Source organism: Lampetra fluviatilis, chromosome 44, assembly GCF_964198595.1.
Source record: "Lampetra fluviatilis chromosome 44, kcLamFluv1.1, whole genome shotgun sequence".
Taxonomy (NCBI): Eukaryota; Metazoa; Chordata; class Hyperoartia; order Petromyzontiformes; family Petromyzontidae; genus Lampetra; species Lampetra fluviatilis.
In genome coordinates, this window is record NC_136318.1 from 10,528,496 (window position 1) to 10,596,542 (window position 68,047).

The 68,047-nt window shown below is 50.2% G+C and overlaps 1 protein-coding gene across 2 annotated transcripts; it reads right to left on the bottom strand.

Annotated features, from left to right (window-relative positions):
* Positions 1 to 34,179: 34,179 nt before the first annotated feature.
* Positions 34,180 to 57,260, bottom strand: LOC144947375 (endothelial transcription factor GATA-2-like). 2 transcript variants are annotated; one of them, XM_078876657.1, is made up of 6 exons: positions 56,452 to 57,260; positions 46,500 to 46,934; positions 45,301 to 45,678; positions 41,822 to 41,967; positions 40,391 to 40,516; positions 34,180 to 40,077 (listed from the first exon to the last, which is right to left on the bottom strand). In XM_078876657.1, the coding sequence occupies exons 1-6, from the start codon at positions 56,801 to 56,803 to the stop codon at positions 39,664 to 39,666; spliced, it is 1,851 nt and encodes a 616-aa protein (XP_078732783.1). In that variant the 5' UTR covers positions 56,804 to 57,260; the 3' UTR covers positions 34,180 to 39,663. The 2 variants fall into 2 exon arrangements, with proteins under 2 accessions (XP_078732783.1, XP_078732782.1); XM_078876656.1 differs by having other exon boundaries at positions 41,822 to 42,018.
* Positions 57,261 to 68,047: the final 10,787 nt, after the last annotated feature.

Below are 68,047 nucleotides of genomic sequence, written 5' to 3' on the forward strand. Positions count from 1 at the left end.
ATGCTAATTCCACCCCGATGAAGCTTACAACGCTGAATGGAGTTCAAAAGAACCCACAAACAACACCTTGCGAAAGACCTTCCACGAAGTTCACGGTCCACCCTGAACCGCATCCACTGCGCAAACCATCTCAGTAGATGCGGATAGCTGATGCACACATGGAACATTTAAAACTGTCCAGTAGTGTGCGACTGTGGTCATCCAGAACAGACCGTACAACGCATAACGACGCGATGGCCGATCCACAAAAACGAAGGAGACATCACGGTGATGCCACTCCGCTGCTGCTCCTGACGCGGTAATCTTGACTTGACCACTTGCATGTGAAATCGTAGTCGTTGCTTTGCATCTACATCAGCAGCCGTACGGAAGAAGAATCTCAATGGCCTAGATGGGCTGTCAGCATGCAGCTCACCACGTTCCTCCGTCATTTGTATTGCTTCTGCTCCGCAGCCCTCCGAGTGGAATTGCTGCTGTCTTCCACTCGTGGTGGAGGCGAGTGCGCCAAGCCTGTGCGTGCGATGGTGGTGATGATGATGAACTGGACGCGGTGATTTCATCGTGGTCCAGAGTGTGCGGGGAAACGAAAAGAAGCCACGGAATGGGGGGTTCGGTGGTGGACAGAGAGCACGGCACTTTGACAACGCAATGAGAGTTGATGTTTCTGGTACTTTTGCGTACAGGCACGTGTGGAGGTTTCTGGGAATTCTCACGGAAGGATAGCGTCAGCAACTTGGAGGTTGGGAATAGGACGTGGCAGGAAATCACTGTAGATGTAATGCGTAAGGGGCGGTACCGGCAGTGGAGTGGCATCCAGAGGTCTGCAACCAAGGGGAAGAGATACATCTAGATGGGGTTGGTTGATGATGATGGTGGTGGTGGTGAGACTGTGAGAGTGGTCCTTGCAAGTCGAGTGCGGACTTTTGCAACTGCAACAACATAATCTAGCAGAAGGAAGGAAAGGAAGTGATGGCGAGGTTTTAGTGGCAATAATCGTATTGACCGTGATGACAATGATGATGATGATGACCCTTTGACCTGGAGCTCTTAGCATATCTGTCTGGTCCCGACTGACACGCGAGCGTGGGATTTGACGCTACAAGTCTGTCTGGTTTGTCAGGAAAAATAACTCGGGCCCTTCATGTGGACTTCAGAGAGACCCTTAAATTAAAAACAATTCCCCCCACCCTCTCCCAAAAAAATTGGTTTAAGAAAAGAAGGATGTCCATCCGTGAGGAGTTTGGGGAAATTCCACGACATGAACACACGTTGAGTTTTTTTATTTCACTGACTCGAACATTTTGTGTGTGTGTCTCTGTGTGTGTCTCGTTGTAATCAATAACAGCTTCGGCTACGCACAGGCATTCAGATTTCCACGTGTGCAGGTTCACACATTTGGGTCTCATCATCAACCGGCACGGGCAAAATCCACTACTGGGTGAAGCCCCTCCTCCCCTGCCCTATCCCTCATGGGTCCTACGGTGCAACAACAGCCGCCATTCGTCACTAAGGAGCGGTGACGTCACCACGGCGCTTGTGCCAGGCTAAGTGCACTTTGAGGCCATCAACCACCACCACTTTCACCAACCACGACCACCACTACCACCAACCCAACTGACTCAACCCATCAACCCGTGCGATTGAGCGAGCGAGCGAGCGAGTTGAGTGAGCGAGAGAGTGTGATCAGGGGATTAGAAGCCGGGGTGAGTAATTCTCCCAGTGTTTGGACTCTAAGGCGCACACCATTCGCCACTAAGTGACAGTGACGTCACCACGGAGATCGTGCCAGGCTAGGTGCACCTTGAGGGCACGCGAAGTGTCGAAGGCTCGCCGCCGGCAGGGGGTCACGGGACAGACCCAGGGTGCCATGGGTTGACTGACTGAGATGACTGGCAGAGATGCTACCACCTGTGCAATCCCGACTGTGCCAACTCGCTGCGTTTTAGCCGCCCGGCGCTCCGCTCGCTGTTGTGATGCAACAACAACAACCCACCGACCACCTGCGCTCGAACTGATTGCATCGCTCCATCTGTCATCGGTGCACGTCATGCCCGCTCCATCGTTAGTCTCGTCCATCGGAATATGATAAAAAAAAAAATCTCCAACCAAAACCTTTCTCAATCTTACAGTGGATTAAGGCATCCCCACGTCATCGCGGGGGCGGGCGGGTTGTTGTCCATACATCACCACGCTGGTCAGTGCGGATTGGTGAAGGTGTGGAAGAGTGGGTACCGGTTCGGAAGTCACTCGCTGGTGATGTCAGCGAGGGTGTTGAACTCGTGTGATCGGGGTCGGAGCGCAGCGCGCTCACCACTAGCGCAACCGCTCCGCCCCATCGGAATCTGCAGCGATGGATCATGATTTATTTTTCATGGTAGAGCCGCGATTTGTACGCTCGCTCTGCGCGCGGCGAGAAATGATTTATTCGGATTGACGGTGGTCACATTCAATAAGTCGTCAAAGGCGATTGTGAAGTGAAAATATTTTTTCTATCTCACCCACGGGATGGAAATTAGGCGTGAACTGAAAATAGCCTGGATGGGTTTATTTGCGATTTAATTCCACTCGGTTCTTTTTTCTTCGTCTTTTACAAATAGGAACACGTATTACTGTTAAGTCGTGTGAAGTAGAGTAGAATTGGTGATTCGCCTGTCAACAGCAGTGTCAGCCAGTAGCAGTGCCCCGTACCTCGGGCTGGGCCGGGCCGGGCCAGGCCGGGCTTTCGCCCCGGGCCGCCCTCCCCCCCTTCTCGAGGGAGGCCCGGCCTGGCCCGTCGGAAACGCAGCCACAAGTGGCGGCTTGGTGGCTCAGATTTATTTTAGTTTGTGGGGCGGCGCCGGCGCCGCAGCAGAAAGCGGAAGTTGGGGGTGGGGGAGCCGATGACAGCAAAAATAAGAAATCTGTGACGACACTGCTCAGCACTATGAGCAACATAATTGTCATGATCAGCAGCAGCAGCGTAAGGAGTATCATCATCAGCTGCAGTAGCAGCAGCGTAAGAAGTAACATTAGTCGTAGTAGTAGCCAGAGCATCGTCCTCATCAGTGACTTAAGTACCAGCAGCGTAACCTCATTGTGACCGCTTGGGCTGGACGCGTCGACGGGGCTAGCGATGAAGATGATAATGACGACTCGGCGGCACTAGTCACATGGGGGGGGGGGTGCCGAGAGGAAAGTGGTGGAGGGAGTTTCTGGGTGTCCGGGGCAAGGTGCCACAAAAAGACAAAGATCACCCGTATAGCCTTAACAGACTGTTGGAGAAAGTGCTGTTCGCGAGCAGCGCCTATCAAGGCTGGCACACGAGGAGGTGGGTGGGTGGCCAGCAACACGCCTTCTTTTCTCCAGTAGCGATGTCTTAACACATCGCACCAGGTACTAATTTGAGGCTGAGTCGACCTAGAGGAGGCCCCAGGAGCAGTTCATATAATCGTCACCGCTGTTGGTGGCCGTGATCTGGAATCGAACTCGAGTCGCCGGGTTCGTAGCACAGCGCGCTAACCGCTGCACTACCGCTCCCTACAAGGTGCGATCCTCACCCCGCCAGCCCCTCCCTTGCTCCCCCCCAACTACTGGGGAGCGAGCACCGCCTCACCAAAAAACTTGAGCCAACCAGTCGCCCACCCTGTCGGTGCTCCTCCTGCACTGCGATGAATCTCCTGCGAGTGGTATAACAGTTCCCCCACCTTACCTCCCTTACCCCCCTCTCCCTCTCTCGCGCGGCCTCCGTCTGTGGTCAATTATCCTCGAAGAGAAAGCGGAGAGAGGTGAACTCGCGCGGGGAGCGAGAGAGAGAGAGAAGTTACACGCACAAAAATGCAAGGCTCTTTGCCAATCCAGATGAAGAAGGCCACTGTTGGATGAAGGCCTCCCCAGGCCGTTTCAGGCATGGGAGTTCTTTGGCCATATTTCACCTCGCTAGTCGGGGGTGGGGGGGAAGTAAGATCAGACTTATATCACTCTCCCCTGATTTAGATTGTATCCGTAGCGAAGGATATAACTCAAGTAGCTGGGTTCTAATCGCAGTGTCCTAACCACTGCGCCACCGCTAGACCGAGCGAGAGGGAATACAAAGACGGATGGGAGAGTTTGGGTTTGCACGAGTAGGGGTCTTACGAGCACATCCATTATTCAACATTGTCGATTTAATGTTAACGTGGTTTGTAGAATTGGACTTGGAGCGGTGGCGCAGTGAATAACGCACTGCGCTATAAATCAGGCCACCTGAGTTCGATTCCCCGGCCTTGGATTAACATCAGTGGCGAGTGATATCCGAACCCCTGAACCCTTCGACCGACCCGCAAGGACGAGCGTGGTGAAGTATGCTCAAACAACCCCCGTAACTGAGGCGGTGTGGGGACGCCTTCATCCAGCAGTAGATTCATAGAGGGCCTGCACCGGCACATGAATGTGCATCACAGGCCTGACTGGACCTACAACTTCCGATAGCATCGGCTTGCTTGGGCAGCCTCTTCAAACGGTAGCCAGCTCCTTGTGTGTGCAGAGGAGGATTCACAAACTCCAGTCCACGCGGACTCCACCACCACGCTCCGTCTTTTTGCCTTTTCCAATTTACAAATTAATCGGTTCCACGCTGCACACGCCCGATGATTGTTAAACACGTCCCACGTGACGCGCGTTAAGCAATTAACGCTGTCTGTGCGGCACGTGAAACACGTGCACACACGCACGCGTATTAAACCAAAATACAAAGATGCACCGTATCGTATTTACAGACTGGTTAGGCAAGTGCTGTTATCGAGCACCTGTGAAGGCCGCTACAACACACGACGGGGTGGGGGCCAATACCGCCTTTGTCTGTGTCATGTATATATATTATTTTTCATACCATTTGGCATAGATGAGCGACGCAGGCTGCATTCTGTGTTCATGTAGTATATGCACAATACGACACTAATCCTATTTGGCCAATACACGCACTTACCACACGTATAAACAAAGACGAAGATCCTCCGTATAGCCTTTAAAAGGCTGTTGGGGCAAGCGCTATTACTCCTGAAGCCCGAAACGCGGGGATGGTGTGGGCAGAACCACCCCCGTCCGCCTTGGCCTCCCCACACCGCACCAGGTACTCGTTTAAGGCTGAGTCCACTTCGGGGAGTACCCAGGTTCAGATATTCGCCACTGATGTTGACCGAGAACGGGAATAAAACTCGGGTTGCCTGGTTCGTTGCGCAGTGCGCTAATCACTGCGCCACCGCTATCCAAAAAGACAAATATCTCCTGTACTGTGGGGCAAGTGCCGTTTGCGAGCGCCTATAAAGGTCGGCACGGCACCAGGGGTGGGTAGGCAACCAGCCGCCTTTGTCTCCGTGCCAGGCACTCATTTAGGCTGAGTCGACCTAGGGGAGGCCGAGGACCGGTGCAGATAATTATCAATGGTGTTGGAAGTTACCTGGAATCGAACTCGGGTGGCGGGGTTCGTAGCACAGCGCGCTGACCGCTACACTACCGCTCCCCACTGCAGACGCGCGCTCACACGCACACCACGCGCACACCCAACACAATCAGGTACTGTCGTCGGACAGACAGATGCGCAGGATAGAGAGATGGAGATACGGATGTAGATAACGCAGAGGGAGAGAGAGACTTCGCAGAGGCAGATGGACTGACACGAGGGACAGGTGACTTTGAATGCTTAATTACACACAAAGCGCGCGAGCGCACACAGACACACGGACACAAAACGCGTGGCCCTGCCACCACTCTCGTCTTTAACCTCGGAGCTTCAAAACCAACAAGACCTCTCCGAGATCGGGCCGCGATAACGGAGGGACGAGATAGAGTAGAAGTCGATCGGTGCGGCTATCGGGGCCGATGATCTGTGGGAAATCGCCGCGCGTAAATCTCTTGATGCGCAATATGTTTTGCTCGTCACACCAGCGGACTTGGCTCGAATAACCCCGCGCTCATCCATTTTAGGAGCGCGAGTCCCTCTATCTGCAACAGCTGTGATGATTTCCTGTCTCTGGCTGTCGTCTTTATTTATTTATTTATGGGGGGGGGGGGTGCGGTGGAGAGAAATGGGGCATTAATCCCAGCCGTGCCCGTCTGATCCCTGATAGCGCGAGAGGGAAAAGTGAGTTGCATTTCTCACGGTGGCCACTCCGAACTGAGCTGAACTGATGAGCACTATCAAGGATAAAACCATAGGCTATACCAGGGGTCGGCAACCAAAAAGAGCCGTTTTTGTTCGACTTCGGTAGAAAAAACCCGCAATATTTCAAGAGCCGAAGCAATGTACTGCATGGTGAACACGAGACTGTGGTCCCTTTATAAATGACGTCACGAAGCAGTCCTTAATGAGCCGCATGCGGCTCCGAAGCCGCAGGTTTGCCGACCCTTGCTCTGTACTGATGTTTCCTAACAAGGGTCAAACTGCACCATTGGAACCTCATTTGCCAGTAAAAAATATGATAATTGGTTTTTTACCCTTCTATCTGGCAGTTCATTGGTCCATGGGTTGGTCCACACCCGAGACAGCTTTAAGGAAAGCTGTCTCGGGTGTGGACCAATCAACTTCAAGGACAGTGCATATATTTTCAGAGTTATGTTTTTTGTTTGCATTATGGCTGCAGGTATTGTGGTCGATGCAAACATGACTCCTTGTAAAAAAAGGTGTCAGTTTTGTTGCCAGATATAAGGGTTAAAAAACAATTATCAAGGGTCAAACTTGTTTGGTTCACGCCACTGCTAGCGGAAGGGTCTGCCCTGGACAGCATCTCACGACACGCTATTTTGAGTCCGCCCTATTGGAAGGGGTGGGACTTACCCACACGATATCCCAACTAGCTGCGTTGTAACTACTTTAACCACTTGTACTGCTGGGTGGACACAGGAGACGGGGGGTGGGGGGGATGTTTGTATTACCGGATTTTCCGGATTTTAAGACGCAATTGTTTCACTTGATGCAAAGGTGCCCATCGGTTAGTCCAGTCGAGCGAGCGAGCGAGCTAGTTTGTGACCAGAATCATGTAACTTTAATTGACACCGGAGCATGAGTCTGGGGGGCTGAGTGGGGGGTGCGTCTTACTTTCCGGAGCGTCTTGTATTCCGGAGAAAACGGCTAAGGGCCCCGCCCACCTCCACCGCACTTAACTTCACGCAATGACTCCACGCATTCACATTGAATCCACGCGTTTACATTTAGATATGGCTGTATCTTAGGCATATCTCAATGGTGTGGCTGTATCTTAGCCATATATAAATGTTGTGGCCGTCACTTAGTGATATCTAAATGCTGTGACTGTCTCTTAGCCAGATCTAAATGTTGTGGCTGTCTCTTAGTCACATCTAAATACTGTCAGTGGCTGTCCCTCTGGTCGTGGAGCGCACGAAGTTGAGTCGCGGGTCGGGGCCAGCCCGCGGTGAGCCAAGCTCCCCGCACATCCTGCTCGCAAGAAAGCGGTTACAGGAAAAGATTTGATCTGTGGCAAGAATTATTTCCCAAGTCTGTTTGAGTCACCCACCGGCCTTGGTGGCGAGAGACAGAGAGAGAGTTGTTTTTTTGTGGTTGCTGTGGTGGTGGTGGTGAGGCAAGTTGACAGAGAGAGAGAGAGGAAAACGTTCCGCTGAGATTCACTCATCCGCTCGAATCTTCGCGGCTTCTCAAAACCACAGCACTGGCGGTATCGCTCTCTCCACCCTCGCGCAATCACCATCACGGCGCTCACTCGAGCAGCTCGCTTTCTCGCTCCACTGCTGGCTTAAGGGCCTCCACTTAGAGTGGAGCTCGAGACATCTCCTCTACAGGGTGTTCTTGGCTTGCTCTCACAAGTTGACCGCACGTCTTGGAAGGGGTGGGATAGCCATACTTTTACCCCAGCGTACGCGACCTGTCGATCAACTGACTGTGGTGAACTCATTGACACTGCTGGCTGCGTGTAGGCGGGAGAGGTGAAGAAACGCACCTCTATTTTAACTGCCGCACCGGGAGATCGAATCAAACCGGGGACCTTTGGTTTGCAAGTCCGATGTGCTGCTAACCATTTATACCAACTGCAGCATCCCATGGTGTTTAATTAGTTTCATTATGTATGTTCAACTTCTTTCGCACTGTACGTAGCCAACCGTGAACATTTGAGGTTATAGCAGGTGTGGTAGGTGCAGTATGCATTGATTACTACGTTTTTGTTCTGGCACGTTGGCATCAGGACGTTGGTATCAACACGATGGGTGCTCCCACCTCTTCCAAGACGTCTGATCAGCGAGGAAGAGTAGGCCAAACACTCTATAGAGACGAGGCTCTCGAGTGGAAGCCCTTACCCCCAACATTTTGGTGTGAGCGAGCAATTGCAGGGCGGCACCTTTACCACGTGACACTACGTGATATTTGACGAATGGCACCCGTGAGCGGACTACAAGTGTATGAAGACTTTGCGAAAGAACCATTGGCAATAACTAAATATTTCAACAATTAAGATGGAGTTCCCAGACCCGCCAGCTGAGAGTGATTTGTCGGAGGCGGCGTGAGAGTTGGGAATTAGCATGAAAGCTGACACCACGACCCACGCACAGCCCTGCAGACACTTTAACAACAAATCAGCGGCATTGAGCATTATGCGGTATGTAATATACTTCCATATGTAATATCGTCGTTATTCTTCGAATGATAAGACACACTTTATTTCCACCGGCTCTATATGACGGCAATAGTTTGAAGGTGCGTGTGTATGTATATAGGAGAGCGGTAGTGTAGCGGTTGGCGCGCTGCGCTACGAACCTGGCGACCCGAGTTTGATTCCCGCTCACGGCCAACACCAGTGAGGATTATCTGTACCAGTCTTGGGCCTCCCCTAGGTCGATTCAGACTAAAATTAGTATCTGGTGCGAAAAGTAAAAACATCGCCACTGGGGAGACAAAGGCAGCCGGGCGTGATGCTGGCCACCCACCCCTTCGTTTACCGTGCCGGCCTTCATAGGCGCTATTCGCTAACAGCACTTTCCCCAATACTCAGTTAAGGCTATACAGGGGGGATTGTGTCTTTATGTACACTTTATTAACATGAGTCGCACTTTTTGGGGAATGCGGAGCGTCTTATAATCCAGATAATACGGTAATACATAATTTTTAAAACAAGAGCTACCCTGAGTAAGCAATGTCCAGGGCTGAGCGAGAAAGTAATTGCAGGGTTTCACCTTTATACCTTTTCCCGGACCCAATTTTCTTTTTTACAATTATACCAGGATAAAAATCATCAAACAGAGAGCGAAAGGGCCGACAAACACGCGGGGCGGCGCCTGGACACGTGACCGCGCCGTGATGATCACAGTTGTGGTCACGTGTCCACACGCACGAAAAAAAACCACCCACTACACACAATATATTTATTATCATAAAAGTACTGCTATAATCATCCTCTTCATCATCAGCAGCAGCATCTTCAATCACACAGTGGAAAGGGTGGTTGTGTGTGTGTCGGTGGTGGGGACGGTGATGATGCCGTGGTGGTGGTGATGGTGGTGGTGGCGCTCATAACCGAGCCCTTGATTGCATGGCGCTAAGAGACGCGGCGTGCGATGCGATGAGTCCCCGGGCTCTATTGTGGCCATTGTCTGGCTCGATGAGACCTCCCTCCCTTGCTGCCTCGCTCCCTCGCTCGCCGTTTCATCTGCATGCCAGGCAGGACGCGCGCACGTGGGCTGATAAGCGCAATATTAAAATGCGGGCGACTCGCGTTTAACCGAGGGAGTAATGAAGACGCGCAACATCAAAAGACCCTAGCCGTCACCCCCCTCCGCCTCCCACCCTCAATTCACCACCACCCACCCCTTCCCGCAACCACTCAATAACAAGTGGATGTCGACCGTGTAGAACCATTCAGTGGTGGCTATGCACGTATGTTGCACTTCTTTCGCACCGCACGTAGCCAACCGTGATAATGGCCTGTACTTTAGGCGGCGAGGCTTGGTGGATCACCGCACGCATTGTTGTGAAAATACCCAGGGGGAAAAGGCCGGGACAGCAAAGACTGGATACAACAGTGCACCCTCGAACGCCGTGGGCTTTCTCCGGGTCCCCGTTTAGAAAGAGTTTATCAGCTCAATGGGCTCACTCAGGGTTGCGATTTCGGCATGGAAAATGCGGAAGGAGGGTTCAATTTTTCCCGCATTTCTGCTAATGTCAACCGCAAACGGTGGAAAGACTACTCCTGTGACCGCGCGCTTTTAATAACACGTTAATGCGTTCTATTGGAAAGGATATATGCAAGGCCCAACATCACGCAGGGCTTTGAGCTACTGATTGCAATGAATATATGATTTCCGCATTTCCGCACAAGAACCACATACTTTATTCAAATGCAGAGCCGTGATTACGAGCAAATGTACTTTATTCAAAGGCAGAGCGTGATTACGAGCAAATGTACTTTCTCTTCTTCGCATTCTTCCAGCGCTTCATGTTGTCTTCGGCATCAAAGTTGCTGAGTTTTGGTCCGTCGCGGGCGCAAACCATAAGCGCGTTCAACTGCTTGCACGTGTGGAGCGACCGCTCCTCGGTCTTGATGTTGTTTTGCAGAGAGAAGGCCCTCTCGCAGTCGACAGACCCGTGCGCCAAAGTCGCAGCGATCTTGATGAGCGTGAGGATCTTGGGGTGGGACTTTTGCATGTGCGAGTTGCTGCACACGACCTTGAGGATCTCCGTCGCGCCGACGCCGCGGAAGCTGCCGATGGCAAAGTACTTGTAGTGGTTGTACTCCGTCACGAGCTCGGAGGAGGAGGCGTCCGGCAGGTAGGTCTTGCCGAGCGCGACGATCTCGTGCACGCCAAAGGTCTGGATGTGCGCCGCCTTGGCGATCTCGTCTGGGTAAAGCATGGCGAGCGCCCGTACCGTGGAGTGCGTCTCTTCTGGGAAGCGCTCTTCGAGATGAGCAACAAGGCGCTGTACGTATTCGCCCCCGGCGCGAAAGGTCGCCACCACCTCGTCCTCGTCCTCGGACTGCACGTTGCCCCCGAGGCGCTCGTTGAGCTCGAGGAGCGCCGGTGTCGAGACGGTGTCGAGCGTCAAAGTGGTCAAGAAGGTGTAGCGCAGCTGCTGGACGGTCGCGGCGACGATGCCTCCAACGCTCACGATGTGCATGTCGTCGGCCTGCAGCGCCGTGCTGAGCATGTTGAGGATGCCGCTCACGTCCGACATGAGCGCGATCCAGACGTGGTAGGCCACGCAGCGCAAGTAGCTGTAGTACTTGGCGGCGGCGACGGAGCTCGTGTCGTCCGCGAGGACCTCGGCCACGGACTGGGCGAGGCGGTGCATGTTGTGCAACGACTGCCCGCGCGAGAGCCAGCGCGTGAACCCGCCGAGGAGCAGCTTGAGGTGCGGGGCCCCGAGCTTGTCCATGGCCGCGCTGAGCAGCTCCTGGCGCGGGAGCGACCTCTTGAAGTAGTTGTAGATGCCCGCGACGACGAGCATGCGCTCCTCCTCGTACTCGCTCTCAGCGTCTTCTGCCGCAAGAGCAGCACGGTGCGCTGGGCAATGTGCCGAAACCAAACGTGGAACTACTAACTTGAGGCGGGCGGCGACGCCCGTGTTGCAGCCCGTCATGACGGACGCACCGTCGCTCGCGAAGCCGATGAGGTCCTCGATGTCGAGGCCGCGGCCATCGAGCAGCTCAATGATGGCGTCGAAGACGGCCTTGGCGCTGCCGCTTGAGAGGGAGACGACGCCGAGCATGCGGATGCAAATGGCGTTGCAGTATACGTAGCGGCCCATGACGACGGCGTTCTTGCTAGATGCCACGTCCGTGCTCTCGTCGCAGCTGATCGAGAAGAACTTGGCCTCGCGCATCTCGTGCACGGTCTTCTCCAAGATGGACGTGCTGCAGATCTCCACCATGTCGACTGCGCTGTCGCGCGAGCAGTATGAGCCGTAGGTACCGCTGGCAGTGGAGAAGGCCTGCTTGCCCGCATACGAGTTGATGCTGGTCTGCACGAGGCCGCAGATGTGCTCCATCATCGAGTAGGGCAGACTGTGCTTGGCAATAAAGTAGCCGCACCGCAGCGCGTGCGAATGCCAGAGCGTGTAGTCGGCGGCGCCCGACTCGCCGGCCGCCGCGCCCATGCTCTTCTGCACCTGCTCGCCGCTGCGCTGGAAGGCCAACTCCAAGGCCGACTTGGCTCGGAGCGTCTCGGCGGCCTTGAGGTGGCCGACGCTGTCGCCGTGGTCGACGATGCGGTCGAGGGAAAACTTGCCCGAGACGCCCGGGGTATATCCCTTGTTGTCCTTGTGGAAGATGCACGACCTCGGCCCGGCGGCAGAGCACGTGGTGCAGAAGAAGGCGCTTTTCTCCTCGTCGTACATGAGCCACAGGCGGCCGAGGAACCAGCGCTCGAGGACGATAGGCTTGCTCTTGGTGGTGGGGGTGCTGCTCATTTTTGAATCTGTGTGTGATGTTATGAGCTATTATCGTTAGCAGTAAAGTGTATTTATTTGCAGGAGGTATAGAGTAGCTACGGCAGAGGCAAGTGGGTAGACGCGAGATATGTGCGCCAACCGCGCGAGTACGGCACCGGTATAGGCGGGAATCGAAGTCACGATTTGCGGAAGTCTTCCCAGGAATCACCGCAAATTGCGGAAATTTGTGCGGAAGAGGGTCACAGAAACTACCGCGAAATGCGGTCGAAAACAGCATGTTTGCGGAAATTGGTGCGCAAATCGCAACCCTGGGCTCACTCTGAATTTACATTCCGATTTCAGATTTCTCCCACTTACAAACACTCATGAATTTGCCAGTATTAATACAATGATGATACTTTCCTTTTTTAACGCGTAATTCATGCTAATAGCATTCCATAACGCCGTACAGTAATTATATATAATGGATCCAATCTCATATACAGCCAAAAACTACCAAGCAAATGAGAACCCTACCGCTACCAAGCAAAGTAAAAACAATGAATGAACAAATTAAGAAATGGCACCAAAGCAAAAAGCACAAACGGCAACAAAAGTTATCACAACAAAGAAATCTGAGGAGCACACAGCCTCGGCAATTTCTGGCGCCGGTTCCCTCTGTGGTTGATGCTGCTGCTGCTGTCATCCCACTCCTCGTCGTCGTCTGCGGTTCCTCCTTGGCGGCTTTGAGTCGTCCCCTCCGTTCGAGAGCTCTGAGCCAACACGGTGCGGCACGTTACGAGTCTCCACAGTATACAAAATAAGATAACTAGCTTTACTACCCGGCTTCGCCCGAGACTTGGATTCTTGTCTTGGATTAATACACGGCCTCCGTGGAGGGTGGGGGGGATGCGTGACGTCAGCAGGCACACTGCATGACGCTTCCGCATGCGGGTGACATCACAGATGTGACGTCACAGCTCACTTGGCATGCAAAATGTATCCATTATTGCGCCCCTCCCCCCAAATACAAAAGTCTATTTTTATACTTCTTGCATTGTGTATAGTCTGGAAGCTATCCACATGCCAAATTTCAAGTTTGTTGCATGTTGGGAAGTATGCTAAACATTTTGAACAGACACACATATTCACAAATTTCCCTTTTATATATATAGATTATTATCATGGTGGTGGCCACTAGCGGTAGATGGCCGATGGTGGTGTTGGTGGTTGTGGGCAGCGGTAGTCTATCCGTTAGCGCACTGCGCCATGAATCTGGCGACCCGAGTTCGATTCCCACTCACGGCCAACACTGGTGACGATTATTTTAACCGGTCCTGGGCCTCCACTAGGTCGACTCTTCCTCACATCAGTACCTGGTGTGGTGTGTGAACATCACCCCCTCGTGTACCCTGCCGGCCTTCATAGGTGCTCGCAAGTAGCACTTGCCCCAACAGTATGTTAAGGCTATACGTGGAGGTTTGTTTTTGTATGTGGGAACACAGGTGGTGCATCTGCCAGTCATCTCAGTCAGTTAACCCAAGGCACCTGGGTCTGTCCCGTCACCTGTCGGCGAGCCTTTGATACTTCACGTGGCCTCAAAGTGCATCTGGCCTGGCACAGGCGCCACTGTGACATCACCGTCACTTAGTAGCGAATGGCGGGAGTGTTGGTATTTGGTGTTGTTGTGATGGTGCTGAGGTCGGCGCAGGTCACGTTAAATAAATTGCTTTTTTTCTCTTAATCTTCGCCTTTCTTGCTTATCTTCAGCAAGCCTTGTGCTGGGCCGGCTCTGCGTGCTCAAAATGTCACGAGCTGCGCTCTAAGCCTCCTGAACTCACAATCACAGCACGCGTTTTGATGTCGAGGAGTGGTGCGTGAGTGGTGGTGCAGCGGTTAGCGCACTGCGCTATAATCCCGTCGTCCCGGGTTGGATTCCTAGCTACGGCGAGTGATCCTTTGGGTTAACTCAACCTTCAATGAGTACCTGGTGCGGTGTGTATAACATCAGCACTGGGCAGACGACGGTAGGGGCGCAGCCTTGTAATTGCTTGCTCACGCCACTGCTGTCAGAAGCGCCTCTCTACTCGAGGATATGTTTGGCCTACTCTTCCAAGAAGGGAAGGCGTCTTGGAAGAGGTGGGCGTACCCACATTTTATCCCACCACACGTTACCTGCCGATCTACCGACTGCCGTGTCACCCATTAACACTGCTGGGTGGACAAATGCGATGGAGGTTTAAGAACTGCTGTACCGGGAGATCGAATCGACGACCTCTGGATTAGAAGTCCACCGTGCTGCTAACCATTTATACCAACAGCACCATTAGTTTCATTATCACCAAATAACATGGTAATAGCAGGTGTAGTAGGAAATGATTACTTCGTACGTTTTCCAAGACGTCTGCCCTTCAAGTTCAGTTGCACAAAACCACTCCAAACCTGCTCCCGTCTGCCTATTCATTCCATCGTTGTGACCCCAGTCCACCTGGAATAGCGCGTCCTAGCCCGCGCATTACACACTCTTCTGTCTTTTCCACTTGTCTTCCTCCGACAGATATCCCCACTTGTCTCGCGAACTCATTGTCGCCCTAACGTCCACATTCTATTGTATTTTGCGCGTGATGGCATCAGCACTATGCTCATGGGCTCTAAACCAATGTAGAGGTCCTGCTGCTGCTGACCACGACTTGGGGGCTTCAGCAGAGACAGCGTTCGTGTCGTTTTGCTGTTCCTGCTCCTCTCACGTTGAAGGAGCGAAGACCCACAGTGGTTTTCACAAGACAGTCCAACGTTTTTGGTGATATGGCCAGTCGCGCTCCTGTGGCTTGATGTATATCTATGGGTCTCTATGAGTCTCTACGCATCTCGATGAGTCTCTATGGGTATCTGTATCTCTCGGGGTCTCTATGTGTCTCTATGAGTCTACGTATCGATATGTGTCTCTATGGGTCTCCATGTATCTCTGCGAGTCTCTGTGTGTCTCTATGAGTTTATGTATCGCCATGCTTCTCTATGGGGTTGACAATATGGTCCACAGTTTGGGTCGCATGATCACGGTCGCACGGCTGTGGCTTGATGTATATATGTGGGTATTTCTGAGTCTCTGTGTCTCTATGAGTTTGCTGTGGCGTGTCTTTCATTTTCCGTTCATGAAGGAGTTTGTGTGTAGATGGACGTCGTTAACTTGAGCGTCAAAATGGGAACTCTCCACGGGAGAAATGCTTTTCATAACACAGTGAACAAGAATGCTTGCAAATGTTGGCCAAATCAATGGACACGCTCGCGTGCTCTCTTTAGTTACAGGGATTGTACTGCGAGCGGAACGGACCGCCCTAAACAAGGCCCATCGTAATATCCATAGATCCGAAGAGCGTCCGTCTTCTAAGAATGGCTTGGGGGATGTGGTGGGGGTGCGGTGTGGTTGCGGGCCACCGGGGAGAAGGGGGGTAGAGGGAAGCGCACCAGACGCATCATTTTCCCCAGACTTTGCTTAATTATTAAAGGTCCCTGTATGAGAGGGATTGTTCCCGATATCAATATTGGACCTCCACGCACCTCCCTGGATCTTTCACCCGTCTCACCCACCCTCTCCCCCACCTCGCCCTCTCTACCCGCAACCATCTCTGGCTTCTCTGCCTTCACCCCTGTTCCTAATGAGCTCGGTCCCATATCTATAACACAGAAGGTTCCCCTTGCCTTTAAACATCTGGCAGTTCGTCAGCATGGTATTAAGCAAGCCTGACTGATGAGACGATGAATTTCGAAACTGGTTCAGACGTTACTTGTTTTGAATCGGTGCCACTGATAAATATGCACTCTGAGAAGGCAGTGGGACCGATGAGTTGTGCTTACAAATACTGTACTTTCATTTTTAAAATATATATGGAGAGACAAACATGGGAAGGAGGCGTATCGTCTGATTATTTATTTTATTGCGAGCTTATTGGCACTAGTGCTCGTTTCAGGCTGAGCAGACCTAAGTGTGCAGAGGGGACGCTCCAAAAACCTGGCTTACACTATTGACAGCAATGCATGCTGGATGGCAGTGGTGGCGGCCATGTCGGTATCGGTGATGTTATCGGTGGCCATGTTGGTGTCGGTAGCCATGTTGGTGGCGGTAGCCATGATGGTGGCAGTGGCCATTTCGGTGTTGGTGGTCATGTCGGTGGCCATGTCGGTGTCGGCGGCCATGTTGGTGTCGGTGGCCATTTTGGCATCGTGGCACCCTCCAAAGGATAAGAGCTCATTCCAAGTGACTTCTGGGGGATGGCTCCCATCGTTCAGTGGTCATGTTGGTGTCAATGTAGATGTCGTACATATGTATATTGATAATTCTCTCACCGTTCGTAGCCAATCGTGCTAATGGGAGGTGCCATGTTACTGTGATTGGTAGGAATGGGTTTTTGAATTGAAACATGTTGGAATCCTAGATTATATACGCACGCACTCAACGACACGTAACACTCATATTATGGAATCTGAAATAAATTTTTGGAAATGAAAACATCATCTGGGCCTATTTTTTTGGATTTTCTTGATTACTCATAAAATCTGGAGCACGCGTCTCTCCTCGGTGGCCACGCTGGCATTGTTGCCCACTCGGTCGTGGACAGGTAGGGTAGAACAGATAGGTCGAGTAGAACAGTTAGGTAGAGTAGAACAGGTAGAATAGGGGGGGGGGAGCACGGCCCGTGTCTGTCGGCGAGCGCAGGAAATTTTGTCGGTGTCGCCACGCCAGGGGTCACGGAGAGACCCGGCGAGGGCAGCGGCGGTGGCGGCGGCCTGGAGGAGGAGGGGAGGGGTGTAGTGGGTGGTGGATGATCGACGGAAAAATTGCGGAAACTGGTTCGTGCTGCCGACGTTTATCTCATCCCCGGGATCTCAAAAATATATTTATTTTAAGCAGCTGCTAAATTGACAGCGTCTCGAGTGTGCGATGCTGCACTGTACTCGGGTAGTGCCGAACGCGGCGATCGGTGCTTTAATTTAATCCGGAGCTGGGGTTGCCACCCTCTCAAGGTTTCGGCAATTACACTCTTGCGTGTGTGTCGTTTCGCTGTTTCTCATCTTCCGTTGAAGGAGCGCAGACCACAGTGGCCTCACTGTGCGGTCCATAGTACAGTATTGGTTGCGTGGCCTCACTGTGCGGTCCATAGTACAGTATTGGTTGCGTGGCCACAGTTGCACGACCATCGCTTGTCTTTCCTGATCATATTTATGAAGCGGATGTGCGCATCGGCCTGTTGTTGATGTTCATCGGCCTGTCATTGATGATCATCGGCCTGTCGTTGATGTTCATCGGCTTGTAATGTTTGTTCATCGGCCTGCAATTTATGTTAATCTGCGTGTAGTCCATGAGCCCAGGCCAGATATTTCCCAAGTCAGTGCCACTTGTGGTGGTGGCATTCCGTTTTGGGGCTCCAATTACTTTTGTGTGGCCAATAACAGTGACTTATGCAATAACAATGTGAAATGAGTGGGTTTAGTATGTAATTCGCTCGTATGGGTGGTAATAATATGTTGGTAATACTCGACTGTTTTTCTACCTTAGGTGGTTCCGATTTCTGCTCTGACACATGGATTATGAGGTTTCTTATCAAAATTGAACAGTGTGCACTCACTGTGCACTGCGTTGCACCACTATCCTCACATTCAATAAACCTTCGATAATTGTAACTCACTACTCTACGGGACATCTGGTAAAAACATCACCAAGCTGCAGCGTGCACACAATTCTTTGGGACGTGTCATGATGGGTACTGCAAGGTCCGACCATGTCCGTCCAGTGCTCACCGAGCTGCATTGGCTTTCGGTTGCTCAACGAATACATTATAATGTCGCACTCCTTACACACAAAGTGCTTGCCAAAAATGAACCACAATACCCTGCTGTTCTCGTCAAGGAGCATAAACCATCACGCGAATTCCGGTCATCCTCACAGCGGCTGTTGGATAGCCATCGAACAAAGACGGTCACCCCATCGCGCGCTTTCAGATGCACTTCTGCAGCCGTCTGGAACGCTCTTCCTTCCGATATTAGGAAGCCACTGGAGCTACGTACTTTTAAATCATCTCGATTGAAAACTAATTTCTTTAGAACTGCTTTTCTGTTTAGTTTTCTGTACCTCCCCCACACCTCCGATTAACACGGTGGGCTACGTACGGTCCGAAAGAAGTTTAACATACATACATTAAATATGCACATAACATAGGATTTTCAACACAATATTACAATCTTGGTACAAATCAATTCCTGCTACCTGAACACAGATGCCAATTTCTAGACTGTACGGATCAAACAATTAAGTCTGTTCCGATAATAATTTGGGCACGCCACATCCATCTCAAACATTTTTATGAACTTTTATGAACTTTGTTATATAAGCTTGTACTCTAGTGGCAATAACCCCTACTTCAAGCCATCCCTATCAGCGTTCCGGAAAATATTTAGCGATAATTGTGGCCTGACATAGATGATTTAGATAAAGGAACGAGGTTTGACCTGAGTGGACAGGTACAAGCAGACAGAAATACAAACTGGGTCACATCATTATCAGCATCACCAGTTATATGGAACCATAATTATGAGCACCACCACCATCAGCGGCATAATCACCACCACTATCATCATCACCACCATCACTATCATCACCACCCCACCACCACCATAATCACCACCACCAACACAACTGTTGTTCACATCATCATTAGCGTCATCACCATCTTTATCATAATCATCACCATGCTCGCAGAGAGATGCAACCACGCTTCGCTTTGTGAGCTATAATATTCGAGTTTGGTGAAAGACCCATCATCATTATCACAGAATCATAGTGCAGGCTGTGAAACAATATGTTTCAAACACCAATCATCACCATCACTACCACCAACCCATTAATCATCATCACAACCACCATGTTCATCACCATCATTGGCATCATCATCATCCATGGTCAATTTCCATCGTGTACATTCTCGTAATCCTCACCACGTTCACCATCACGCACGGCGGGATCGTGACCTCGCGGTAGCGCTGCGTTCGCGGCTCGTTGCAGAGGTTCGCCGGTTCGAATTCAGCGGCCGTCCTGCTTAACACTGTGGCTGTGTGAACCGTAAATATATTAGCGCGCCGTCAGCTACGTGGTGGACGTTAAGGATTCCGTGACATCACAAGAGGTCATCGTGTGCCGGTGGCATGGGTCCAAATTTTGTCAAATTCGCAAATGCACTCCATCTGAAATATGCATATCGATCAACCCCCCCCTGCCCTGACTGCGATAATCTGGCAGGACCCTCCTGACAAGATACTCATGAGATTCAGTGAGGCTCTTCTGGGATAAAAAGAAGTGTAGCAGTTACAGTGACCACAGTCGCCACCACCCATGCTGCCACCACAACCACCAACGCTACTGCCACCACCACTGCCACCACCACCACTGTCACCACCACCCCGCTACAACCACCACTGCCACCACCACCCCGCTACAACCACCACTGCCACAAGCACCACCACCACTGCCACAAGCACCACCACCACCGCCGCCACCACCAGAGAGATGGGGCGGCTTGTGAAGAAGGAGGAGGGCGGTTGTCTGCAGACAGATTGCAACCATGGTGCCTTTGTCGGGGAGGGGGCCTCTCTGTGTAAGGCGACACCGCGGGTCCGGAGCGGCGCGACAGGCCGCCGAAAGGCGGACACCGCTCGGCACAACGAGAGTCGCCAACTCCGAGATGACGGACGAGGGCTGCCAGCCCCACGCACCTGGAATTCCTGCCCCCCCCGCCCTCCCCTTAAAAAAGGTTTGAAACAATATTAAATTAAATACATATACACAAAAAAATGATGTTTGAATCCATTGTCGAGTACTGGATCTATCCCTGCTACTCATCCCACTCCCCTCACCACTACTGCCCCCCACCACTCTCCTACACCCCCTACAAACCTAATAGGTGACGTTTCGGGAAACGACCCTCTTTCATGGGAGTGGCACTGCTGCTACGGAAAAGGGTCATTGCTTGAAACGCCTACGACACTAGGCGTGTATGTGGTGAATGTGCATGGTCAGAGTTAGGTGCGTGGTAGGCATAAGTGTGTATGTAGTAATGGTGTGTATTAAGCGTGTTAAGTGTGTGGTAATGGTTTGTGGTAAGCGTGTGTGGAATGCATAAGGGTATGGTAAGGGTAAGTGTGTACGAACCTGGCGACCCAGGTTCGATGACCGCTCACGGCCAACACTAGTGACGATTGTCTGAAACGGTCCTGGACCTCGCATCGGTCGACTCAGCCTCAATTGAGTACCTGGTGTGGTGTGCAAACATCTCCACTGGGGAGACAAAGGCGGCCTAGCGTGGTGTTGGCCACCCCCCCCCCCCCCCCCCGTGTGCCACTGTGCCGGCCTTCATAGGTTCTCGTTAACAGCACTTGCCCCAACAGTCTGTTAAGGCTATACAGGGGTCTTTGTCTTGTGTAGTGATGGTAAGTGTGTGGTAAGAATTAATTACGTGGTAAGTATAAGTGTGTGGTAAGCGTATGTGTGTGGTAAGCGTGTGTTGTATGCGTAAATGTGTGGCGTTCGTAAGCTGAGTCGACCACCCACCCAGGATGGGAACTCGCATCCTTAACAAGTCAGCTGAGCTACCTGGCTGAGTGGTCTCATGTGAAGAGTGACTGGCAGCAGCAGCAGCTTGTACGGCAACAACAAATGGTAACTGTATGTAGAGTCAGGTGATGCATTTGATGACACCACAAGTTGGATGATGTAACGCGTTCGTACAACCACTACACTGCTACACTACACTCATACTACATACTCTACACCATGGGACCTCCTTTGCCAGTACCAAAATATAATCATAGGTTTTTACCCTCTTATTTGGCAATAAAACAGGTGTTCAGATGTTAAAACACCAAACTCAAACCTTTTACAAGGAATCATGTCTACATTAACCACAATTCTGGTGGTCAGAATGCAAAAATAAACACACTCTGATAATATATGCATTGTCCTTGAAACTGATTGGTCCACACCAGACAGCTTTTTTTAGCCTCGTGTCAAACTGCGTTAGCTTAGAGGATGCCAAAAGGCCTTTTGGCGTCCTATGGTCTAACACCGTTTATTATCTTCCCTATGAAAGTAAATGTGTGTCTGTCTGTGTGGACGCGTGCTTGCGAGGGATTTGGCTCTCAAACAGTGGGATTCACGTAAAAACAATAGCCAGGTTCCACGTCGTAAGCCCCACGGTGAGCAAGCGCTCATCCTTTTTCATGTCCGTCTACTTGAAATTAGTAAAATTATCGATTTAGTGCGATTTATACTTATTTATTTATTACGCTAAAATACTACACTACCAAACTACCACACTACACGAATACTACACTATTACACTACGACTACACTACTACACTACTACCACACTACACTACTAAACTACTATGAATACTACACCGCACACCAACACTACACTACCACACTACACCAATGTTGCACACTCTAAATGAAGGACGTGGGCAGGTGCTCCAAATCGAGGGCAAACATATTTATTGTGGTTAATCTGTAAAATGCAACAGCACGTGTGTCACACACAGCAATTATTCAACCGACCATTAACCACGTGACTGATGTACAAGTGCGGTTAATCAATAACCCTGCCAGCCCCATACAGGCCCAACTCCGTTATCGCATGCTGGTGTACACACGTGCATTGATGTACTGCACAGCACATCAGGACTTTCACAGAACCACACTTTACTCCCTTGCTGCACAAGGAAATAATTAAGAGTGATCCATTCCTAATGTGCCACACTAATACATTACTACACTACTACACTCCCATGCTAGACTAACACACCACACAACTACACTGCACTAATACTACACACTACACTAATACTACACTACACCAGTGGCTGGCCGTGTATTTTACACCTAGGCCTTCAGTGCTATCCTCCCGCAATTAAACCGCCTTCGAATAACCTCACCATGACACTAGGGCTATAGGCTATTGTCATTCCATGTAACCACCCCATATTCTCAGTGACAGTAACCTTTATCGAGTGGAATAAAGTGATTTAACACGAGGCTCAGCACCAATGAGTTACAATACACTAATTGCAGAGACATGAATACGTGGTGACTGAAACCATCAAGGATGTACCACTATTACGCAGTATGACAGGATGCTGCATCACAAATAGACATCGCATAGCCCAAATCAATGTGATTACCAAAGAAACAAGAACAAACTCACAAAAAACAGTCACATTTACTAATACGACCACCAAGCAAGCAAAAATTCCGTAAAACACAACACAATCCGGATTCAACGGGCTTCCCCACAGAAAAAAAAATCTAAAGCACTACATCTAAAAATGTAAACGTCACGAAAGAAAGTTTAAATAAATCTTAGATGCTGCTACGTTACGTGCTATCTAGATTTTCTTCAGTTAGCTAACTGGCCCTCCGATCACGCCACACGAAACATGCTAACGGAGGCGGCTAGGCCAGATCGGGCGTGTGAAATAATACGCCCAACATGGCAAACTCGAAACCTGATTGGTTAAAGAATATGACAACATCGTCCCCATTTGCTTCAACAGCAGAGGGGATTCACTCGACATTCTGAAGGCCTCAGGGTAGATTTTTCACCCGGAGAGGCGGAGACAACACAAGTGGAAAATCTGATTTTATAAAAGCTCTCATTTATTAGCTGCACTGGAAGCAGTGCGACTGAAGAAAGTAGCAATGAAATTACGTTAATAGACTGATGGGAACGAACTTTGTAATATACATATAGCATTTATTAAAATATATAATACATTTTTAAAATTCTGATTCTGACAATCTCTAGTCCAGCAGAGAAGGCCTTACTGGTCCTGGCGTCCCCCCTCTGCACTACACACTACGCTACACACACCACACAACACACTACACTACACACCACACTACACTAATACTACACACCACATTACTACACGACACTACCACACTAACATCACCCTTGCTTTAATGGTGGGGTCCGTCGCAGCTGTGCGAGTGTGGAACGGGTTTCGGGGGGGGGGGGGGCGTGCTCGGCATGTGGAGAGAGAGGGGGGCGAGTCGCGGTTCACGTGAAAAGAGAGGGGGGCGAGTCGCGGTTCACTTGGAGAGGGGGGGAGTCGTCGTGATTCACAGTCACAGCCGATATGGGGGTGGGGAGGACAAATCTTGTTTATAATTTGTGGTGGACGGGGGGGGATAGCCAGGACCCGCCCCCGGCCATTGTGACACCAGGGAAAATGTTCTCGCCCCAAGTAGCACAAAGGGATCCCCGGATTCATGACCACTTGTTTTGTTTGTTATTAAAGAGATGTTCCAAATTAACAGCTCGAATTCATATCTTAGTAAACATAACACACCAACAAACAGAATGGAGATGTTTAATATCTCTGTGTGTGTCTCTCTCTCTCTCGTCTGTAGTTCGCTTATACTCACCTCACTCCATGTCCGTCTCATCTGTATATTTCTACTCTCATCTCACGAAACATATCTTTTTTATTTTACCAGGTAAGGTCCCACTGAGCTGTGTAACTCTTTTTCAGAAACGGCCTGGTCACAAATGAAAGCTCATCGAAGTGGCTTTTCACGTGCAAAAAATATAAAGCAGCCAAATGCTCTAAATGCATGTTTCTAAATGTGGGAAAAAAAACTGGACTCGGAGAAGCATCCATGGGACCACAAGGAGAGAGAGACTCCACATATTCAGTTGTCAGGGATCGAAACGGCAACGTCCTGCATACGAGGCGAGGGAGTTAACATCTCGCCACCGCGGCACCAAATACCCCCGTCTCATCCCGCCACGCGCATAATAAAACACAACTCGTCGTTAATTGGCTGAAAACATCTTCAAACAAAGACCCCACAATGCAGCAGCAGGTACCCTCCTGACAACTGAAAGAGGCCCACGACTCAGTGTGGTGAAGTATGGTCAAACAAACACCCCCCCAAACCAAAACCCACGGCCAAATGGACACAATGAGTTTTGTATTGACAACACCGATGCCGGTGCGCGTCTTGCACGGCCTTCTGCTGTCCACGATCTCTCGAGGATGCGATACAATGACACGAACACGCGCGCGCGGGATAAGCGCCGACGCGTGCCTTTGTGCGAAATGTTGCCGCTTCGCGAGGGCCTCCGTTGATTCTATCGGTTGCTCGAAATTGAATCGGCCGCATCTCCTCCTCCTGCTCCCCAACGCTTTGGGAATCTCTCTCCGCGATCTCTGTGCTCTCCTGGTTTGTGACCATCTCTTCTCATCTTCCATCCCATGGGCCACATTCCTCACCCCCCCTTCCCCAGACGCCCCCCATAACTACCACTACCCACCCCTCGTTCATTGAAATGTGTCTCGTCCATAGTGTGGTCAACCACCAAACTGCAGGTCCCAACATCATCACTTGCTCACTCGTCCAATCACCCACTCGCTCATTCGCTCGCACACTTACTCACACACAGGGGCGGTTTCTTCATTAGGGCGATTGGGCGACGCACCACCAATGTCATTCAACCACAGAGTCACGCTAGCCGTCACTGTGCCTCTGGATATAGTCCAATCAGCGTCATGCTACGTTCTGTGGAGTACCGCCTCTTTTTGGGCGATTTCCCTCCAGCTGAGAATCGCCCCGAGTGGTCCCATAGACTTACATTCAAAGATGTTTTTTTTCGAACGGGGGCGCTGCAATGCATTCTCTATGGCTTCCGGGAGGGCTCGCCCTAACGTGCTTACGTCATCATACGTGCTTACGTCATCATACGTAAGCACGTTTCATCCAACAATATAATTTGTCGCCACCTAGTGGAATCTTTAATAAAATAAACTTGAGTGGTTTGTTTTAATAGTGAGTATAGAAACAAACAAGATGTATTGTAAGAGTCACTTTATTTTTCATTAATATTAAAGAAGTGAAGTTGCCTTTACATGCTTAAGCTTTTAATTTATCCATTGCATGGGTGGACCTTATCCTTATCAATCATCCAGACATTTGCCCCCCCTGAGAGATTTTGCAAGAGCCGCCACTGCTCACACACCCACCCTGCCACTCACTCACTCACCCTGCCACAAACTCACCTACTCACACACTCATTCACTCACTCACCCACCCTGCTACTCACTCACCCACCCTGCTACTCACTCACCCACTCATTCACTCACCCACCTGCCACTCACTCTCCGACCCACCCTGCCACTCACTTACCCTCTCACTCACTCACTCACCCACCCCGCTACTCACTCATCCACTCGCCAACCCTGCTACTCACTCAAAGACCCCTCCTGCCACTCTCACCCACCCACTCACTCACGCACGCACTCATTCAGTCATCCAACTTGGCACTTACTCATTCATTTACGCATCCACTCACTCGTCTATTGCTGCTACTTTGGTGACTGTTTCTAGTGAACTTAGCTCATTGATTTCTCCACTCATGCCGAGCACTCGATGTCTACCAGACAGATTGTGTCGTCTCGTCCTACACACTGTGTTCACCTACTACAACCACACTATGTTCAGCCACTACCACCACACTGTGTTCACTCACCCACTCGCCACACTGCAGGTCACAGCAAATCATTCACTCACCCACAAACCCACTCACTCGCACACTCGCCCATCCACACACTCACTAAGTCACTTACCACACTGCAGGTCACAACAACTCACTCACTCTCTCGCACACTCCTCGCTCACCCACCCACTCACCGCGTTGCAGGTCACGCCACTTCTCTCTCTCTCTGTTACTTCCCTCATATTGCTCCACTTTGGAATCCCCTCTCCCACCCCCGTCTCTTTACCGCCAAGTTCTTAACCTTCAACAATGCAAGAGACGCATTGCACTCTCATCCACTACAACTTCAAGAGTACTGTTTGTTACTGACCGCTTAAAATGTTGGGCCTTTAGACCCTGTGGTCACATCTCCCTGGCTGATGATCGTGCCCCCCACCCGGCTTGCAGTCGAGATTCTTGGCGTAAGGCACTACCACGAGAGTACGTGATAGGGCTCCATTTCCATAATACTACAATTTAATTGTACCCTATATTCCGACAATCTTGTGAACACGTTTATAGGAATGTAGGGCAACATGATGACAGAAGAGGACGTGATGAATGTGGCTGGCTGAAACTTAGTAGGGTTTGTTCAACGATAACGGGCAAAAACCGGTAACCGTTTTCGGTGGAGCGTTCTCGTAACGTGTGCGCTGATTGACACAGGCGAACGTACAAATGGCACGGCAGCCTAAGTCACCGCGTGGTTACATTTGCTCTCGCGTCTCTCGGTTAATAGAGGTGAAGGCGCAGCCCCTGGAATGTTCCTGCTCAAGCCACTGCTGGGCAGAATGGCGCCTTCATTAGGGGGAGTTCTGCTCGGCATTTGAGCTTCTCGTCCATGCTGACCGGACGTGTTGTAAAAGCTGCCTATTTTAAACTATATTTCTATTTCATCAGGTAAGGCTCACTGAGCTAAATAGCTATTTTTCAGAAGCGACCTGGCCACAAATGATAGCTCAACGAAGTGGCTTATCATCATGTGGAAATGTATAGCAGCCAAATCCTCTAAACGCGCGAAGTCGATTCTAAATGTGGACAGAAAACCGGAGGACCCGGAGAAAAACATGCAAACCCTAAATATACAGCAGACGTCAGGATCGGGATCGAACCCACGACCTCCTGCATACCAGGCGAGGGAGTTACCATCTCGCCACGTTGGTATGGGCCGCCACGGTGACGAAAGTGTAGGTGTACCCACACTTTACCCCATCAGACGCGCCCTACCGATGGACCGCAGTGCACTTTTTCAACCGCTCCGCCAGGGAGATTCAATGGAACCGGCCGACCTTTGGATGGCTCCTACAGGGTGCTGCTGCCGCTGCTTCCTGTTACACAGCCATAGTGGCAGTGCCCTTCTCGGTTTTCAGACAAGAAGGTTCAATTAATATTACATTTACTGGACATGACGTTAATGTGCTCCAAACCGGTACCGTTGTTGTTTTTACCGGTTTTGTCAATACGGTTACTGGTGATGCCAAAAAAAAGATTGCAACCCAACGATAAAACTTAACGCTGCCCCCTTGCTACCGAAGTGACGGGTAATTCCTTCCCTCCCCGATGTGCCCCCCTCCCACCCATACATGGTCATCCTCCTACTGCCCCCTACCAATATCGCTTGGGTGCCCCCCCTCTCATCCGCTTACACCTTCCTCAACCCCCCCCCCAACACATCGCCTCCCCACACTCACCTCCCACCCACCCCTCCTCTACCCCAACGTCTTCCCTCACCGAACCATGCACCCTCACATCTCCCACACCCACACACCTTGCACCCTCGCATCTCTCCCCACTCTTTCCTCTACCCCCCCTCCCATTCACCCATCTCCCACCCCCTTGCACCCCCACATCTCACTCATGTCCCCCGCTACGCCTCCACCATGTAGTGATGGCTAGGAGATGTTAACTCTCTCACCTGGTATGCAGCAGATTGTCTGTTCTATCCCAACCCTGACAACTGTTGTATCTTTGGAGTTTGCGCTCTCCCCGTGGTCTCGTGGGTTTTTCTCCGGGTCCTCCGGTTTTTCCCTCCACGTTCAGAATGAACATCACGCGTCTAAAGTATTTGGCTGCTATAAATGTCCACGTGATGATGAGCCTCTTCGTTGAGCTGTAAGCAGCAAGAGCTACATAGCTCAATCGGCCTTACCTGGTAAAATGAAAAACATTGTTTAGTATGAATGAGTTTTATAATAACTCGGGTTTTCCTCCTCCACTCACACTCACCTAATTCACACAACCCCCTTTGTGTTTCCTCCATCTCCCCCCACTTTTTCCACTCGCCCCCCCCCCAATCCCCCAGCCCAGCCTTTCACAAGTCGTCCCTGCTGCTGCTTCTGTCGTGAATTTCCGCAAACCGAGCGGACGGGCAAATCGATTGCTAATGCTGCCACATGGCATTTGCTGTCTTTCCGGTGTGAGATTGAAAGGGCTGATAGCGATGATCAGACATTGAGAGAGAGAGAGGCGCAGAGAGATACCTACATACATATTTAAATGTATATCACGGTTTCTGAGCGCAGGCCCAATACGTTAAGCGACCAGCAACAAACGGCACTGTTGAGGGTCATGATGGGTAACGCATTGCTTGAATAGAACAATTGTTGACTTGTTTTACGATGAGAACTTGGGGAAAAGAGACGATGACGATGATGGGAGAGGGAATACCAAGGTGGAGCAGTGCGAGAGAAGGAGCAGAGAGAGAAGTGAGGTGACTAGCAGTGTGGTGAGAGGGCGAGTGAGTGGGCGCCACGGTGCCGAGATGTTAACTCTCTCGCCTGGTATGCAGGAGGTCGTGGATTCGATCCCGACCCTGACGCCTGCTGTATATGTGGAGTTTGCTTTTTTCTCTCCCCGTGGTTACATGGAATTTTCTCTGGATCCTCTGGTGTTTTCCCCTCCACGTTTAGAATCATTCATTTAGAGTACTTAGCTGTTATGCATTTCCACGTGATAAGCCATTTCGTTGAGCTATCATTTGTGGCCAGGTCACTTCTGAACAAGAGCTAAATAGCTCAGTGGGGCCTTATCTGGTAAAATAATAAAATAGTGATAGAGTGGGTAAGTGTGTTGTCGTGACCTGCGGTGAGGCGGTTGAACACGCTGTGTCTAAGATGAAGCAAGCGGCCTGGCAGAGTGAGTCTTCAGAAAACACGTGAAGGGGAATGAATGCGTGAAGTTCGTGGCAAGAGTATGATGGCCATGGTAGTAGTGAAAAAGAGTGACAAGCAGGCGCTTGATTGCATTCCTGGAAATTAACTCGTGAACATGTCTCTTGGTTCCTATAAAATAAAGTGCGTGGATAGAGTGTTTTACAGCAATAGGGATGCCGGTACAATAGTTACGAGTTGACATTGTTTTAATACATCACCATAACGTGGTGGCGCAGTGTTCGCTCGCTCAATGCAATGATCATGCTACATAAATAAACATTATCATTGTTATTATTGTTGACTTAAAACGTTCGTGACTGCAGGAATTCATATTCTTGGGTCTTTAGGTAAAGTTACGTAGATAGGTTCAAATAAAATAAAAAATAACAAAACATAATAAAAAAAACTCGTTTTGATAGCAACACAAGCGTTCGTCATCCTGATGAACATATCTACATGACTTTATTGGGTAAATATTCGGCATTATTATCGTAGGAAAATATAAAGGAGCAGCTCTGAAATTGCTTAATCTGGGCACTGTTGGAGGAAGGGGCCTCCGGAAAGTAACCAACGTCTAAAGACGCAGAGACGGGAGGGGAGCGAGCAAGGGAAGGAGGGGGGAGGCGGGAGAGGGCGATGCAGGGGGGGGGGGGAGGTGAAGACTTCGAGGAGAGAAAGCAAAGAGCGGGGGGGGGGGGTGCTCGAGGAGGGAGTTCCTAAAGGTGGGGAAATAGTAGCAGATCCATAGAGACCCGTAGACTCTCTGTGTCAGTCTATGGGTCTCTGCGTTAGTCTACATGTCTCTGTGCGATTCGCTGGGTCTCTGTGTGAGTCTCTGTGTGAGTCTACAGGTCTTTGTAGGAGCCCATGGCTCTCTGTGTGAGCTTATGCATCTCTATGTGAGTCTACGGGTCTCTATCTGAGTCTTAATCAACGGAGGGAGCGGGCTTATCCGGAATGATGCTGATTTGCCTTGATGGAGGTACCGTCCTCCAATACGCTGGGCTGTCTCAGAGCGTTATACATCTCGCACCTCATCTATGGTGGCAGGTGACCCTGTGCGGCACAAGCCGACTCGGCACCTGGCCTGCAAGCGGCAATTTGGGTCTCTGACGCCGTCCAGGAGTAATAAGTGGTATTATTAGTATTTCCGTTTATGCACCGATAATAATTATGGGTGCATAAATTATTAAAATATAATATATAAAAAACTACAAAAAATGTTTTACCAGGTAAGGCTCCACTAAGCTATGTAGTTCTTTTTTAGAAGCGACCTCGCCACAAATGAGAGCTCGACGAAGCGGCGTATCATCACGTGGAAATGTAGCGCAGCCAAATACTCTGATACATTCATTGCCAGCCACCTTTCAGCGGTTAATGGAGTTGGTCCTAGCAGGGTTGCAATGGGATGCTTGCCTTATATATTTGGATGACGTCATCGTCTTTAGCAAAACCTTTTACGAACATTTTCAGCGATTGCGCTCGGTCGAGAGTGCGTGCGGCCAAATCGGTCGAGAGTGCGTGCGGCCAAATTGAAATTTAAGCCACAGAAATGCCATTTTCTTCAGACATCGATAAAGTACTTGAGCCATATAGTTAGTACGGCCGGTGTCGCCACGGATCTAGAAAAGACTTCGTGTGTGCACACGTGGCAGGCGCCTAAATCGGTATCAGACGTCCGCAGTTTCGTTGGATTATCTTCTTACTACCGGCGGTTCGTTAAAGATTTTGCCACCATTGCTAAACCGCTGCACGCCCTCACGGCCAAGGGCCAGATATTTCGGTGGGATAAGGCTGAAGAGGATTCCTTCCTCACCCTCTGTGACGCCCTCGCCGATGCATGCTGACGCCGGAGGTGTTGCCAGGGTAAGGAGTGATTGATGACCTGACAGGCGCCAGCCTGTCTGGCCCTAATGAGACACAAGGGATAATTGGGAGGAGGCTATAAGCAGGCGTGTGAGAGCGGAGCGGCAGTTCGGGTTGCTGGGACCAAGGTGAAGACATCTCGCCGCTGCCGCTCAAACCAGGGATGGACTGCAACCCTCACGAGTCGCCGTGCGGGTGATGGTTGATCCCCCCGCCCGGATCGGATGAGTGAGTGGGTCTGAGGGAACGTAGGCGAGAGCAGCAGCGCAGAGTGAGCGCTGCTGAGTGCAAGCTCTGTGTGAGCGCTGCTGTGTGCAGAGCTGTGAGTGCGGAGCTACTGAGAGGAAGAGCTGCCGCAGACAGGTCAGTGAGGTGTAAAGTAGATAAGGGTCAACAAAAGTGACCGTATAGACAGAGACAGGAGTGCCGACAACTGGTGCAAGAATAGAGTAATAAAGTGTAAACGGGTGACCTGAAACGTGTCCGACTGTTGTGATTTTACAAGACACTACACACGTGCTGCTAAATGTGGAGCGAAAAAACCGGAGGACCCGGATACAAATCAACACGACAAGCAAACTCTAAAAATACAGCAGGTGTCAGGGTCGGAATCGAACCCACGACCTACTGCATGCCAGGCGAGGTAGTTAACATCTCGCAACCGTAGCGCCACCTACAGGATTAACCAGTGCGGCCGCTAGATTTGAAGCCGCAAACTTCTGCAACGGGTTTACCGCCGGCTCGTGTGAAAGTCGCCGTGTGATGTTGTTGTTGCTGCTGCCAGAGTGAGGAATCAGATCAAAGTGCGGTCACTGGGCGGTGTGAGCCCCCTGATTTCCCAACCCCAACCCTCACTCACTCACTCTCCCTCCCCACCTCCCCTAGGTTTCACAAACCCGACCTCTGAGTGTGGCAACGGTCGGCGCGAGAGATGGAGGACTGTCTCTGCCTCTCCATAGTTTTACTCGGCCCTGGAGTTCCCCCATCATCTGAATCATCATCATCAGCAGCATAATCGATATCATCAGCAGCAGTAGCATCATTAATATAGTCAGCATCAGCAGTAACAGCAGCATAATCAATATCATCAGCAACAGTAGCAGCATAGCATAATCGATGTCATCATCAGCTGCAGTAGTAGCAGCAGCATAATAAATATCATCATCAATAGTATCTGCATTAATACCAGCAGCACAATCAATATCATCAGCAGCATAATCAATATCATTAGCAGTAGGAGCAGCAGTATCTCTATCATCAGCTGCAGTAGTAGCAGCAGCATATTCTATACCATCAGCAGTAGTAGCAGCATAGCATCATCGAAATCATAATCACCACTAGCAGCATCATAGTAATCAACATCATCATGAGTCATGTTCTCTACGAGACAATGCTCACTGAGCTATATAGCTCTTTTTCATAAACGACCTGGCCACTAACGATAGCTCAACGAAGTGGACATTTATAGCAGCAAATTTATAACGTACAGTTTTTAAATGTGGATGGAAAAACCGGAGAAACCGAATAAATATCCACGCGACCACGGGGAGAGAGACAGGCACATTCAAAATATACTTCAGGCGTCAGGATCGAACCCACGACCACGCCTGCATACGAGGCGAGGTAGTTAACGTCTCGCCACCGTGCCGCCCCTATCCACTGCTGGATGAGCGCCTCCCCAGTCTAGTCGCCAACTGTCACGGCCTCGCACTGCAGCAGTCGGTCTCGTCTCCGCACGCGAGCTCACTTAATTGCGCCATCTTTACGCGGTGGAAGTACTTCGCCGGTTTCCCCCCTCCAAATGCCACTCCTCGACTTAGTCTGGGTCCCGCGCCGCGAGAATGGGCGAATGATTCCTCTAGCGCCGGCTCCTAAGGCCTCTGGGGAGACTTGGCAGCAGTGAGCATTGGTGGCTTGCACTGTGCTGATGAGTGATTAATTACGAAACCGGTCCCCGGTTGTCTTATCTTCGTAGCGCTGCTATTGCCGTCGTGGATGGACCGCAATGCAGTTCTTGAGAAACTGTTGATGGTTTTGTGCATATGCACAAAGGCTGAGCGTTTGTTACACATTTATTAAAACTCGTGGTCTCTTTTTTCCCGGCCTGCACTATGATTTCGTTACGTTGGGGGTTTATTGCAATATATAGATGTGATTATTCTTAGCAATCGGCCAGCTAATGTGGGCCTCTTAGTGTGGATGTGAGGACTCCACATTTTCGGATCCCAGAGGCAGACTTGGCAGCACTGAGAGCATTGTTGACTTTACTGTGCTTCTGATGATTCCCGTTGAGGATGAAACAGGTCTACATATCTCTGTATCACTGCTGCTATCAGTCGGTCACATTCATCTTGATGGTGGCCGAAGGCAAGATGACCACAGTGCAGTTATTCAGTAACTACTGATTTTTTTTGCATAATGCACAAATAGCTGCGTGCTTTTCATTACATTTTTGATTCCATCTTCTGGCGCGGCAGTTCAAAGAAAAATACAAGTTGGAAAGATTCTCAAATCCCACACAGCAGTGGAAATGTTATCGTGTAATTGTGAGCCTGAAGGAGCAGCAGATTAGATGGGCGTGGTGGCCATTACGCACCCCTGCAAGTCAGTAATTAGCAAGCGTGGGGGGGTTTATGGAACAAGCAGAGATGGATCCAGTTTTTGAGACATCTACCTACATGGCAATTAGGTGGAAGCTTGTAGAATTAAGTTTAAACAACAAAACGCGTTTTGTTCTTTTACCAGGTAAAGCTATTAGATCGTTTTCAGAGGCGAACTGACCACACTTGATAGCTCATCGCAGCGGCTGATATCATCATCATCATCACACTTGGGGCTTTTTTTATCAACGGCCAATTCATCTAAACGTGGAGAAAAATGCACGCGACCACCAGAGAGAGAAAACACGCGAACTCCAGATATGCAACAGCAGACATCGTCAAGGTCTGAGATCGAACCCAGTACCTCCTCGCCACCGCGGCGCCCCAGTACAGCAAATAGGCTCGTGAGGGGCTGTCTGTGGAGCGCACGCTGTGTCATTTCGTCGTATACGTCAGGTCTCGAGACAAGGACAGACTGACCGGTCTCTGATAGGGTTTACAGACAATCAACTAAAACTTGTTTCAATTTGATTTCAAAAACTTTATTATTAACATAATCATCAAACATCCCTTCATTTGGAACATATAATAATACAATTGTATATCTCTGCAACGTTGATCCTTCACTTTATTAAAGCACAGCTCAGAACAAACTGCTTGTTGTTAACGATTTACAGCCAAGGTTCGAAGCGTGAAGGCATGGGGGTGGGACAGGGGGACGGGGGGGGTCACTAAAACTCTCGTAAAGATGATCCAATGTGAACTTTTGAGAAATGCGGACACATTGATTAAAAGCGTTGGCCCAAAAACTGGGCAGCAACAACAAAAGGCCCGAAAAGTCGCCTCGCAACCATCGAGGCGACCGTGACGTCATGAAGTGTGACGTCATCGCGCGTCGGCTCACGTCACGCGCCTTGTGACGTGAGTCCCATTGTGCGTCTTGGAACGTGAACATGTCGCAACGGAATGTCATTGTCGTGGAACGGAATGTTATTATAACCTTGGAACGGAACACTGATAAATGCGAAAAGGAATGTTGTGATTATCTTGGAACGGAACGCTATTTTGACGTATGTAAATATGAGAAAACGTGCTGATTTTCGTTCCTTGTTTTGTTAGAATCCTTAATTCTTTTCAGTGCTTTATCTATTAAAAACTTCATTCAGTTCCGTCGCTCTCCTCTGTGGACACGCATCAGCGTTCACCTCGCCAGGGATCCAGATCGATGGTTTGTCTACCAAGAGGCCGTCCACTGAGGGATATGAAGCGAGTGATTCAACTCGTGTGCAGGATCGTGAGAGGTGGCTTCAGCTTGGTGGAGATACTCATCCAGCAGTCGACTAACTATGGCTGATGTTTCTTTTCTCTCGTCTCGTTCTGTATTGATTCTCAATGTTTCCGTCTCGTTTTGTGCGCTTTAATTTGCTCCATTTAGCCCGAATACTTAACTTTCATATAAAGTAGTATTCCATTTGCATGCGTAGTAATTGATAGATTGTGGCGCACGCGATATTTTAATCGACGAACCAATCGGTGCGTCGTGGTGACTGCAGCGGTGTCTAGTGGCTGCAGAGGTCACGGGAACCGATTACAATGACGGCAAATTGCGAATAGCCAAACGTCAATGTTCCTCTCACCCGCGACTCGATGCGTGCATTACGAGGGTAACGATCAATATCAACGAGTTGACATAAAAAACGTTAACTGGGCTTCATCGTCATCGTGAGCCATGATCTATCCACTACTGGATGAAAGCTCCCCCCCCAAGCTGTGGCACGATGCACGTGGCACGAGTCGATTTCACCTCTCCGACTCCGGGTGGGAAATATCCTCTCGGGCGAGATCCCTCCCTTGAGATGCCACTCCATTGTTTTGTCTCTGCCACTAACATTTAGCGGAATAAGTTAAGTTATTTGTTTTTAAGTTTTATCTGTCGTGATGCGGGGGGCACAGGGAGCGGGTTGAACTATGCGTGAGCCCCATTTCTGTTTCCTCTTTAATCCTGTGTTTAGCCTTTGAAAATGCGGACTGTGTGAATTTGCTTTCGTGAATTTTGCGGGAATCTTTTGGTGTTGCTTTAAAACATCGGACAAAGAGTCACAATGGCCAACACAATTCCGCTTTCCCTGTCAAACCTTCCTGCCCAATCCCCCCAACACGTTTGAGTCCAGAACTGGTCTCAACTTAGTCCACTCGTTCACACGAACGCATCAAAAGCGGACCTAGCTAAACGTTAAACCCGTGCATCAGTGCTGCATGAGTGTGGCTCCAGGTTCAGGCAGCTTACAAAGTCCACCCGGGATTTGTGTAGCCTCGGGTGCTAGCGCGTGCAGGTGCACTAACTGACAATTTGAACACAGAGGCAGCGTGTGATGATAATGATGCACCAGTGGTGGTCTTTCTATGCATGTCTATGGGTCTCTGTGTGGCACAAATTGATAATTGGAACACAGAGGCAACGTGTATTGGTGATAAAAATGCACCAGTGCAGTTACTCTGCGTGGACATATGGATATCCCTGTGAGTCTATGAGTCTCTGTGCGAGTGTATGGGTCTCTGTGTGAGTATGTGGGTCTATGTGTGAGCCTGTGGGTCTCTGTGTGAGTCTATGGGTCTCTGTGTGAGTCTATGGGTCTCTGCGTGGGCCCATATGTCTCTGTGTGAGTCTATGGGTGTCTGTGATAGTCTATGGGTCTCTGTGGTAGTCTATGGGTCTCTATGTGAGCCTATAGGTCATTGTATGAGTCTATGGGTCTTTGTGTGAGTCTATGGGTCTCTGTGTGAGTCCATGGATCTCTGTGTGAGTCCATGGGTCTCTGTGTGAGTCTATGGGTCTCTGTGTGAGTCTATGGGTCTCTAGTACTGGCCAGTGCATTCCATTTTCTCAGCGAGACCACCTGCGGTGCGTCATTGCCCGAGACTGGAAAAACCCCGAGGCGGAATTCGTAGCCTCCTCAACGTGGAGCCACGAACCGGCACCAACAGGTTGCGGCGGATGCGCACAAGCATGCACACATCCCCAAATAAACATCAGCGGTGCCCTCGACAAAATTTAACTCGATCACCCACAACAGCTCATTGTCGAGAAAGTCAGCTCTGCTTGGGCAGAGGCAGAGCGAGCGAGTGGAGGGGGTGCGAGGGAATGATCACTTGCCTACAATACACGTGGAGCAGACCTGTCTGTTTCGCCACACAAGCTTTCAATCGCAACTGAATACAGTCCGCTCTCCTGGAACGCCGCCTCTTGTTTTCACAACACAACTTGGAAACAACGCGATCAATGAATTCAATCAATCAATATCGGCCCACTTTTCTGAACTGAACAGGGTCGCAGGGGCAGCGACTCCACCAAGACCTTCCATCCTTCCTTGTCCTCCACCAGCGGCATCAACTGTGGTTCCCGGATCACGGGTCTCTCCTCGGCCACGTGCACCAATTGGTCTTTCCCGTGTGATCGCGGGCGGCCCCTGGGTCTTTTATATTCGGGAACACATTTTTATAACGTGATGCGAATTGGATATAACACGATCGAGTGAACGCGGAACTACGTTGCGCGTATCATCACACAAGGTGGGATGCTGCTGGATGCTTCCAGATGCGACCCACGTGCCTCAGTCTTTGTTTAGTCTGTGTATGCATCTCACGTGTTATCGCGGACTGTTCATTAACCTATATTATTCATTGTAACGTGATTTTTCCATAACGAAACTACTACCGCGTTCTAGGAGAATAGACTGTATAATGAAATACTAAATAATAGCATAATGTAAGGACTCAGATCAGGAAGTTATTTTTACGCTTTTGTTAACGCCTGATGATTATGCTGCAGCTGCTGCATGTAGTCGTGAGCGAAACGACCAAAACGTCGTCCAATTTTGTGCTCGCTTTTCAACGCGACCCGATAAAAGCAAATCGATTGGCGCATTCGCTCTCTACGCGACAACCTGTCGCTGATCGGATGCGCATGGAGGGACGCCAGCTGTAACCACCAGCGAATCGTTCATGACGCGTTTGTCAAACGTTGTGTGGATCGATCTTCAACAACAACAGCAACATCGCCAGTGGAGCTGCTGCTGCTGTTCGTCACGTGACTACTTCACAAATTGACCATGTCAGGTGGAGGTGGGATGCACGACACACATTTTTACTTCTGCAGTTGTACACCCCCCCCACCCCTAAAATTGTTTTGCGAATGACAGGCAAGGATTTTGGAAATCTCCCCTCCGTTAATGGATCGCGATGGTGCGTCGTGGTTACCGAGTTAATAGATCATGATGGTGGGTGGTGGTTACCGAGTTAATGGATCACGATGGTGGGTGGTGGTTACCGAGTTAATGGATCGCGATGGTGCCTGGTGGTTACCGAGTTCTCTTCCATGATAGTCCCTATATTTTACGTCGTTCGAGCGGAAGGAAATGAAAACTCCCGTTTGGAATGAGCGAGCAAGCAAGCGACTCATAAAAGCATTTGCATTCACAATATACATTACACACATTATATATATGTACACGGCAGTGAGCGTGTTGGCGGGGGGTGGGTTGGGCAGTGTGTACATAATAACACTGCAATGTACACGAAGCAGTAGGCTATGTACAAGGGCCGTGTGTATTTACACACACACACAACTGGTGCTTAGTACATACATACAGTACATACACGTGGTGGCAGCAGCCTGCTCAGCTGTCTTAGCCACGAGTGGGTGGCTAGGCTACAGCACCGTGGCCCCACATCTTCCAAGAGCTTGTTACTGAAATTGCCTCTGCTACTGCTCGCGAATAATCAAAGTGGGCAGTGGTGCTACTTACGTGGGCCATTGTGTAAGATAAAGGCTCACATAGAGACTTATAGAGTCGCACGAAGGCCTGTAGAAATCCATGGAGTCACACAGACCCATAGACTTGCACAGAGACTCACATCATTACAAAGCGACCTATAGACTCGCACAGAACACCATGGAGTCGCATTGACACCTATAGACTTGTACGGAGACCCAGACTCGCACAGAAACCCATAGACTCGCACAAAGACTCACAGAGCCACACAGAGACCTATAGACCTGAATGGACACTTCTTCATGCGTACAGCGGTGGGGGTTGATCGTCGGCGTTTCTGCATTCGCGTCGAGGTTGGTGAGTAAGCCAGCGGAGTCGCCTCACGGTGGACAATCTGAACCGCTGCCAGTCGAACAATCGAAGCACGGGCAGCGGCGGTGTCATCGCGCGGGCACCACAGTTCGACGTTTTGGCGACCATAAGTCACGGCCCCCTGTGAGCCATTCCTCACCGGTCCAATGTTGTCGTTCAACGCCCATTCTCCAGGGGCAAGCGCCAACACAATACGTGAGGCAGGGTGGGCGGGCGACGCGGGGCGATGCTGAGCTTGGGAGGGTTGCGGGTGGGTTCGACTCGGTCCATCGTAATCTTCATGGTAGTATTGTTGTCGTCGTCGTAATCATATCCGCCATCATAATAATCATTGTCATCATAGTCATCATCATCAGCATCGTCATCTTCGTTGTCATCATTATCAGCATCGCAGATGGAACGAGCAGCACTCTATGGGAAGTCAAGAGTGGGTGTCCTTCATTTGGAGGGACCGCCGCCCATCATCGGCATGTGGAATTTTCGTCACCAGGTCATAGCGTCATTTCTTAAATTTTTTGTTTGTTAACCGCGGGGTTCATGAGTCCGGATGGCCAAATGAAGAGATTGCTGGTCAAGTGAACCTGAAGGCAGTTGGTCCATCACCACAGTGCCGCTGTTCACCAATAATCATTGTTCATTAACAATGCCATCGTTAATTTGACAATCCCCATTGCTCATCAACGCAATGCCAACAAACAAAATCCTCCCCCCTCCCCCCTCTAACACCCGATTCATCTGGCTAAGACACTTGCAGTGGCAGCTGTTCTGGAGCGCTTGGTCTCATGGGGCCCACTGCAGACTGTGAAATGAAGTAGCGGCATGCATCTGGCCTCCGCGCAGGATAAGCTTCCTCGCTGCTGATCCAGCCCACGGTGGCGATGATGGTGGACTGATTGTGATCTGTCCAATAAACTAGCCTATGGCGGTGATCCCACTAACCCGTAGCAGTGACCACACTGGACAAACGATAACCTAACCCATGGCGGTGATCATGCTGGAGTGATGCGTCGACGGGGCAAATGCCAGGCCGCCCCCTCCCGTGTGACCTCCACCACCGGCGGCCGCCCCCATCACGTGACCCGATGCCCCCATCGCTGCTGCGCCAAAGTGGGTCACGTGACCCAGGTGGTGCGGGTGGTGGTGGTGTGGGTGGTGGTGCGGATGGTGGTGCGGGTGGTGGTGATGGTGGCCCATCGGTGAGAACCCACCACTCCCGCCACCACCGCCGAACATCGGCGGCCCCTGTTTGGCGTCAAGGAGAGCGGCCGCGCGTGATTGGTCGAAGTCGGGGTCGTCTGACAGCTTGCGCCCCTTCTTGGATTTGCTCGACATCTTGCGATTGCGAGTCTGGATTCCTTCCTTCTTCATCGACATCGGTCGGTTCACCTGTGGGAGGAGAGGGGGGGCGGTGGCAGGGTCGGTGGGGGTGGTAATCGGAATTTAAAAAAAGTGGGAATTCATAAATAAAATAAAATCGTACGTGCCGTTGGTGACCACAGAGTCCGCAAGAGTGTCCCAGTAGAGGGTGATGCTGCTGTGGGTTTTGCGCATAATACGAGTGGGGAGGGTGCTTATTGTGCCATGTAAACCCATCAACTTGTGGCGCGTGCCCGGCATGCATGCCCATGTGCACGAGCCCATGCGTGCCCGTGCATGCATGCCTGTGCGTAAATGTCCATGTGTGCCCATGCGCGCTCACATTGTGCAGCTTGTAGTAAAGGCCACACGCGTTGCACACCGGCTCCCCATTGGGGTTCCTCCGCCACAGCGTGGTGGTCGTCGTCTGGCAGTTGGCGCACGCCGTGCCGGCACGCCGCGACGCCGACTGCACGCCGAACCATGTAGGTGGTAAAGGGGTTAGTGGGCTGTGTGTATGTATGTGTGAGCGGGGTGCAGGAAAGTAGCAGGTTGCACGCTGCACTACGAACCTGGCACCCGAGTTCGATTTCCGCTCACGGTCAACACCAGTGACGATAATCTGAACTGGTCCTGGGCCTTCCCTAGGTCGACTCAAATGAGTACCTCAAATGAGTACCTGGTGCCGTGTCTAAACATCGCCACAAGGGAGACAAAGGTGGCCGAGCATGTGATTCTTACCACACCACTCCCTACTGTGCTGCCTCGGCATTCATAAGTCGTCGCTAACAGCCCTAAACACTATGGGAACCTCATTTGCCAGTAAAAATATGATAATTGGTTTTTTTACCCTTCTATCTGGCAACAAAACTGACACCTTTTTACAAGGAGTCATGTTTGCATAGACCGCAATACCTGCAGTCATAATACAAACAAAAGACATAAGTCTGACAATGTACACTGTCCTTGAAGTTGATTGGTCCACACCCGAGACAGCTTTCCTTAGAGCCTAGTCTCACATGGGTTGGACCAGATGACGCCAAAAGGCGCACAACTCAAAGACAATGCACCATCAGAGTATGAGAGCTCGGGGCAAGCATCTACACTATGGGAACCTCATTTGCCAGTAAGAATATGATAATTGGTTTTTTTACCCTTCTATCTGGCAACAAAAATTACACCTTTTTACAAGGAGTCATGTTTGCATAGACCGCAATTCCTGCAGTCATAATACAAACAAAAGACATAAGTCTGACAATGTGCACTGTCTCTGTAGGCTATAAGGAGATCTTAGCCTGTGTGTGTCTATATAGTGGTGCTGGCCACGCACCCCTAGTGTGCCGTGCCGGCCTTCATAGGAGCTCACTAACAGCACTTGCCCCAAAAATAAGTCTAGGCTACAAGGGAGATATTTGTCTTGTTGTGGGAGCAGTTAGCGCATTGTGTACGAACCTGGGTTGCCAGGTTCGATTCATGCTCATGACCACGTTGGTGTGTAACTGATACTCACAACAACAACAACGAGATACAGTAATCTTAATAAAGGTATTTGGGTTGGATTACTAAATATAAACGCGTAGTTTATCCTCCGTGTTAAACAACGAGCTCAGCACCCGGGCGACTAAAATAGTCACGGGTCATGTATCTGCCAGAGTCGTCTTGGTCAGTCAACCCACAACACCGGGGACTTGTCCCTGCTAAGCTGCGAGCCTTCCCGCACGCGGCCACGCGACAGACTCGACGTGCACCTAGCCTGGAGCTGCAAAGTCCTCACCAGGCGCCGCTTGGGCTTGATCAGCGGCCGGTTCTGCCCATTCATCTTGTGGTAGAGGCCACACGCGTTGCACAGGTAGTGGCCCGTGCCGTCGCGACGCCACAGCGGAGTCGAGGTGGCGCCACAGTTCACGCACTCGCGCCCGTCTGCCAGGGCACACGAACCCCCCGGAACGGACTCATGAGGCTCGCTCAGCGCTGCAAGAAGGGGGGTGGGGGGGCGGGGAGAGGGAACGAGGAGGAGCGCACGGCAGCGTCGCTGTGGTGTTTTTTTTGTTGTTATCAGAAATCCGAATATTTATTGTACTGCGTGAGGAATCTGATGAGCCATGAAGCTCTTTTTCAAAGGCGTCCAGTAGGGGCAAGGGGTGAGAACGTTACAGCGACTAACACAATACAAAAGCACGACAGGAGTGAAAAGTATAGGAAAGGTAAACAAATCACTTTAAAAATATATACAACTAAAACAAAACTTTTTTTCTTACCAGGTAAAGCCCACTTAAGTATTAACTTTTTTTTTAAGTGACCTGGCCACAAATGATAGCACAAGAACGTGGCTTGTAAGTGGAATTTTATAGCAGCCAAATGAATATAAATAATCTCAATGCACGTTTCAATATATACAGAAAAATCCATTGAAACACTGTCTCGACTAGTCAGAATGAGAACCTTTATCCTGCAGGAGGAATCTGATGAGCTATGATGTCCAGTCAGGGGTGGGTACATTCATAATGCAATTAGAGACCTGTAAAACCCCACCACAGAGAGACCCCCCTCCCCTTCCACAGAACCCCCCCCCCGCCACCGAGCCACTCCACAGAGCCCCCCCTCCCCCCTAAACCCCCCACCACAGAGCACCCACAGAGCCCCCCCCCAAGAGCTCCCCACAAAGCCCCCCCCCCACAGAACCCCCCCCCCTCCCCCCCCCCCACTGCCACAAACAGTGCCCTCCCCACAGAATCCCACCGAGCCATGCCACAAGGTCCACCCCCACCCACAGAGCCCCCCCTAATCTCCAGACACTTTATCCTGCAGGAGGAATCTGATGAGCTATGATGTCCAGTCAGGGGTGAGTACATTCATAATGCAATTAGAGACCTGTAAAACCCCACCACAGAGAGACCCCCCTCCCCTTCCACAGAACCTCCCCCGCCACCGAGCCACTCCACAGAGCCCCCCCTCCCCCTAAACCCCCCACCACAGAGCACCCACAGAGCCCCCCCCCAAGAGCTCCCCACAAAGCCCCCCCCCCACAGAACCCCCCCCCTCCCCCCCCCCCACTGCCACAAACAGTGCCCTCCCCACAGAATCCCACCGAGCCATGCCACAAGGTCCACCCCCACCCACAGAGCCCCCCCTAATCTCCAGACACTTGACACAAACCCATGTCCAACTGGTGCTCAGCAAAGTATGTGCGTCACATACAGCGTCGACAAAAATCACAATGTGTCGACACCGTATTCGTTTGAAACGGCATGACGTAACTGACACTACCCCTCAAACACTCCAACACACTCCAAAACCCTCACCACATCGGGTTGCTACCTGTCCGAGTTTGACCTGGACAGTTCCGTGAATTGGCGTCTGGGTTGTTCGAGTGGCAGGGATTGATTCGTGATGAGATCCAGTTGCCGGTGTTGCGCCGAACTCGATTGCAAGATGCCGCACGGTTTTGGAGTAAGGGGCCTCGTTGCTGACTGGGAAATACGTCCGGGTTTGTGCGAACGGTCGGAACTCTGCCACCTCACAAACCCGAGTATCAACATGAACCTGGGTATCAACACGAACCTGGGTATCAACACGAACCTGGGTATCAACACGAACCCAGGTATCAACACGAACCCAGGTATCAACACGAACCCAGGCATCAACACAAACCCAGGTATCAACATGCACCCGGGTATCAACACACACCCAGATATCAACACAAATTTGGGTATCAACACAAACCCGTGTCATTCCCCCATGCACGTGTCACGTCATAACAACTATGGGGTTGTTAAAATTGCACCTGTAAATGACGATCAGAGACATTTGTTTGGAAGGGGCTTTTACGAATGGGGTGAGCCGCTGCTGCCTTCCCACAGATATCTTATCCAATCGTAGGCCGGATTTTCATCCCCAATCGTTCACGACTGGCAGCATTGAGCTGCAATTGATTTATGTATTTCGAATAATTTGCACAATTATTAGTGTCACTCGCCATGTCCTAGCATGGCTACCATCAATGTCACTCGCCATGCCTGAGCACAGCTACCATCAGGGGCGAGTGTCATTTGAACCAGTCAACTTCAACCGCACCTCCGATTAGCAGGGTTGGCATACATCTTCCACTGACAAGCGTGGTATGTATGTGTGTCTGTATGTTGATGAAGTATGGTCAAACGAGCCCCACGTCTGACATGACATGGGGAGGCTTTTATATAACAACTAGCATAAGTACCCGGCGTTGCCCGGGTGAAAAATATATTTCTTAATAACCTTACATATATACACAGATGGGCTGCTACCCCTGCCCCCCCCCCCCCCCCCCAGGCACGATCTCCTCGGCCGCTGTGCAGTAATATGTACGGCCTATAGTGTGGTGGGGTGTCGAGGCCTAGTACCGTGCAGAGCCTCCGGCCTCGCCTAGATTGCCCACCCGGCTGAGGCTGGGTACCGGGGCCGTTACCCCCCCCCCCCCCCCGCGCTACAATAATACTGTCTAATCGCTATAATTTTATAATCTACCGACCCTATAATAGTAATTGCACACATTGTGGTGGGGGGGGAGTGAAGAGGACGTGAAACTTTGATGAATTTACCTCAGAGTCGCGTGTTAATGCGTGCGCATATTTTTAACGGGAATTAAAAATGGCGTCCACCCCGCAGCGAATGCGTCGCTACCCGTTGCCAGGGGCAACTGCCGTCCAATGAAACCGCGTATGGTCCGGCGACACACAGACAGACAGACAGATTTGCGATTTTATATAGATTGGTAAAATCTGAAAGTCGAATCCAGGATCTTTCGGATGATACCGAAATCCCATGATCGGTCCGAAATCTAACTTAAATACTTTGAATCCAAAACGCATCTCAATACCACGTGGTGTGATAAGCCACTTTGTTGAGCTATCATTTCAGGCCAGGTCGCTTCTGAAAAATAAGTGACTTTGCCTGGTAGAATGGCGGTGTTTAGTTTTATTTGTTTGTGTTTGGGTGATGTTTACCTTTTCTGTACTTTGCACTACTTTCAAGTTTTTGTATTGTTTGTTGTTGGAACGTTCTGACCTGCCTCTACTGGACATCTGTGAAAAAAGAGCTTGATAGCTTATCGGATTCCTTCAGTATAAATATTCTGATTCTGATAGTTCATCCGTAGGGGAAGATAAGGTCCACCACGACCAGCACCACCATGTATGGGGGAAGCCTGGCCAGTTGGCCCCATCGCCGCCCCTTGTCGCACCGGCGGGTCCGTGGCCCGCTCGCGTCTTCCCCTACCTGAGCCGGAGCGTCCCTTGCTCTTGGATTTGGTGAAGGCATGAGCACTCGTGCCTCTGCCTAGAATCCCGGCCGCCGCCGCCGCTGCTGCCGCCGCCACTGCATGGTGGTGGTGGTGGGGCTGGTGGTAGGCGTGGTGGTGGTGATGAGCATGCGGGTAGAAGCCGGCGCCGTAATCGGTCCCGGCCGGGATGTACGCCGGGTACGTGGGGATGGGCACGTGGGTTGTGGTGACGGTGCCACCGATGCCAACACCAATCCCACCGCCGCCACCTCCAACGACGCCGCCAATTCCAATGCCACCACCACCACCTAAGATGTCCGTTCCCTTAGCACCGTCTGCCACCACGGACATGGCCTCCAGGTCCTTCTCTAACCCTGCGGCAAGCGGAGGGAGAGAGAATAGGTTCGCAGTACGGACCATCGCGATATCACACGGGGAGAATATGCAAGCATTAGGGGTGGGATCGAATCCACGACTTCATGCATACCAGGCATTTCTGGGGTTATTGGTGGCAGTTGTGGTATAACAATGTGTGTGTTTTACAGGAACCAGGCTATAGTTGTTGTACGTGTCGGTAAATGGGGTAGCTCATCGTTTTTTCCTTTTTTTTTCAACATTTACCATTTAGATTTGCTAAGTGAAGGACAAGTATCACTTCATCATCATCACCACCATACATCTTCGGTCGGGGTCTATCCACTGCTGGATGAAGGCACGACGTGAGTCTATCTGAGGGAAATGAAAAGCTATGTCCCAATGTACCTAAAAGTTTTTTTTTTTTAATCGACGCACATAACCGGCTGTGTCGTTTTGGTCAGAAGCATGGACAGTGACAAAGGATGTGGAACGGCAGTTGAAAATTGTGCAGACAAGCGTGGAGAGATGCGTCGCTCAGCCTACCTGAGAATTTAATTCATTGCACTCCTTTACCCCCTCAACAAAGACTTCAGGCGATCACTCCTCATGAGAACGTAACGCTCTGCTTCACTGGAAATTCCCAAAACGATTTCCACCAAAATTGCCAACCTCAACTGAACCAAGCCCACCGTGAAGATGGCAATGGTCTGCAGGAAGTGACGTCACTGGGAGCGGGAGGTCAAAGCTCACAGCGAGATGAGCACGGCAGAGTCAGAAAGGGGGTGCAGTGGGGTGAGGAGTTAGCATAGTTGGTGGTGGCGGGGGTGAGGAAACTCGCCGTCTTTTATCGGCGGACTCGTCGCGCCTCCGAAGTTGAAGAAGTGCGCTCGAGCATGGTGGTGGTGGTGGTGGTGCGCAGGGTGGTGATGGTGGTGGTGAGCCGGGTGGTGGTGGTGAGCGGGTGAGTAACTCGGCGAGTATCCGGGCGTCAGCGAAGACGGGCTGCTGCTGTATGCCACTCCGGCTCCGATGGGGGCCGGTTGAAGAGGCGGTGGTGGCGGCGGTGGCGGCGGTGGTGGCGGCGGCGGTTTGCCGAACGGTGGTCCCAGCGGCCAAGATGTGCCACTGGCCGGGTGGTGCGCGTGGCCGTGCGGCGCCAGGGTCTTGGCACCGTCGAGCCAGGGCAGCGGCGGGGCACTTGGCAGGAGATGCGGAGCGGTCCCAGAGAGACGAGAGGCGTAGATCTTGTGTGACATCTCGCTCAGGGATGGCTCTGCAGAGAGGACAGGATCGGAATCTCTGTTTATCCTGGAGGAGGAATCCGATGAGCTCTGAAGCTCTTTTTGCACAGGCGCCCAGGAAAGGGGCCACGGGGTGGGGGTTTAGTGAGTTACATCGGCAAACAACACAAATGTCTGAGCGATCACGTGGGCTGGCCGTGTGACCAGGTGGGCCGGCCGGGTCACTGTGAGGTCAGAGAGCAGAACCGCTGCCATCGCCGCTAGTAACCTGGGAATGAGCCCGCGTCTCAGAGCATGTCGACTGCGATCAAACCCGGCTCACACTGGCTCAACGTCGGTGGCGTGAGCCCGGTCACGTTCAAACGTAGCTCTGCACTTCGTTCAACCAAACGTCAGTTCGGGGTATCTCGAGGTGACCGTCGTGTGACAATGTCATTGCGTGGTCAGGCCGAGGATCGAATAATTCTGCCGAGAGGGTGCATAGCGGCATCCTCTCTCCGGAGCCAACGCCCTCGGGGCTCCGCCCAAGTCAACCCCCTTCCTATCCCCGTGCCTCTACAGTGACAAGTGACCTGACGCAGCCACAAGCCTATGGCCAGGGCCTCCTCGGCCTTCCCCCCCGCCTCCGCCTACCCCTGTCCCCATCCACGAGGTTCTCCAGCTCAGAGAACTTGTAGGGCAGGGCCAACCAAGGGGAAGCGAGGAGCCACAAGCAAAGTTTTCGTAATCGGTGTTCCCGTATAACGCAACTAGCGAGCCTCATCTTAGTTTCCTGCCATAGCTGACAGTTAAATGACGATTAATCCAATCGCTGCCCATAACGTTCTACAAAGAGACCTGAGATCAAAAGAGTTGAGTTGTGCCCTCAATGATCCCCAGAACGTCCACATCGCAGCTTCAGAGAGGCACGAGAGCAAGCACAGGAAACTTTTAAAACACGGAGCTTTGTCCTTCTGCTCAGATAAGATAACACCGTCGTTTAAGAAAATTCTTCATCACCCATAAGCTAGTCCCGGTCACCTTGAGACACCGGTTCCGAGCCTTCGCTGATCCGGGTAGCGTTTTCAAAGGTAAGTTAACCTGTCCACAACCTCGATGTGTTCGCCAGACAATCGGGCGGACTACACAACACCCTCCAGAGAGTCGAGGAGAGCCTGGGTTTTAGTTTTTACCCCCCAGGAGACCTCCAATCCCACGATCGCTCCATCTTCAGCACATCCAGGGCCTTCATCTCAAGAGAAAAATGTAAGGACATAGAGCAGCTCCGGTGGAAAATCACAGGCTTTGTCAGCAACCTGCCGCGGTGGTGAGATATTAACTACCTTGACTGGTATACAGGAGGTCGTAGGCTCGATCCCGACCCTGACGCCTGCTGTACATTTGGAGTTTGCATGTCTCTCTCCCTGTCTCTATCTGTTTTTTTCCTCTATATATGGATTCAACATGCGTTTATAGTATTCGGCTGCTATATATTTCCACATGATAAGTCACTTCGTTGAGCTATCCTTTGTGCCCAGGTCGCTTGTGAAAAAGAGCTATATAGCTCAGTGGGCCTTACCTGGTGAAATAACATTTTTTTTTCGTTTTTTATAGTTAACGTTGGTGACCTACACTTCACCAACACTAGCTGACCACGCGTCCAGGCCATGCAAGTGCTGAGAGGCTTTGGGGCGAAACAAACTCACCACCAACACTCACTCGGAGGGGGGGGGGGGGGGGAGACCTCCACTTCACCAACACGAGCTGACTGCGCGTCCAGGCCATGCAAGTGCTGAGAGGCTTTGGGGCGAAACAAACTCACCACCAACACTCACTCGGGGGGGGGGGGGGGGGGAGGGGGGGGGCTAGGAACTATACTTGCCACGATCCACCACACTCTCAGCTCTTGAACATGTGCCACCCGACCAGATCGACACTCCGCTGCGGAAATTCCACGAAGCCGCAGGAACCTCCCGAAGCAGACTGAGGAGTGGGGGAAATGCTCCCAGACTCTGCGCTATCCCTGGAGAATTGTTGATGCACCAGGTTAGCCAGAAGGCCTTCGTCGGCTGGAGTATAGGCCCGCGGGCAGATCCTGCTGACCCTCACAATGGTACTCAACCAAGGGTCCAGGTCTTAGGATCGGGTCACTGGTTGTCCGTTTGGGTGTGAAGCCAACGTTTCTCAGCTGCCGAGTTTACAGCAGACAGTCTCAAACCCTTTGCCAGTGGCGCACACCCCTGCCAGGACCTTGCCAGGTTACCGAGAGCAGAGTAACTGACGCTGTACAGTAGCTGTTGCAATGCCACTGGTCACCGTTGCCTTTCCAGATAGGCACCGCAAGACCGCGCCTCCAGTCATCCGGAACGATAGCGCACTCGTCTAAACACAGAACCACATGCAACCCCCCATTATCATGTCATTGCCCCCCAACCCCCCCACCTTGAGCAATTATTCTGTAATACCAGACTCTGGCAGCTCTCTCCACACTCTTTGATGCAAACATCCACCGGCAGTGGGCAAAAGGTGTTGGTTTTTCCGAATGAGGGCGGAGAGGCATCACCGATCGGCCAGATCAGCAGCAGCCAGAACTGTAGTACCACTGATGTCTGCGGCAGAGACACGTAGAGTTGGTGGGGAGAGGTGGGGTCCTGCACTCTCCTAAAGGTAAGACGATAGAGCCACGACCACCGTGAGTCACCGTTAGCCAACGTGAGCGGCTCCGAATGGAAGTTCTCAGAGGCACGGGTTTCAAACGAAGGAGGGCTCGATAGGATGGGAGTCGATTGACCAAAGTGGTTATTCGACCTTACTAGCAATACACTTGCTTTACCCAGGAAAGCCTCACCCAGTCCCATGCATCTTCATTAGGGGGGTCCTGCGAAGTTTCACAGTAATGGGGTCAGAGGGAAGGTGACAATGATTGGACATCTGTAGAAAAAAACCTTCATAGCTCATCGGATTCCTCCAGAATACATACAGATTCTGATTCTGACATATATCGAGTCCAGCTGAGTCATTTGTAGTGTAGTTTTTCACATTCAGATCGCGACCCTGGAACACATGAATGGCCTACTCTGGCGAATGACAGCACGGGATCTGCAACATTCACCGTGATGCAGCCGGTGCATAGTATGTTTCATTTTGGCTAGGACGTCACCGGGCGGCCGCTGGAATTTGAATCGCCGCACCTCTCCGCCAACAAGCGGCAAACAGGCGCCGCCGCTGGGCCGCGTCACCGAGTAGAGCAAGGGGAAAACCCCACAAAGACTAAGACCGCCCCCCGTGTAGCCTCAACAGACTGTTGGGGCAAGCGCTGTTAGCAAGTAGCAGCACCTATGAAGGCCGATAACGGCGCACGAGGCAGGTGGTGGGTGGCCAGCACCATGCCCCGATGCCCCCGATACCCAATGCTCGGCGTCCCTCCAGCCACAGAGGTTCTCGCCTGGTCAACTAGCCAGAGGCATCATGACCTATTTCAACAGGGGGTGTGCAAGATAAACTAAACTATTAAATTTGTTTTTATTTTACCAATTAAGGCCCACTGAGCTATATATCTCTTTTTCAGAAGCGACTGGCTATCACAAATGATAGCCCAACGAAGTGGCTTATCAACGTGTGGAAATTTATAGCAGCAAAATACTCTAAATGCAAGTTGATTATAATATGGAGGGGGAAACCGGAGGACCTGGAGAAAAATTCACGCGACCATTGGGAAAGAGACACGCAAACTCCAAATATACAGCAGGTGTCAGGGTTGGACTCAAACCTACGACCTCCTGCATACCAGGCGAGGTAGTTAACAATTTGCCCCCCTCCTTTCTACCGACTCACTTTTACTGAAATAGCTACGGATGTGTTTAGCCCGTGTACAATAATATACACATATATACTTGTATTGCGTTTAGAGGAAGACAGTTCTCACAGTGACAGTATTAATACAAAGATGTAAAGGTACAATACTCACAACTAAGGTATCATACGTTTTGCTTTCATGGCAGCCCCACCAGTCTAGCATTACCTCAAAGGGGGTGGATCACGCAACTATATGCTCCTCTATTGATATGACGATAGCCCGAGGCAGGTAATTTTTAATGAATAATTTTTCGTAATTTTTCTGAAAATGCGCTCTCGTCGTGGCCAGCAGCAGCAGGACATCCAGTGGCATCGAGCTTCTGAACTATATTGCTATCATACGTAAAAGTAAAATGAAGAAATCGTGTACAGCCTTTTGCCAATCCACTGCTGGATGAAGCCCCCCCACCCCAACACCACGTTGCTCTTGAGGGTTGTTTGACAATACTTCACCACTCTGGTCAGTCATAATACGTAATCGTATATCACAAATCGATTCGTGCACCTTTCATGTACGACCGTTAATTACCTCTAGGCGTGCTAGTTGTGCGATATTCCTTCAGGGCCCTGTATGTGTTGTCTGCAGTGTTGGCGTTTTGTCTTTGTTTTGCCGCTACTGCTGTGCCCAAGGTTCACGGTTCGAATGCAGCAGCCGCCATGATGAATATTGCGGTGAGTATTGTATCACTCAAAGTGGACGGTAGAGATCCCCCTGACGTCACTCGAAAGAGCAGACCGTTGTGTGCCGGCTTCAGGGTCCACACTTTCCAAATTACTCAATTGGGATTACACAGCAGCAATCATCGGCCCCTACTGGCAGACGAACGCCCGCTCGCAGGCCAGGTGCTGAGTCGCTTGTTGCCACACAGGGACAGCTGCCACTAGGGATACCCTTCGCGGGGAAACTGGCTCAACGGGATCATGAACAAAGACGGTCCCCGCATCGCGCGCTTTCAGATGCGCTTCTGCGAACATCTGGAATGTTCTTCCCTCTGATATTTGGAATCCACTGGAGCTATGCCACTTTTAAATCTAAATTGAAAACGAATTTCATTAGAACTCTTTTTTGTGTTTAGTAGTTTGTCCTTCCCGCACTTCCGATTAGCACGGTTGGCTACGTACAGTTCCAAAAAAGCTCAACAAACATAGGTATATCAGTGTAACAAACTAAAAATATATAATAATGTAATTGTTAACAGCAAATACCCACTGGGTGAAGCTGCATTTGGCTCAACGGGGGTGAAAAAGAAAAGTTGAATCGCTCATACGCTCAGAGAAAGGCGCAGCCCTGCAACTGCCTACTCACGTCACTGCTGACGGAAGGGGCCTCTACTGGAGAGGCGCTCTAAGAGAGTGCTACTTTGCTGCATGCTGCGCCAGACTATCTTGGAAGAGGTGGGAGTGTACCCACACTTTACCCCAACCACGCGAGACTGTAATTACATGCCCAATCATGCGACGTGAAAAACGCGAGCGTGGCTATTTTAATAAATCCATCAAGAATTCATCAAAGGGGGGTGTTGTTTCATCGTAATGAGTGGTGGGGGCTGATGACGAGCAAGATGAATGAGAACGATAATGCCATTTACGTACCCAGTAAAGGCTTCACTCGTGCTGCCTCGCAGGAGGAGCCCTGCACTGGAATGTTTGGCCCATTCAACTTATAAACACAAAGGTTACACACCAGACAAAGATCCCTCCGTGTAGCCTGTAACAGACTCGAGGGGCAACTGCTGTTAGACAGCACCTATGAAGGCCGACACGACACACGAAGGGGTGGGTGGCCAACACCACGCCCGGCCACCTTTATCTCTCCAGTGGTGATGTTTGCACACCGCACCAGGTACTCATTCGATGCTGGGTCAGAGGCCGAGGACCGGTTCACATAATCGTCACTGATGTTGACCGTGAATGGGACTCGAACTCTGGCCGCCGGGTTCATAGCACAGCGCGCTAACCACTGCGCCACCAGTACACATATACAGTTCTGTACTTCATACGCACAAATGGACAAAACACAGACAAAGATCCCCGTATAGCCTTAGCTGACTGTTGGGACAAGTGCTGTTAGCAAGCACCTATTAAGGCCAGCATGGCGCGCGACGATCTTGCGTGACACAACCCCATACCGGGCCACCTTTGTCTCACCAGTGCTTAAGTTTTTCACACTGCACCAAGTACTCATTTGAGACTGAGCCGATCTAGCGGAGGCCCAGGACCGGTTAAGATATTTCTCACTGATGCTGTCCGTAAGTAAGAATTTAACTCGGGTCTTCAGGTTTGTAGCGCAGCGCAAGGGCCCACTACATCATCGCTCCTCACATACACATTTACACGTATACGGTATATATAATTTTATATATAGGTGCGTTTTGTGTTTAGTTTGTTGTCCCCCAACTCGTGGACCCGTTTGTTTGCATATTTTTGCTACAAGTAATGTGTGGTTAATGCAGACTTGATGACCTGAACATCTTAACACCTCCTGTTTTGTTGCCAAAATGGGTAAAGCCTATTCTTATTTTTCATAATTTTTTATACTGGCAAAAAGGTCCCGTAAATATACTTCGTCAATTCCCAGTTATACTGAACGATTGTCCAACATAATCTCGACAGAATTGTCAATAACACTGCGGCCCTAAACGGAAAATATATGAGAGAATTTAACACATAGACTTTCGTAAATAATATTATTCGTAATAAAGTTTTTTGGGGTTAGATCACTTACTCAAATTGTAAATGTTGTGGTTTTGCACTCTAACACACCGGTGTGCTGAAGCAGTAACTGTCTTGTTCACGTGACAAACCTTACTGATTGGCTCTGTCGGGTGAAGGTGATTTTACGACACATTTATATTTACGCGACCTAACCCTAAAACCTTTTTTATGAAAACAGGAGACATTTCGGGCAATGGCTCTTCTTCATGGCACATAAAACACGTGCCAACACAGCAGCAGCACCAGATAACTGGTAAACAATTAGCATAACATCAGGACCGGCAATTATGGGACAGGATTAAACGTGGAAGGTGGTGACGTGACATGGCCCTGCGGAGGATGGCGATTCGAATGTAGCGGCCGCCCTGATGAATACTGCGGTGTGTGCTGACCATACTAACACTACGCGCCATTAGTTTTACTCAAAGTGAACGTTAGATATCCCCCTGACCTCACTCGAAAGAGCAGACCGTTGTGTGCCGGCTTCAGGGCCCACACTTTCCAAATTACTCAAATGGTATGACACAGCAGCAATTATCGCCCCCTACTGGCAGACTAATGCCGCTTGCAGCCAAGGTGCTGAGTCATCTGGTGCTACACAGCTGCCCCACAGCTGCCACTAGGGGTGCCGTTCCAAATGTGTTGAGATGAGCTGTGTAATGTAAATTGCTATCAGACGTCCGTTATCATCCACATCATCATTACGGCCAAATATATATGGATATATATTTTAAACGCATTACTATATGAAACCGTGGCACTAACAGCGGTTACTTTTCGCATAGAAGCAGATGTGTAATATTACATGTACAGAACTCCGCGTTTGTCTCTCTCGCCCCCAAGTTCAGAGTAAGCGGATGGGGCGATACGCCGACGATTTAAATTCTCTGTTGGGCGATTGCGTTTCACATGGTGGTGGTGGCGTCCTGCCGGACAACCGCGTGATGCGGCCTCGCGTGTCTTTTTTTGTTGCGGTGGCAAAAACGTGGCGTTATTTCAGCTGAAGCAGCTGACGACCGTTGACGGCGCTGCGAGACAGGAACAAATTGGTCAGATAGGCTGATCCCCCCCACCCCAAGATTAGCGGTAATTACGACTATTACCGCGAGATATATACTCGCATGTTCAAATGCCCGTCTCTCCCTCTCTCTTTCAAACAACGGGTGATTGTTCTGACCACTGTTTGGCAGAGAACTGTCGTGTTTTTTTTGTCTTATATGCCACTCATAAAAAGCAACTGTTGTTGTTTCGTGTGTTTAGATTTATTCCTCTTGCAATTATATTGCAATTGAGCTTTCGCCGCGTCCTGTCGGTCATGGGATAAAGAGCAATGTTCATTGAGAGCCCTCGCAGCTAGCAGTGCATCACCACGTGTCAGAGAAGCGCTATGCTGAAGATGATGTCACAGAACGACTTCCGAAGTCGTCGCTTCAGTCGGCCCGTTTTGTTGGAGCCGGCTTACACTGCAGGGAATTCATTGTTTTAACGTTGATTTATCTTTGTGCAATATTTAGTGATGTCCCATGCGGTGTGGTTCATTTTGTTCCGATTGCCACTTGCTTCATTACTGTAACTTTACTTTATTTGTTTTGCTTTTTTAAATATTGGTAACCCAGATGACTCTAGAAAATTATTCTTGGTCTCTTGAGCTCTCACCTGGTTACACAAAATAAACTTTGATTAAACCTGCACTGGAGGCAGGTAGGGCTCTTTTACGTCACGTGAAGAACATTTGTTGCATGTCAATAAAAAAATATGCATTTCAGAGCTGGGATTTAGGCCAATTAGGAAAGGACCAAATATAATGCGATGGATTTATTTGTGCAGCCATGGGTGGCTTGGGCTGAGAGCATTAGCTCACTACCCTTGAAAACCCGGTCTCATCACAACTCCGTTTCTGTGGGCCTATGAGTCCCTATGCAAATCTGTGGATCTCTATAAGAGTCTATAACAACAACCGCCGTTCACCACAAAGTGGCGGTGACATCACCACAACGCTTGTGTCACTTTGAGGCCGTGTGGAGTATCGAAGGGCCCTGGCAGGAAGTCACGGAACAGACCCAAGTGCCATTGGTTGTCCTTCCCCCACACCTCCGATTAGCACGGTTGAATAAGAAGTCCAACATACATACATACATAGAAATGCATTAATCATCAGCCATAGTCAATCCACTGTTGGATGAAGACATAACCCAGCCACTGCCATCCCTCGCAGAAGTCTATGGAACTCTTGAGACCATCAAGTTGTTGCACCCGGTTTAATCACGCGCTGCGGGTGAAACCTGGATTCAAACCCAGGATCTCAGCGGTGCCAGGTCAGCGCTCTGACCGCTGTGTCACATGGTCACCTAGTAAACTTAACAATACCTCTGCAATCTTACTGTGCAGAATTTACAGGTCTAAACCAAACAAAATGTGGGTGCATGTGTGTGTTTGTATACGTTTGGACATGCGTGCATGGGATTCTCGCTCACGGCCAACCAACACCAGTTATATCGATTATCTGAACTAGGTCCTTGGACCCTCCCCCCTACGTCGACTTAGCCTCAAATGATTACCTGGTGCGGTGTGCAAACATCGCCACGAGGGAAACAAAGGCGGCCTGGCATGGTGCTGGACTGAATTGCTGTTAGCGAGCACCTATTAAGGCCGGCACGCCACACGATGGGAGCGGATGGTTGGTCACCACCACCCTCGGTCGCCTTTGTCTCCCAAATGCCGATGTTTACACACTGCACCAGATACTCACATGAGGCTGAGTCGACCTGGGGGAGTCCCAGGACCGTTCAAATATTAGACATTTTTATGCTTTTAAGCTGTAAGCGGTAATCAAAACTCGCCAGGTTACACGCACAGTGCGTTAACCACTGCACCACAGCTCTTACAAAAGCTATGTACGGTGCGAAATAAGTTTGACATACGTGCACATTGTATATACGTACAGACAGCCACACAGGACGCACAGACACACTAAATCTCTGGTTTCACGAGGGGTCTCACCAATGGAAGTCCTGTAGGTTGGATGAGACCCATAGCAGCCACTTTGCACATCCGAGATGTAAAACGCATCCAGGTGATGCTGCTGCTGGTGATGAAGGTGCTGCTGCTGTTGTTGTTGCTGCTGCTGCTGGTGGTGATGATGCTGCTGCTGCTGCTGGTGGTGGTGGTGGTCATCGTGTGAGTGATGAGTGGAGCTGTCTGTGTAGCCATGGTGGGACATTGAGGTGGGACCTTGGAGATGCAAGGAGGTTGAGTGGCTGGCGGTGTCCAGGGCTGAGAGTCCCGCGAGACCTCCGAGGGCTCCAGAAGAGTGTGGCTGTAGCCAGCGAGGTTGCTCCGCGTCCGCGTCCATCGCTAGAGCGTCTCAAGGTGCACCTAGCCTTGCGCGGGCGCTGTTGTAGCGAAGTCAAAGTCACTTCTATTTGAATTTCACCAGGTGAGGCTCTCTGAGCTATGTAGCTCTTTTTCAGAAGCGACCTGGCCACAAATGATAGCCCAACGAAATGGCTTGTCACATGGAAATGTATTGCTGCCAAATACTCACAGTGACGAATGGCATGCGTGTGTGTCTTGGTTTGTGGTTCTTCACTGCACCTCCTGATTAACACGGTTCGCTACGTACGGTGTGATGGAAGTTCAACATATATAGATACATACGTGAGATCAACTAGGCATTAAACGAGTACCTGGATGCGGTGTGTAAACATCAGCACTTGGGGAAACAAACACGGTCGGGCCGTCGTGCTGCCCACCCACCTCTCCGTGTGCCGTCCCGGCCTTAATAGGTGCTCGCTAACAGTACGTGTGTGTCTTGGTCTAAGTTTGTGGCTACGGACTGTGTATGTATACGTGCGTTTACATATTGTAATGTTATTTTGTGTGAGTATGGATCAGTGTATGTGTATGCAGTATGTATGCGTGCTTACATATGGAGATTGCTGGTTTATCTATCCGTGTATATGCAGTGTATGTATACGTGCTTACATAGTGTGACGTGTTCGCTAACAGCACTTACCCCGACAGTCTGTCAATGTTCTATGGGGGTTCTTTGTCTTTGTTATCTTGTGACGTGTATATATATACATATATCAGTTCATTTATGAGGTATAGCCCTGTGAGCCATGCGGCTCTTGAAATGTGTGTGTGTGTTCAGTCTATGCGTGTATGTGTTCGCACTTTAAATATGATGTCTGTATGTATGAATAATGTTTCTAGCTGTGTCTATGTATGTAATATGCGTGTGTGTGGGGAGTGGTGGCGCAGCGGTTAGCACACTGTGCTACGAACCCGGCGACCTGTTTGATTCCCGGCCACGGAAAACAACATCAGTGAGTGGCAAGTGCTATCAGAACCTGTCCTGGGCCTCGCCTAGATCGACTTAGCCTTAAATTATGTCCCTAGTGCAGTGTGTCAATATCAGCAGTTGGGGAGACAAAGGCAGCCGGGCACAGTGCTACCCACACCACCACCCCTTCATGTTCTGTTCCAGCCTCGATAGGTTATCGCTAATGGTACTTGCCCAACATCCTGTTTGGTTACATAGGGGACCTTTATCTTTTTTTGAAAATATTTAAGTTAAATGATATACTCACATAGGGTCAAGTTATTTCGGATCACATACACGTTACATGAGTACACACATATACGTACGTATACACACGTACATATGTGTACATCTGTATCACTAGATACGTCGCTTGAATTTGTACTATTGCTGCTGTGTAGATTGTAGCGGCCACCAGTGGCTGTTGCCTCTGCTCCTTTTAACGACAATGGCAACTCCTTTGCCACTAAAATTGCTCCTTAATTGCTCAAACTAGTTGCATGCCACAGTACAGCTTGCTGGTCCGTTTTTCAGCTGATGCAACTAACTGGCTATTAACGATATTGATAGGTGGGAGTAGTAGTTGTTGGTGATAAAAGTTGCATGTAATAAAAGTTGCTTGTTCTAACAGTTGTTTGAGATTAAAGTAGCTTGTGACAAACGTCGCTTTTCATAAATCTTGCGTGTTATAACAGTTGACCGTGATGAAAGTTGCTCGTGACGAAGTTTGCTGCTACTCCTGTTGCTGTTCAACACTTGCGCCGTTGGAAATCCATCAATCCTGGTTACATGAAGTTTCTCCAAACGGGGAAACTCAATTCTTGCCAATATACTGCATGTAGACTGCATGTAAACTGCATGTATACGCTACATATGCCCGTGTGTCGGTGGTTTTTCAAACAAAGAGGTTATCTCACGGTGTGATCTGCAAAATAAACACACGGAAACACAAGTCAGAACCTAACAACATAAACACAATTAGGCCAATTTGTGGGGCCGTGTTTCGAATTTGTCAGAGGTGTAGTGAATCGCATGGGGTGGAGCGGTGGCGCAGTGGTTAGTGCACTGCGCTATGTGTGAACCCGGCTAACATCAGTGACGAGTCCTCTCTAAACTGCTCCAGTTTCCCAGACCGATTTGCCAATCCGCGCACACACCGGCGTGGTTGACGTAGGGTGAAGTGGCTCATATGAGTCCTTCATCCAGGAGTGGATTGACTCAGAGTGTGTACATTTACCGTAATTTGCAATCAATCTATATTTCAGTTGTGGAAGAAAACTGGTTGCGGGTTATAAGTCTACCACGCGTATCAACACAGTACCTGCTCATACACAAAGCCACAAGTACACAGAAACATTGATACTGTACATGCAAAGACAAAGATCATCCGCATAGCCTGCACAGGCTGCTGGGGCAAGTGTTCGTGTGAGCAAGCACCCGCGAAGGCTGGCGCAAGTGCGTGGCGAGTGGTGTGGTCAGAACCACGACGCCCGGTCGCCTTTGTCTCCCCCAGTGCTGATGTTTGCACAGCGCGCGCCGGGTACTTATTTCAGGCTGAGTCGACCTAGGGGAGGCCAAAGTTCAGATATTCGCCACTAACTGTTGACCGTGAGCCGGAATCGGGTTTCAGTTGATGGGTCGTAGGGTTGGGTTTATGATCTAGGGAAGGCTTAGGAACCAATATATTGAGTATAAAACATTTTCCCCCAATCTGTTTCGTAAATCTACACTTTACGAAATTAGGGGTGCGTCTTACTCTCTGGGGCGTCTTATAATCCGGTGAATTCGGCACTATTGACTTGAAGGCAATGCATACACCTTTAAAAGACACTCAAAGACCCAATACTCTACCTGAGTGACACCCCATAACGCCTCCTTTCCACATCTGTCTCTCCGTATACACAACGTAAACAATTTGTTTTACACATCCCATCAGCAGCGCGGCCTTCTGAGAAATGTAGCTCATCAGCAGCATCGGTTTCGACATTCAGTGTCTCATCAGGAGTGCCAAGCTTGCTTAAACCAATGCTGGCAAACTGTAATGTAACAATTGTGTCATATTATATATACATTGAAGTACACAAAAAAACATGTTTCTGGAAATGACCCTTCTTCAGAAGACCACATCATTTTTTTTATAAATACCTGAGACAGAATAATTACCGAGCGTCGTTGCGGAGAATGTTAATAACAGAATAAGCACCTCCTTTAAGAATACTTGTCTCTCCACATCAAACATAACAATATTTAATAAATATATACGGTAAGTGTTCGCTTAACACGTGTTTACACAACGCGTTTTCGCTATAACGCGTTTCTTCCTTTTTGGAAACACTTTTCCCATGATGCGGAACGCGCCCTGTTATAACGCAGAATTCACGCCGTCATAATGTAGAACGCGCGCCGTTATAACGCGATTTCTGAGCGGTCGATAACAAACTACTTTCTTGAGCTGCGCGGAGTGATACAGTACGTGGCATGATATAGTAATGCGGCGGCAGCGTACCCTCAGTTATTTGTCCCGCCACCTTGCTACGCGTGCATCGTATCTTGTCAAACTTTATCGTTACCTTATGTATGGGGAAATTGGTTTCACTTGACGCGTTTTTCCCTTTAAGCGTCTTTTGCTTACCACGAATCTTTTCAGGTACGCATCTACCGCAGCAAACGAGGACTCACTGTTTGTGTACAAGCCACCCACGGCCTATTGGGTGTGCAACCGTTACCTTGTGATAATTGTTATTTCTGCTCGTAGCTTTGCCCTATGCTAGCAAGCAAATATTCACGTCCTTCCGTGTGTCCGAGAAAACCAATCAAGTGAATCATAAATCCCTGCGTTACGTTCGCTCCAAACTCGCCGCGCAGCTCTGGTCATAGGCTCACACAGAAACCCATAGACTCACACGGAGACCTATCGACTAACGTAAAGACACATAGACTCGCACAGAGACCCATCGACTTACACAGAGACCCATTGACTCAGACGGAGACCCATCGACTCGCACAGAGATCCATTGACGCGCATAGAGGCACGCAGGCTCGCGGTGTGTTTCCACTTGAGACGATGACATTTGTCACTCTCTTTCGTACGGAAATATGAATTGAGTAGCAACCATGTATTGATCGATGTCTAAATTGTATATCCAGCTGCTAATTGCTGGCTTCAGAGGAGAGCCAAGGGTCTGCAGTCTATGCCACTCCTGTCATTGGAGAATACTCGCAATGAGACACGAGCTCACACGGAGACCCATACTCACACGGAGACCCATAGACTCACACGGAGACACATAACCTCACACAGAGATCCATAGACTCACAAACACCCATCGACTCGCATGGAGACACGCGGACTCGCGATGTGTTCCACTCTGCTTTTCTGTGCCCCGCAGGCACATTTGATTAATTCTTTTATTTTCCATTCATGGAGAGGTGACTGCACCTGCCGGGGTGAGTTGGCATCCTATTTAATAAGGGAGCACACTGCCTACTCGTCAATAACACTATGGCCGTAAAGGGAATATTTACATACAATAAGTGAAGCATCGAGCTTCTACAAAGCACAGAGATGGAGGAAATAACAGTTGGTGATAGCACTGTATACACCATACACACTGTGGGGCCCCGATAATATATAACATATTTAGCAAAAATATATTAAGAAAATATAAGAATAGTAGTAATAGGTTTGTACCCTTTCAACTGGTACAAAACTGACACCTTTATACAAGGGATCATGTTTGCAATAACCACAACACAAGCAGTCAAAATGCAAATAAGAAACAACTCTGATAATGATATGCACTGTCCTTGAAGTTGATTGGTCCACACCCGAGACATCCCTTGTATAAAGGTGTCAGTTTTGTACCAGTTAAAAGGATAAAAACCTATTACTATATTTTGCCACTGGTAAAGGAGGTCTCATAGTGTAAAATATAAGAATGTTTCCAGATTAACTCTCTTAATTTGGCATATGAAGAAGAACCCATTTCGTGGATAATGAGTAGCAAGGCAAACCCTTCGAAAATCAAACATATACACACACAGCCATTAGTATTCAAAGTGAAATTATAACAACGAAGGTTCCCGACACATTGCATTCCGGGTACATGTTTGGGACAAATTGCCAACGAAACACTTCCCAAATAAGTATATTTTACAAACACCGCGATACCCCTTGAGGTAGAGATGGCGTCACCCCGCTGCCTAGCAGGGCCACGAAGCGAGCCGAGCGCACATTGCCCCGTGCGGTCCAATCTATCCCCCTAAATCACCTGAAGCTCACTTGTGTGAGTGGCTGGACAGCTTGCATTTACATTTACCTCGACAGCTGGGGGCGGGGGACAGAGCTGTTAGGGGGTCGCAGTGGCCGCTCAGTGGCCCCTAGACTTGAACCGTCGCAATTGTGAGATTAAAAATCCAATCGCAGCCACTCGCCCCAACCCCCCCCCCCCCCGCGGACACGAGATGACAATTAGAGGGGATTAAGAGGGGCTATTACAAGCTGCCTGGGGCTCGGGCTAAGTTGTGAGGTGGTGGTGGAGGAGGTGGTGATTGATAGTGGCGATGGTGGTCGTTGCGATGATGATGGTGGTGGTGTTGATCGTGATGCATGGTGACGATGGTGGTGGTGGCGGTGGTGGTGACGATTGTGGCGATAATGGTAGTGGTGGTGATAGTGGTGGTGATAGTGGTGGCAGTATTGTTGGTGGTAGTTTGTAGTAGCTGTGGTGGCAATAATGGTAGATGCAGTGGTGATGAGGGTAGGTGATGAAGGTGGTGGTAGTGGTGGTGATAAATGATGATTGCAGTGGAGGTGATGGTGGTAGTGTAGGTGGTCGCCTTAATGCCGATAGTGGCGGTGATAATTAATTCGTAATATTTGGATATAGTGGCGATTGCGGATGTTGTAATGATGGTGTTGGTGTTAGTGTTGATGCTGCTTGTGGTGATGGTCATGGTGATATTAGTGCGGGGGGCAGTAGTGCAGCGGTTAATGCGCTGCACTACGAATCCGGCGACCCGGGTTCGATTCCCACTCACGGCCACTAACACCAGTGATGATTATCTGAACCGGTCCTGGGCCTACCCTAGGTCGACTCAGCCTAAAACCTGGTGAGGTGTGTAAAACATCGCCACTAGCGAGACAAATGCGACCAGACGTGGTGCTGGCCACCCAACCCCTCGTGTGCTGTGGTGGCCTTCATAGGTGCTCGCTAACAGCAGTTGCCTGTACAGTCTGTCATGGTGAACCTCCTGAGAGAGAGACAAAGACACCCAGGCGCAGAGCTTGAACCCAAGAACTCACCTTTACCATCTCATTGAACCCACTGAGAGAGAAGGAGAGGCTGCATCCACCCGCCGCATCTTTAAAGGTGGGGTGGCGAGAGACACGACGGTTGCCACCTGTGCAGGTTTGACCTGGGTTTGACCCGGACGGTCCGAGAATTGGCGCTCTGTGTTCGGGCTTCAGGAATTGATTTGTACCGAGATTTGATACCGGTGTTGTGTTGAACATTTATGACGCTAGACTGCAGTTTCTAAAGACCTGTAGGCTGACGAAGAAACGTGTCCGGGATTGGTCTACAAGGGAAGAAAAAGTAGCAACTCTAAGAGAAACCCAGAACTTCAGCGAAAACCATCTCTAACAAAGCCATTATGAACCTGGCGAGAGAGCCAGACACCCGAACGCAGGGTTGGAACCCAGGAAATGAAAATAAAAACGATGCAGATTTGTTTTTGATAGAGCGCCCTTCGATTCGCCGGGGTGTCTGAGAATGCTTTAACATCTTATCTCTACACATGCAAAAGGGCACCCCCAGTGACAGCTGCCCCTGTGCCACACAAGGTGCGTCAAGCACGTGGCCTGCGAGCGGGCATTTGTCCTGGCAGTTGTGGGCGATGATTGCAATGTGGTCGAGCCTAGGGCACCCCCGGTGGCAGCTGTCTCCTGTGGGCATATCCACAGTAATACCTCGATTTACGTCTCCCCCTTTTTACGTCGTTTCGCAAACACGTCGTCACTTTATTAAGACGGCTGCCTGGTTGCGTCACCTCAACCCCACACGTACGTCGCTGAGAGCGTCGTCCGTCCTTTCTCATTTTCCGTAACCTCTCAGCCTTCGCCTCCACCACCGTACGCTTCGATTGACGTCGTTCGATATTCGTCATTGCACCTTTCAGGAACCCATCCCCAACGTTAACCGGGGGTATTACTGGACAAAATATATCCCACATTGGATCTCGGCAGTGTCATCTCAACGTGTCTCTAACGCAGTCAATACGATGAGCCATAATCGTTTTGTTGGGGGTTAGATCGCGTAAATATAAATGTGTCGTAATACTCACCGACATAGTAAATTAGTAAGGTGTATCACGTAAACAAAACATGCCAATTAGTCACTAGTTCAGCACACCGGTGTGTTGGAGAGTAAACCCACAACATTTACAATTCGAGTACAACCTTATGCTTGTGATTACAACTAGCATCATCAGGAACGCAGACCTGCTGCATGGGGACTGAACCCAGGATCTCAGGCGGTCTCCGACACAGCCATTATGAACACCCCACCCCCCGGAGCGACCTGGCCACCGCGGGGTGTCTTATTCACTATTTTTGGCCGCGTTTCGTTCTCTCGTGTTTACACAGCCACGAGGTCCTGTTCACCAAGCCCCGCGGGTTCTAATCTGAGCGAGTGATCAGAGGCAGCCAGGATGGCTGCCGCCGCCGCCTCCTCCTCCACCTCCTCCTCCATCGCCTCCCCCATCGCCCCGCGCAAGAGAGATGGAGGAGAGTGATAGTTGTGGTCGGGCAGGCGGCGGTGGTGGTGGTTGTGTGGGGAGAGCGGTGGTGAAGTGATTAGCGTACTGCGCTACGAAACCCACTGTTACCCGAGTTCGATTCCTGCTCACGGCCAACCAACGCCAGTGATGATTATCCGAAATAGGTCCTTGGACCCTCCCCCCTAGGTCGACTCAGCCTCAAATGAGTACCTGGTGCGGTATATAAACATCACCACGAGGGAGACAAAGGTGACCCGGCATGGTGTTGGCCCTAATTGCTGTTAGCAAGCACGACCCACGAGGAGTTGGTGTGGCCATCACTTCCTTCCTGCTGATAGATCCTGTCGTTGTGGTAAAGTTGACACGCGACCTTATAATTACCGTTCTTAAGCCTCATCATCACCACCACCACCAGCATCACCATCACCACCCATCAGTCCCATCCTCCCCCAACCACCTCTAATGCACTTCCACTTCGGCCCGCACCTTTATATCGTCTTCTTCTCGTTCACAGCTAACATCAGTGGCGAGCAATATTTGTTAGAACTGGACCCAGGCCTCTGTGCTAGGTCGAATCAGTCTTAAATAAATTGGCAATTGTAAACATCAGCACTGGGAAGACAAAGGCCGCTGGGTGTAGTGCTGGTCACATAACCCACCTCGTGTGCGGTGCCACCCTTCATGGGTGCTCACTAACAGCACTTCCCTCGATAGTCTGCTAGAGGCTATACGGGGAACGTTTGTCTTTGATGGGGCTCACGATATCATCTGAATGCATGTCAACCAAATGGACGATGGGCTTTGTAGGGCCGGTGACTTCATGGAGAGGCCTTCATCCACCACTGGATAGACCACAGCGCGTGACGATGACCATCATCACCGTATTAAATATTGATCATTTTACAAATATCTGAACCACATATTAACAAAATTGTCTACACGGAATACTTAAAACTCGGCAAGGCGACAGCTGTATTACCGCATCCTCTGGATGATAAGACGCTCCGGAAAGTAAGACGCATGCTCGTAACTTGTGCCCGGTGTCAATGAGGATCACACACACACCAGATTATAAGACGCACACCATCTATTTTTTTGTTATTTAATATAACACGGGGAAACATGTGTAATAATCCTGCGAAAGCGGTAGGGTGTTTGTTGCTCTTGGTAATGCGCAGATAATTTAAGAGACACTTTTACTGCAGAGTGGATATAAATGAATGCACTGATGATCACGATCGATGTTGTTTATTGTGATAATTTAGTAATTCCAATTCAAGGAATCTGTACAAATAACTAAAATAGCTCATGCTCGCCATATGACTCGCACACCACATACATATATAGTACAGACACATATACGTATACAGTACAGTATATATAAACGTAGCTACACATTGCCCACATGACACAATAGATAAAGATCTCCGGTATAGCCTTAACAGAATTTTGCGGAAAGTGCTGTTAGCGTGCACCTATGATGGCCGGCACGGCACACGAAGTAGTGGGTGGCCAACACCACGCCCGTCCGCCTTTTGTCTCCCCACTATTGATATTTAGGGACTCGGTACTCATTGAAGGCTGAGTCAATCTAGGGGAGGCCCAGCACCAATTTAGATATTTGTCGCCTATGTTGGCTATGAGCGAGGGAATCGACCTCGAGTCGCTGAGTTACTAGCGAAGTGAGCTAACCACTGCGCAACCGCTGCCTCACACACATACAAAGACAAAGATCCCCCATATAGCCTTACCAGACTGTTGGGGCAAGTACTGTTTGCGAGCACCTATGAAGGCCGGAACACGAGGGGGTGAGTGGCCAACACCACGCCTTTGTCTCCCTAGTTGCGATGTTTACACACCGCAAAAGGTACTCATTTGAGGCTGAGTCAACCTAGGGTAAGAGGACCGGTTCCGATCATCTCCACTGGTGTTGGCCATGAACGGAAATCGAACCCGCGTCGCCGAGTTTGTAGCGTAGCGCGCTCACCACTGCGCCACCGCTCCCCACACAAACAAAAAACATAGACAAAGATCCTCCGTATAGCCTGAATAGACTCTTGGGGAAAGTGCTGTTAGCGAATAGCACCTATGAAGGTCGGGACGGTACACGAGGTGGGTGGCCAGTACCACGCCCGATCGCCTTTGTCTCCCCGGTAGTCATTTGAGGCTGAGTCGACCTAGGGGATGCCCAGGACCAGATCAGATAATCGTTACTGGTGTTAACCGTGAGCAACCCTGGTTGCAACGCAGTAACCGCTGCGATACCGGTCCCCACACACATACATACAAAGACATACACACACACTTAAACGCACGTACACAAAACAAATTCACACATATCAACAGATCTACAAACAAGATACCATACATGTACAGGATGTACAGACATACACTTATGTCTCTTGTACACGAAAAGGTGCACATTTTTATCATGTTCTAGGAGGGATAAAAAGATGGACTTTGTCACAAATATCGTCAAGGATTCTCCGTCCCAGAAAAATCTGAAAACAAAAAGTCCTTCCCAATTTGGGTCGCGCAACATTTACGATGGGGAACTTTAGGCCCTCCGTCAATAACACCGCGGCCTTAAAAGAAAGCAACACGTATCCAATATATATTACAGGCGACGTTTCGGTCAACGGCCCTTTGGGGCAAATGCATTGCTGCTCTAAGTCGAGCCATGAGGGGCTCAGCAACACGCGAGAAACGTCATCAGTGAACCGAGTAATTCGCCTCCCGCGGAGTGTGACGCTCAAGCCGATAGGAAGCGGGCAAAGTCCCATAACATTTAAGAGTATGATTTTATTTAAGCATACGGATACGTACTATGCATGTATGGGATGGTACCGTTGTGTTAATGGTCAACACACGGGCGTTGCACTATGCAGGTCACCGGTTTAATTCGATTCCTCGGTGCAGCAGGTTTTTAACCCCCCCCCCCCTCCCATTTCTGGATACACCACAATTAGTCGCTCAGCAGATCAGCGCATGGTGGAGTAAAGTCTGGGTACGCCCACATCTTCCAAAATTGCCTGGCCAGCGTGGAAGAGTAGGCCAAATACCCTCTACAGATTATCTCTTAGAGCCCCCTGTCGTGGAGGCCCCTTCTGGCAGTGGTGGCGCGAGCCAGCAATTGCAGGGCCTGCGCCTCTATGTTTTACTATCACAAATTACATTGATAAATGTTCACGTCATTTCGTGCATACGATGACCATCGTAACTCTTCCCCGTGAACTTCGCTCGTTGATTCCTCCTCCCTTGTTGAGGACTCGGGTCTGCCAGACGTAGTCTCATCCACATCGTGCGGAACCTCGCACAACGACCACCATCACCACACTGCAACGCATTCCCTCGCTCGCTCACTCACTCATTTACTCACTGCACCCACTCACTAACCGCATTGCAGGTCACAACTCACCCACTCGCTCCCCGACTCACTCACCCACTCACTCACCCACTCGCTCCCCCACTCGCTCCCCCACTCACTCACTG

Excerpts from the sequence above, each read along its gene's own strand:
- LOC144947375 (XM_078876656.1), bottom strand. The coding sequence starts at position 56,803 with ATGGACGCGGACGCGGAGCAACCTCGCTGGCTACAGCCACACTCTTCT. Across the intron at positions 40,517-41,821 it reads TCAAGCCCAAGCGGCGCCTG|TCGGCGTCGCGGCGTGCCGG; the intron begins GTGAGGACTTTG and ends TTCGGCGTGCAG. Across the intron at positions 40,078-40,390 it reads TTTACTACAAGCTGCACAAT|GTGAACCGACCGATGTCGAT; the intron begins GTGAGCGCGCAT and ends CTCCTCCCACAG.